This window comes from Nicotiana tabacum, chromosome 6, assembly GCF_000715075.1.
Source record: "Nicotiana tabacum cultivar K326 chromosome 6, ASM71507v2, whole genome shotgun sequence".
NCBI lineage: Eukaryota > Viridiplantae > Streptophyta > Magnoliopsida > Solanales > Solanaceae > Nicotiana > Nicotiana tabacum.
Window position 1 is genome coordinate 74,971,190 of NC_134085.1, and position 72,089 is coordinate 75,043,278.

The 72,089-nt window shown below is 36.4% G+C and overlaps 2 protein-coding genes and 1 long non-coding RNA gene across 5 annotated transcripts; 2 read left to right on the top strand and 1 right to left on the bottom strand.

Moving 5' to 3' along the window:
* The first annotated feature begins 6,837 nt into the window (after window positions 1–6,837).
* Window positions 6,838–13,499, top strand: LOC107818122 (auxin transporter-like protein 2). Its single transcript, XM_016644062.2, has 9 exons — window positions 6,838–7,196; window positions 7,478–7,663; window positions 7,740–7,925; window positions 8,020–8,132; window positions 8,858–9,041; window positions 9,149–9,246; window positions 11,139–11,346; window positions 11,422–11,679; window positions 13,139–13,499. Exons 2-9 carry the CDS (start codon window positions 7,493–7,495, stop codon window positions 13,334–13,336), a joined length of 1,416 nt encoding a protein of 471 aa, XP_016499548.1. The 5' UTR covers window positions 6,838–7,196; window positions 7,478–7,492; the 3' UTR covers window positions 13,337–13,499.
* Window positions 13,500–45,170: 31,671 nt separating this feature from the next.
* Window positions 45,171–47,669, top strand: LOC107811057 (uncharacterized). Of its 2 annotated transcripts, none has more exons than XM_016635906.2 (4): window positions 45,171–45,327; window positions 45,418–45,513; window positions 45,582–45,872; window positions 46,963–47,669. In XM_016635906.2, exons 1-4 carry the CDS (start codon window positions 45,301–45,303, stop codon window positions 47,116–47,118), a joined length of 570 nt encoding a protein of 189 aa, XP_016491392.1. In that variant the 5' UTR covers window positions 45,171–45,300; the 3' UTR covers window positions 47,119–47,669. The 2 variants fall into 2 exon arrangements, with proteins under 2 accessions (XP_016491392.1, XP_016491393.1); XM_016635907.2 differs by having other exon boundaries at window positions 46,975–47,669.
* Window positions 47,670–48,589: 920 nt separating this feature from the next.
* On the bottom strand, window positions 48,590–53,349 carry LOC107811056 (uncharacterized). 2 transcript variants are annotated; one of them, XR_012710423.1, is made up of 4 exons: window positions 53,077–53,349; window positions 52,604–52,958; window positions 50,176–50,377; window positions 48,590–49,811 (listed from the first exon to the last, which is right to left on the bottom strand). It is a non-coding gene; the product is annotated as an uncharacterized LOC107811056 (long non-coding RNA). The 2 variants fall into 2 exon arrangements; XR_001653828.2 differs by having other exon boundaries at window positions 50,176–50,374; window positions 53,077–53,340.
* Between the last annotated feature and the right edge of the window lie 18,740 nt (window positions 53,350–72,089).

Sequence of the window (72,089 nt, forward strand, 5' to 3'; positions counted from 1 at the left end):
GATCAAATTGAGGTAAGGACTATAAACCTAACTTGGGACTAGCGCAACTGTATTGTTATGTACTTGTAGGACGGAATGCTCCCCGACGATATCATCGACAGCGACCAGTGTAAGATGACGTATGGCGGACCCCTAGCAAAATGCTTAGGCCCAAATCAAACACGGCGCGTTTTAGAAGAAGTCAACCAAGGCCACTACGGAGCTCATTCCTTCAATCGAGCTCTGGTCAGATGTCTCATACAAACGTGCTACTACTAGCCCACCATGAAAAAAGAGGCCCCCGACTTCGTGAGAAAATGCGAGCAATGCCAAAAAAATGTCCCTATGATCCACCAATCGAGTGAGCATCTCCACTCTGTCACCTCCCCTCGGCCTTTCATCAAGTGGGTAATGGACATCGTCGGCCCCCTCCTTGCGGGGCGAGGTAACGTACAATTTCTTTTGGTTTTCACTGACTATTTTTGTAAATGGGTAGAAGCAGGAGCATTCATCCAGATATGCGAAAAAAAGTGATCACCTTCATATGGAAAAATATTATGTGCCGCTTTGGCCTACCCAAAGAGATCAGTTGTGATAACGAACCCCAATTCACCGAAAAAAAGGTCGCCGAGTTCTTCGAGAAGTGGAATATCAAAGGAATACTCTCCACCCTATACCATCCCGTGGGCAATGGGAAAATGGAGTCCTCCAATAAATCTATACTGAACATCATAAAGAAAAAGCTCGTGAACGCAAAGGGACTATGGCCCGAGCTACTACCAGAAGTGTTATGGGCATACCGCACAACGCCAAAAACGATCACAAGGGATACACCCTACTCATTGGTCTATGGGACTAATGCAGTAATACCAGTCGAGGTCGGAGAACCAAGTTTGAGATACTCTCATGAGAGAAGGTCGAGGAATGACGAAAGTAGAAGGCAGGACCTCAACGAAGCCAAAGAACGGAGGGATATGGCCTACATAAGGATGATTTCCCAAAAACAACAGGAAGAACCTATAACAAAAAAGCCAAGGTCAGACCACTCAAAGTCAGGGACTATGTGCTCAAGGCCAAAATATAAGCAAGCAAAGACCTGCGGGAGGGAAAATTGGGAACGAATTGGGACGGCCCATAAAAAATCACAGCAGCATCAAACAAATGGTCATTTTGATTAGAAACAATGGAAGGAAAACTACTATCAAACAACTGGAACGTCACTCACCTCAAGTACTTTAACTTCTAAGGAAAAATGTTCTCCGAGTCGTACTTGTTTTCCCTCACCTGAGTTTTTTCCCAATTAGGTTTTCTCGGGAAGGTTTTTAATTAGGTGACAAAAGGAAGTTTTAGGCTAAAGTACGAACAGATGAGGACACAGGTCGATTAGTTCATTGCCCAACCTCTCAATACTTCTCCAGGTCGACCAATGAAGGGACTAGATAGACTGGGACTGGAACGCCAGCCGACACTAAGACTGGGACTGGAATACCAACCCAGAAAACATGTAAATTTCTCCAATATATATAAGCAAAGCACAAGCGCATGAAGTTCACCCATGTTTTCGCCAAAGCAATGCAGCATTAATCAAGCAAAAGTTACATTTGACCTCGCTCAAATTAACTTAATTCGACCTCGTTCAAATTACATAACATTCGACCTCATTTGAATTAAATAACATTCGACCTCGTTCGAATTAACTAACATTCGACCTCATTCGAATTAAATAACATTTGATCTCGCTCGAATTAACTTACAGTTGACCTTGTTTGAATTAAATAACATTCGACCTCGCTCAAATTAACATACATTCGACCTCGTTCGAATTAAATAACATTTGACCTTGCTCGAATTAACTAACATATTCGACCTCGTTCAAATTAACATATATTCGACCTCGTTCAAATTAAATAACATTTGACCTCGCTTGAAAACATATTCGCCTTGTTCGGATTAAATTACATTCGACCTCGTTTGAACTAAATTACATTTGACCTTATTCGAATTAAATAACATTCGACCTCGCTCGAATTAACTTACATTTGACCTCGCTCGAAATAAATTACATTCAACCCCGCTCGATTTAATAAATTTGACCTTGTTTGAATTAACTAAAGCGACATTCGACCTCGCTCAAATTAACTCACATTTGACCTCACTCGAATTAACATATTCGACCTCATTTGAATTAACTGATATTCGACCTTGTTCGAATTAATACCTACCGGCCCTGGCCATGGCCAAAACAAAAATTCTTATGATTAAGGCGATCAAACGGCAGAATAAATCAAAGAAGCATACAAGCCCGAATAGTAGATAGATCAGGTATGAACTACAAAAATAACATTTCATACTTCAAACATTTACAAGGGCTAGTACAGACGCCCACAAAAGCGTACACAAAAAATTACAAACAGAAGAAAAATCACTCGCCACCTAACCCAACAACGCCATCTCCGCCATCACCGTCGGGATACTCATCCTCATACTAGGCATCTTGCTCAATCCCATCCAAGTCCTCATTGCCATTGTCGGCCCCCCGGTGTAGCAGGATCATAGCCGCAAGCGATCCGAGTTGCACGCGCCTTCGCAGAAGCATCCTCAAAATTGATTTCAAGAACTTTTCCTGCCATCATCAAGTCTCTGAATATATCCAACTAAGCCTCGACATGGATCCACTTCTCATATAAATCCCGCGGCACATCAGGATAAGCAGAAGTGTAAGAGGAGGACGGCTGAGCCAACAATTGTGCCTTCTCGGTTTCGAGAACGACGATTTGGTCACCATGGCTCGAAACCTCTTTTTCTAACCCCCCCCCTATCTGCTCTTCGAGTTGCTCCTCTCTGGGTTTGGCCGTCTCCAAATCGTTTGCCCACTCAGATTGGAGAACACAAATCGCGACCTCCAAATCCTCCACCTTTGTTGAAGCCACCAATCGAGCCAACTCGGCCTTCTCCAAATATGACGCCTTCTCGGCGACCTCACCACTTAGGGCATCAGCCCTGACCAAACATTGCTCAAGCTCAGCCCGCAGAGATATCACCTAGGCCTGAAGGTCCGTACATTGGGCTTCAACTCCCTGGCTCACATCAAGATCCTCTTCCTTATCTCTCAACGCCCCTTCAAGGACGTTGCACTTTCCGATGACCCTGATTAACTCATCATACTTCTGCTTAAGCTTGTCCCTGATGGCTTGGAAGTTGTCGCTCTCGCTAAACTACCTACAGATCTCGCGGTGCTTAGTGTGGTACTCATGGTACTTCTTCTCTATCTTCTCAAAAATATTTTTATGCCTCTCCGCTCGGCGGGCTCTCTCGATCTCCAAAATGATGGTCGAAAAAGAAAGGAAAAGAAGGAAATCAGTCAAAATCAGAGTAGAGAGCAAGGCACGAAAATTAAAGAGGACGGAAAACTTACCCTAAGGGCAAGACTAGATATACCCGGTGATAAGGAGGTATCATTCAATGTCTCAAGGGTCCTGCCCTGCACATCGGAGCAAAATGGACCTAATGAGGGGACCACATCTTCTATGTTCACTAGTAGGTCCCGCTCCATAGGAACCACGATGGTCCTTGATGAACCATCCAACCTGACTTCAACGCGAGTAAACCCCTCGCTCAGCATTCGAACCTTGTTAGGATCAAGGTCGGACCCCGTCTCATAACCGCCCTCAGTAACCCCTTCACCTCTCTCATGGGTAGACGTGGTAGGAACATCGGCTAGCCTCGAAGTCGATGGCTCATCTCTCGGTACGGTTGTCTCGGGCAAAATCATACCTTCTATGGTTCCCGCTGACAGCGGGACTTCAGATGTCGAACCAACATCACTCTCATGTATATCAATGGTCGGCTCATGATCATCCCTCGAAGAATCCACTGCTCGGATGGTTCCACTCACCAACATCCACCGATCATTTCTTACGAGGAACTAAGTCATCCTCGCTCTGTGATGACTCATCTACCAAATGCAGCACAGGAAAATCTGAGGTTTCCGATGTTGAAGTCGTTGCCGTTCGAGTTGGTTTAGCTAAGGTCGGAGGCCAAATGGAGGAAGATGACCGGGCAGTCCATGTTAGGGTCGCAACTAGGGCAGATCCCGTTATAGCGATCGCTTGGCAAAACATAGGAGTAGGAGCTTTGGACTTCCTCGAAGCTCCCCATGCTAACAACAAAAGAAAGAGAAGAAGGTCGAGGTCAATTCCCGCAACAATGAAAATTGACCAATCAGAAAGGCAACAACGAAGACCCAAAATAAGCACACTCACCGGGAAGCTTGGGCCCGAACTTAGCACGGAAGGTCGACCACTCGCGAATCCCCACCCTATGAGGAAGGATCCGGCTAACCCAATCGTGAATATCTTCGACCAGAGGAGGATGCTCGACCTCAGCTGTATGAAGAAAAGGTAGTCAACACAACCAAAGTCAACTAACACAAAGTACAATAAAAGGAAAGGGGAAGGATTCTTACGGGCGTAATTCCAAAGCTTAGGGAACTCGCTTGCATTAATCACTACGTCCTTAGTCTTGACGTAGAAGTAATTAAGCCAGGACTGACGGTTAGACTTGTCATCCATTTTTACCACTAAACATTTGCCGCCTAGGGAGAAGAGATGCATCAAGTGACGGAGGGTTACCTCGACCCCAGCCAACTCCGTGAACTTCGAGATCATGCGAATAAGCTTGTAGATATATAGGGAAAGTTGGGCCGGGCATACTCAATAATAGCGGCAGAAATCTTCGGCCAAGGGAAGAATAGGGAAATAATAACCCACATAGAAGGGGTAGGCATAGAAGGCGCAATACCCAAGGTGGTGTTTTGCACCACACCATGCCCCGCAGGGATTAGGTTTATATGGGCGGAAATTTTGAATCTAGCCCTAAACTCGATAAGAGCCGCCTCTCTCATTGGTGACTCCGAGACTTCAGGGTCATCCTCAGGTAACTTCGAGAAATCGAACCTAGTTTTCTCCCTACGAGGGATTATTTCCTCTACCGTAGGAAAGCTGTCATCCTCTGCGACAATGGCTGCCCTATCGTCATGGGGGCACACGCACTGCTAAAGGTGTGGAATAAGATACTCCCCAAGAACCACAATATGTATTAACCATCTTTGTTAGTGTATATATAAAGACGATATAAGCACAAAAGAATCGTAAGTAGCAGAAGTCACCGAAATCAGCCAAAACAGAGACATGAGAGAGTAACAGAAGCAGAAACCCAAAATGAAGAAGGAAGAAGAAGACACAAATTCTTAATGTTAGGGAGAGAAAAGAGTGAGGCTAAGGGTTTCACCTCTCTATTTATAACAATGGGAATCACTACCGAGAAAACAAACCGTCAATGCCCAACACAAATATTGAAACAGCATAGGCACGGGAACGACGCAACGCATCGGGAAAACGCATTATAATAACGCATGATGTCATTACGTCACTCTGAATTGATGTAACCATGTGTTATGGCTCACAAAGCGCCACGTAGCCACCCCGTCCAGAAAGACGATGTTCGAACTGCCCGCCTAAATATATCGACTGCGACTAACAGAGTCCGCTCATCGAGGTCGTCCAGAGTCGGCCTCAATAAAAGGAGGGACTAACTGTATGGGTCGAAATTTGCCTTTAAGAGATTTAAACATGAAGTGGTGTTACGAAAAGTAATATGGCCGAGGTCGAGACCTAAATAGGGGGGCTCATAGCCGAGTAGCCGGTAGCTGTCGAGGTCAAGCATCAAGAGTAGCAGCAACTACTAGTTTTGTAGTAGGATCTTTAGAAGAATATTCCATTGAATATTCTTTGTACTTGTACTTTTATGGTTGATTGGGGATATGTCCCATATAAATAGAAAGACAGATAAGGTGACAGGCATGTAATATTCTTTGATAAGTACATTATATGAAAAGCAGACTTTCTCTCTAGATAGAATACAAATATTACATTTATAAAGACATTCGATTGCCTATTATTCCACACTTTTTCTATCAGATCCGAGAAGGATCCCTATATTTTAGCATATGTCTTTCATCCATCATTGTCAGGAGGAGGAATTATCTACCTCATTCAATATTGGGTTAATTATTCTTCCTATTTACTTTCATGCCGTTTATTGCTATTTATTCTTGGTATTCTCTCTTCATTGATGATCTTGAAACATTTCAACGCCATACTACGTCACTCATATTAACCGATCATAGATCTGTAGTCATTATCATTAATTAGGTTTAACCGTTCATTATATAAATTTAATTAGTTTAATCAAAGATCTAACACTTATTGGATGAACCAAAATTGTAATGGCAAATACAAGGATAATTCCAGCTTTTATTGCGGAGGACAAAATTAGACCATTTTACATAATGGAGGGACTACTTTTGCCCTTTGCACCATCATTTGAGACGGAATTTTATTCTAAACTTATTTTGCTAATGGGGCCAGCCATGAGCCATGCGTCTCTAAAAGGTACTGAGAAAATCTGAGTAGCATAGATGCTACTCGAGAAGTTTTATTGTGTGCTAGTTGTTTGAGACTCCTTTTTTTCTCATAAATTTGTGGATCCTAGTCTTACATTTTTGGGTTCACAAAAAATGTGGGTCCACAAAACTGTGAGACAAAAAGGATGTCTCATACGACTAGTGTCAATTGTATGAGAGACAAAATAAAATTTTCGATGCTACTCCTATTATAACATAGTAGCACTGTGAGAGTAATGACATAACAAGGAAAGAGGGAAACTAAGGGGGGATATGAGATATCCTCGTCCTATCCTTTTCTGAGACTAATTTATGGTCTCCTTGATAGAAAACACTGTGTAGCAGAAAAAAGCATTCACTCTTTTACTGCAAAAAGCAAGCAGCGTAATTCTCTCACTGCTCCGACAGTGGTCCGGTCCTTTCATTTCTCTCTGATCTCTTTTAGTCACTGTTTTTAGTGTACGAAAGAAGCAAGCATTCTCTGTGGGCAATTGTAGTTTTCAAAGCTTGAGTCTCTTCTCCTCTTATTGTCTTGGTCTTTTCACTACTAGGTTTATACGCCTAATAACATTTATTATTAGTGAAGCTTCTTTTGGTTAGTTGGTATAATTGCTTTAAGTGAAATGAAATGGCAATTTAGTATTTTGGCGAATTCCTCGGGAAACAACTCTTTGGCATAATTTATAACTGTCTTTTACTGCAAGCGGCAGTTGATATAATTGGAGTGTGGCATTTTCTTGCTGGGAATAAAAAGGTTAGTATATTACTACATGCCAATTCTTGCTTATAAAGCCATAAAAGGCTCATTAATTTTTGGATGCATGTCCATTTGGCAAATGCAGTATATCTTCAGTTACATAGTATTTATGGTGTGTGTTGTATATATAACTAACACAAGCACCTCCCTAACAAAACCCAAGTAACAGAGTGCCTTGAAGCTGTTACAATCTTGGTTGTCTTTTTTTTTTCCCCCACTTATGGTTTGCAATTTAGGAAGATTATTTTTGTAATTAATGAGATTATTTTGAATCCCAGATCATCATCAAGAAAATGGTGCCTGAGAAACAAGCAGAAGAGGCCATAGTCTCAGCTGTCCAAAATGAAACAGAGGCAGATGATAGACAAGAAGAAATGGCTATTAATTCAAATTTGAGCTTCAAAAGCTTTCTTTGGCATGGTGGTTCAGTTTATGATGCCTGGTTTAGCTGTGCATCAAATCAGGTAACGAACATGTTTATTACATTTGAATTTCAAGTACCGTTAATCCTGAGTTTTCTTTTGGTTTGTGGGGTTGCAGGTAGCACAGGTTCTGTTGACTTTACCTTACTCATTTTCTCAAATGGGAATGCTTTCAGGAATTCTACTGCAGATATTTTATGGTATAATGGGAAGCTGGACAGCTTACCTCATAAGTGTCCTATATGTTGAGTACAGAAGTAGAAAAGAGAAAGAAAGTGTTAGCTTCAAGAACCATGTCATTCAGGTCTATATTCCAAGATCCAACTATAAATTACTGTTGTAAAAGAATGCTCTCTTTTCTGTCAAGAAATAATCTCATCAATATCTTTTTTTAACAGTGGTTTGAAGTGTTGGATGGCTTATTGGGACCCAAGTGGAAAGCTATTGGTTTGGCCTTCAACTGTACTTTCCTTCTATTTGGTTCGGTCATACAGCTCATTGCTTGTGCAAGGTATATGCTTATTCTTAAATGAAAAAGTCAAAAATCGCTTTTACCCCGTGATCAAAACTATTCAAATTCTAGACTCAAAAACGTATAAAATTTGTATACTTTTTGTATACTCTCTCCGTTTTAAATTAGATGGGTATTTTTCTTTTTAGTTTGTTCCAAAATAAATGATACATTTCTAAACTCTTCAACTTTAATAACCACACAGATGTCATGGTCCACAAAGCTTTACCCCTTAAACTTTTAAGACCACAAGTTTCAAAAGTTTTTTTTTTTTTAACTTCGTGCCGAGTCAAACTACCTCCTCTAAATTGAAATGAATGAATTATAACATACACAAATGTATGTGTGTGTCTATATATATATTCGACTATTATTTTGAGAGTGACTCCACAATATTATTTTCCCACTCTCTATCCCATCCTCTTCAATGGACCCAAAAAATAGAAATTCTCATTACTATTTTTACTTTCGTCTCAAATATTAATCGTTTTGATAAATTAAATTTATTTTAAAATATAAGAATTCATTTGTGCGTTTAATGGAGATGAGTGATAGTAGGACAAAAATTCTTATGATTAAAGCTACTTCTATTGAAATTTATTTTTAATTGTTGCATAGAAAAATTTTAAAGATAAATAATATGAACAAGATCTAAGTACTAAGTATTATTTTTTGAATTTGTTGTTATTATGATGTATTAATAAATATTGTTGTTTGGTTAATAGTAACATTTATTATATAAACGACCATTTGGACAAGAGGACATGGACATACATATTTGGGGCATGCTGTGCGACTACTGTGTTTATTCCATCATTTCACAACTATAGAATATGGTCATTTCTTGGACTGGGGATGACTACTTATACAGCTTGGTATTTGACTATTGCAGCGTTTGTTCATGGGCAGGTACAACTAAAGTGCCTTTTTAATTTCTTTGTTATGGTCAAAATTCACATTATTACTGTGATGGCCAACAATCAATAATTACTTTTGACCACTTGATAATACTGCAGGTTGAAGGAGTTATTCACAGTGGCCCAACTAAAATGGTGCTTTATTTTACGGGTGCCACTAACATACTCTACACTTTCGGCGGACATGCCGTCACCGTGTAAGAAATGTCTTCATTCTCTAAATTCAACTCATCCACAACACTCAGGCCCATTTAAACTTTATTGGCGTCAAGGTTTTGTGATTTCATAGAATTTAAGTGTCAAACAGTTAAGTTGTCATTTTTACTAAGTGCCATGTCAAATCAGCTTTTAAGTTTATTTATTTTATAACTTCTTCGGTGTTCGGCAAAGTCAACAAGTACTTAAAATAAGTTAAAAATTACTTAAAACAAGCCAAAAGCAAGAAGTTGGGCAACACTAATTTATTGATTTTTGGCTTAAACAACTCGATTGTATTTTAACAATGTGAAAGCGTAGAACTTAAAAACGAGTTCAATAATATGCATTCTGAACATAAGGTTGATGTTATATTTTCCTTTTGGTACAAAAGGCTTTACGATGATTGCCCCAAAATTATCCTGCTCTGTGAGTTACATAGCAGCAAGCTGTTTTAGGTCAAAGATGTCACTGAATGCTAAATGGGCAGTGTTTTTAAAGAATTAGACTCCTAAAAGTTGCTTGCATCTCATGCATTTTGTCGCTTAGTATTGTTTCATTCAGCTGAAATCCAATTAAAATTTGATATATGATGCCCCCAAATAGCACTGAGTTGGAAAGTGTAAAGAAAAAATTGAACCTTGGCCCCGAGATTGGACGGAGAAGTAGTTTCTTTCTTTAACGAGAGCCTTTGGTTTCTGCACTTCAAAGTTTTTCCTTTTATCTGGAGACGGATGTATAATTCATTCAGCTGTTGACAAAATTTATGAGTCAAAGATTACTCACCGCGGATGCCATTTTTTTTGCCTGCAGAGTAAATCCGTGTTTTATAACTAGGGATGTCAATGGATATTCGAAAACCGACTAAACCGACCGAACCGTACCGCACCGAACCAATTTTTAGGTTTCTTTTTAAGAAACCGTAGGTTTTTATATAAATATATAACCGCACCGATAATTAGGGTAGGTTTTTTATTTTATAAAAATAAACCGAAAAAATACCGAACCGTACCGAATAAATTTTACATGTAGAAAATATATTTATTTAATAAGTTTAAAAATAATAATGCATTAAGTTTTCTTTGAGCCTTGGAATTATGAAAACTATTACAAGCCAACAAGTAATTAAACTAAAAATACTAATTCCTAAAACATATTATGTTACTTCTACTTAAACTAAGTTATTTCAAGTATCTTTATTAGCAAGACACAAAGTATTCTAGCGATTATGAGTAGCAAACTACAATGTATTAAATATGTTTCCTTTCATATAATTTAGATTTATTTTTTTGAATATTTAATCTTCTATAGACTTTATTCTTGAGTCCCAACTTGGTATATCTTTCAACTCGTGTGATTAATATTTTCTTTGCCTTTGTTTGATTTCTTTTACGCTGTTGTAGAATAGTTGATGGATCTATACTCTAGCCATCTTTTTTTTTAATTCATCACCCTTTAAACAGTTAAAATGTCTAGAGAGTTTTGCTAAGTCCTATAAAAGAACATATGTTATTGCAATTCTACTTCTACTGGTGAATTTTACATGATATTAAAAAAAATACCGAAAATTAACCGAACCGTACCGATACCGACATGATTGGGACGGTTTCGAAAAGTCTAATTTTGGTTATACATAATAGAATAACCAAGAAATTAGTATGGTACAAATTTTATAAAATAACCGGCCGAACCGAACCATTGACACCCCTATTTATAACATAAGTATATGAAGTTCTGCTAGTTTTAGATTATATATTTGGATGATTAATTAATACTAGAACTGTTGGGATATTCTGCTAAGCATGTTAGGTACTACAGTTGTTATGCTAAAAAAAAAGGAGAAGGCATGGAAGAAAAGAGTGATACTAATCAAATAGTCTTGATTTTTCTATAGGGAAATCATGCATGCAATGTGGAAACCTCAAAAATTCAAGTACATATATCTGTATGCTACACTTTATGTCTTCACATTAACACTCCCATCAGCAGCAGCTGTCTATTGGGCCTTCGGTGACCAGCTTCTTGACCATGCCAATGCCTTCTCCCTCCTCCCTCGAAACGGTTTTCGCGACACAGCTGTCATTCTAATGCTAATCCACCAGGTCTCTGTTCATAAGTTTAGTATTATGTTACTTTTCCTGTTCCAACATTGTGAACCTGATGTGATAATCTTGCAGTTTATTACATTTGGATTTGCTTGCACTCCTCTGTACTTTGTTTGGGAAAAAGTTGTGGGGATGCACGACACGAAGAGCATATGTTGGAGGGCATTGGCTAGGTTACCAGTCGTGATACCAATATGGTTTTTGGCCATCATATTTCCATTCTTTGGGCCTATTAACTCGGCTGTGGGGGCATTATTAGTTAGCTTCACCGTGTACATCATTCCTGCTGCTGCTCATATGCTCACTTACAGGAAGGCTTCTGCTCGACAGGTATGTATTTAGTCCTTTATCTTCCACCTATTCATCTCATTTCTACCTTATGACTTGCAGGCATAAAAAACTATAACATAACTTGCTGGCTATCACACTCCGATAACATTATTTTTTGCATTTCCACGGAGGCTTTCATGATGTATTTTAGCATTTGAATTACGGGTTCGAACCGAACCGAACCCACCCACTAACTTTGGTCCAACGGGTATTTGGTGCAAATTGTTGATTTAGAACCTAATAATTTAAATGAATTACAATCTCGAACCTATAAACTTCAAATTGTGGATTAATTTTACTCAGTGAACTGCTTAATTTGAATTTTTACTGGGAGAAGAATTGTGAGAAAATGACTGAATGCTGACTCGGAGCATCTCATGTCAGCTAGGGAGTTGGGCCCTCCCCTGCTGATCATTACATTTGGTTGTCACACTCACTGATTAGCCTTTTGCCTTTGATGGCCAGATACTTCAAAGAGGCTGTCTTCGTTTATTTTTGTAGTGCAATAATTGGAAGTGGAAATAAAACTGCATTAATCACTTTGAAATTCTTTTTTGTTCTTATGAACAATTGTTGCATTATACTTATAAGATTTACTGAATAGCAATATCTAGGTTGTGTGTTAGTTTTTTAAAAAATGGGGCAGCAAAAAGATTTAAAGTATTGATTGAAAAAGTCTATCAATAGTTTTATTAAGTATAAGAAGACTTTAAATAGCCAATTAGGAACAAAAAATCCACATAATTTAAAATTCGATAAATCTAAAATATACTATCAACTAACGTAAACAATCTAACAGAAATTTAAAATTGAAATTCATGCTAAAACTAAGCAACTTATTCTGTTAAAAAAGTTGCTGCATTAAAACAACAAAATTTTAACAATGTGCCTATGGCTCCAAATACTTCTAGTTCTACAAGTGGACCACCCCATTACGCTTAAGTACTGCAATTTGATGTACCTAGTGATTGCGATAGTTGGTAACAATTAAGTTTTTTTTTTGACAAAATTGGTGGGATGTCCTTGTCATTCAAGAGTTGTATGTTGCGTTCGTCTTGGGATTGTTCGTAACCCACTCAACCTCCTGACTACTGATGGTGTTTTGGATGATAATCTGAATATTACTCTCTTTTAATTTATATGAATCTATTTCCCGTGTCAAAAAGAATGACTTCTTTTTTATTTGAAAATAATTTACCTTTATATAATGATTTATATCAATACAAAATATACGTGCTTCATTTTACGCCACAAGTTCAAGAGTCTACTTTTTTTTTCCCCTAAAACTACTGAGTTTAGAGCAAGTATGAACTTACATAATAAAAGCTTTTTGTATATGCATACATAGATGGAGTAAAAAGAAATGGACTCCGTTGAAGTCACAGAGCCACCTGCCTTCAAGTCTGTCTCTGCTTCTGACATTGACTTGAAGTGGGTTGTGTTTATGTTGTGGATGCAGAATGCAGCTGAAAAACCTCCCTTCTTCCTTCCAAGCTGGACAGCGGTATATGCAGTGAATGTGTTTGTGGTGGTATGGGTTTTTGTTGTTGGATTTGGATTCGGAGGATGGGCAAGCATGACCAATTTCATCAAGCAAGTTGATACTTTTGGCTTGTTTGCTAAGTGTTATCAGTGCCACCCCCCTGACCGAAAGTAGATTCAATTTCGTTAGTTTTTTTTCCCAAGTTGTAGAAGCAATCATAGTGAGGGAATTAGTTATATCTGTCATGCTTTTGGTAACTTTCAGTGTTTGTCGTTGTATTGGGAAAAAACTGAGTTTATATTAAAGATGACGTGGCATGACACGTGGTTTGGTTAAATGGTCAAAGCGCAACAATTGACTAAGAGGCACGGATGAAGACAGCCACGGGAAAAGGAATTTAAATAGGCACGAGACGAAGTACAGATACGAGTCTCGTACCAATTCAAGTCATTTACCGCCAACGGATTAGAAGACATTAAAGACAAAGATCTGATGACAGAAAGGAGTCCAAATTCATTATTAAATACCTGATACATTAGAAAACTGGTATTTAATAGGAATGATTGTATAACGGCTTATTTAATATCATTTATTACTCATAATTATATCATTAAAACTGAGGCTTCATTCCTTTACCTAGAATGACCTATAAAAGGAAGAAGTATACTATTGGGAACTCATTGAAATACAAAATTATTTGTTATTTTACCATCATTCTCAAAAGTATTTTATTTTCGTCTCCTGATTATCATTAACCCGAATTTCTTTTTAGCTTTGACCAAAGACCCAAATTTTTGGTTAAACAAATTGGTTCCGTTACCGGGAATCTGATAATCTTTTCTTTTAAGCTATATCTTGTCGATTGTCGTCACCATGTCAAACAACAACACCGACAATAACAGTAATAACACATTGGGAAACCATGAAAATCAATTTCATCAAAATCAAGATGACATGGTTCCCTCCCCTCCAGATTCACCACGTCAATCTCGTGAAGGCACTCCTGTTACTGAATCCCGTGCTGATCAACAAGAACAATCTGAACACTTTGAAGGAGTTACAACTGAAGCTTTACAAAAGCTAATTGATGCACAGGTCGGCAAAGCTCTTCAGGCACTTGTTAGTCGATTGCCTGCTGCACCACCCACACCAACTCCTAATAATAATACATTGGAGAATCCCCGTTCTGGTCTTGATAATTCTGGAAACGGAGCAACCCCCAGTGAACCACAGGAAGGGGGACCAGGTAATTCAAATAATTCATATTTGCAAAATTTAGTACTAACCTTGCAGAAACAGATTAAGGAACAAAATGAGCGTATTGAACAAATCCCTGGAGTTCCGCCTGTAATAAAAGGAGTAGACATGGACAAATACTCACAACAACCATGGAAGCCAAGTGCTGCTCCCCTTCCAATTCCGAAAAAGTTCAAAATGCCTGACATCTCAAAATATGATGGTACTACAGACCCACATGACCACGTGACTGCATTTACAACAGGCATGAAAGGCAACGACTTGACCAAACAAGAAATTGAATCAGTACTGGTCAAGAAATTTGGAGAAACACTCACCAAGGGTGCATTAACCTGGTATTCTCTTTTATCTGAAAATTCTATTAATTCTTTTGCTGAGCTTGCAGATTCTTTTATTAAAGCACATTCGGGAGCACAAAAGGTTGAGAAAAGAATGGAAGATATTTTCAAAATCAAACAGGGGATTCGGAGCTGCTTAGAAACTTTGTTGATAGATTCCAGCGTGAAAGAATGACTCTACCTTATGTGCCTGACAATTGGGCTGCAATAGCCTTTGCAAGTAATTTAAATGACAAAAGTTCTGAAGCCACGAGACGACTCAAAGAAAGCCTTCGAGAATTTCCTGCAACCACGTGGAATGATGTTTACAACAGGTATAGTATGAAGCTGTGAATTGAAGAAGATACCGTACCTAAGTTTCATCATGAAGAAAGGGGCGGTCCCCGAAGATCAGAAACCGAAAAAAGATCAGGTAAAAACAGGTACGATCCATATATGGGACCTGCAGGAAAAGACCCACGGTCGAAACAATATAGCCAGCAATATGATCAAAAATCGAGGAACGGGGACTCTGGCTCTTCTTCAAAGTTCAGGAATGATCGGAACAGACAAGAATCACGAGATGATGATAGAAGTTTAAAGGCACGATTCGGTGGATATAATTTTAATGTCTCTACCTCCGAGCTCGTAGCTGTTTTAAGAAGCATGGGAGATAAGGTACGGTGGCCAAAAGAGATGCGGTCAAATCCAAGTAGACGCAATCCAGATCATTGGTGCGAATTCCACAATGATCACGGGCACAAAACTTCCGAATGTAGATTCTTGCAGAGTGAAGTGGATCATCTATTGAAGCAAGGATACCTCATTGAGTTGTTTAGCGAGAAAGGAAAACAAGCTTATATGAAAAACAGGCAAGAGCCACCGCAACCTCCTTCACCCAAGAGGACAGTGAATGTCATAAGCGGGGGAGAAGATATTCACGGCATAACCTACACAGCCTCCAACAAGGTTTCTAAGATAACAATTACACACGGGAAACGGGTGCGGCAGGTCCTAGAAAATGAAAGTATCTCGTTCGATGACGCAGATACCGAAGGAGTGACAACTCCACATAATGACGCACTGGTAATATCTTTACTTGTACATGATACTAATGTAAAACGAGTTTTGATTGATCCAGGGAGTTCTGTAAATATTATATTACTAAGGGTACTACGGGAAATGCAAGCTGAACACAAAATGATACCCAAGGCGCACACCTTGTCAGGCTTCGACAATTCAAGTGTAGTAACAAAAGGAGAGGTAATTCTAACAATTTTTGCTACGGGTGTTGTTAAAGAAACTAAATTTCAGGTAGTTGATATGGAAATGGCCTACAATATGATCATGGGGAGACCATGGATACACGATATGGATGATGTCCCATCAACTCTACATCAGGTTATTAAATTCCCATCACCATGGGGAATTTGCCAAATTCGTGGGGATAAGCAGATGGCTAGAAGTGTCAACGCTGTAACAAGTACGAGCACCGTAAGTAAAGAAAAATAGCAATTACAGGAAACAGTTGAAGGTAAAAAAGATCAAACTTCAGCTGAACAAGAAAAGACAAATTTGGACTCAAGGCCTGACACAATTCAGGAACCTGAAGAAAATGAAAGCATCAAAACGACAATTGAAGAGCTTGAGGCAGTGATGTTATTTGAGCAATGGCCTGAACGGAAGGTTTATGTCGGGGCCAATTTAAGCTTAAACATGCGAGGTATGATAATCGAATTTTTAAAAGCTAACTTAGACTGTTTTGCTTGGTCCCACGCTGATATGACAGGGATACCACCGAATGTGATGACTCACAAACTCAATGAGGACCCTTCTTTCACACCAATAAAGCAAAAGAAAAGAAAGCAAGGTGCTTTCAAGAACCAGGTGATTCAGGATGAGGTCCAAAAATTATTAAAAATCGGATCGATCCGTGAGGTAAAATATCCTAATTGGTTAGCTAACACGGTGGTCGTACCCAATAAAAATGGTAAGTGATGTGTTTGTGTGGATTATACCGATTTAAATAAAGCTTGTCCAAAAGATTCTTTTCCCTTGCTGCATATAGACCAACTAATTAATGCAACCGCAGGTCATGAACTTTTAAGTTTTTTAGATGCATACTCGAGATATAACCAAATTAAAATGGATCCTGGTGATGAAGAAAAAACTTCTTTCATCACAGACAGGGGGACTTACTGTTATAAAGTAATGCCCTTTGGTCTCAAAATTGCTGGGGCAACCTATCAAAGGTTGGTCACCAAAATGTTCCAAGAACATTTAGAGAAAACAATGGACGTATATATAGACGATATGCTCGTCAAAACCCAGCGATCTCATGATCATATTTCACATCTGTCTGTTACATTTGAAATTTTGCGAAAAGTTTAATATGAAACTCAACCCAGAAAAATGTGCATTTGGAGTTGCATCAGGTAAGTTTTTGGGTTTTCTTGTTTCTAACCGTGGTATTGAAGTGAATCCTTCTCAGATCAAAGCAATAGAAGAAATCCCTGATATCCTTACTAATAAAAAGGAAGTACAAAGATTAACGGGAAGAATTGCAGCTTTGGGGAGATTTATTTCCAAATCCTCAGAAAGGTGTTTTAAGTTTTTCTCTGCACTCAAAAAGCAAGATCATTTTGAATGGAATGAAGATTGTCAACAAGACTTAAAAATTTGAAAGTTTATTTGTCAAAACCACCGTTGTTGGCAAAACCAAAGGTGGGGGAAAAACTTCTCATCTATCTGGCCGTATCTGAAGTCGCGGTGAGTGTTGTTTTAGTCCGCGAGGACCAAGGTAAACAATCTCCTATTTATTACGTAAGTAAGTCCTTATTGGAAGCTGAGACACGATACCCACAGCTAGAAAAATTAGCATTAGCTTTGATCATGGCATCTAGAAAATTAAGACCTTATTTTCAATGTCATCCCATTAATGTAGTTACTGCTTTTCCGCTTCGAAATATTTTGCATAAACACGAACTTTCAGGAAGATTAGCAAAATGGGCTATAGAACTAAGTGAATATGAAGTTGTTTATCAACCCAGGACCGCTATAAAATCTCAAGTACTAGCTGATTTCGTGGCTGATTTTAGCCAGGGGATGCATTTAGAAGCAGAAAAAGAATTACTAGTTTTTAATGGTGCAAACCCGGGGACTTGGGTTTTATTCACTGACGGTTCATCTAATGTAAAAGGGGCAGGCTTAGGAATAGTCCTTGTACCACCTGCGGGTGAGACTATAAGACAGGCTATAAAATGTCATTTTATAACTAACAACGAAGCAGAGTATGAGGCTGTAATTGCAGGTTTAGAATTGGCGCGAGAACTCGGCATAACATAGATTATAATCAAGAGTGATTCTCAACTCGTGGTCAATCAAATGTTGGGGACTTATACAGCCAGAGAGACGCGAATGCAAGAGTACCTCGCAAAGGTACGGGAGTTAATAAAACAATTCCAAACTTGGAAAGTAGTGCAGATCCCAAGAGATGAGAATGTATAGGCAGATGCTTTAGCAAATCTCGCATCTGCAGCAGACGTAGAAAATGATACAAATGCTTCAGTCATACATTTATTTCATTCCATTCTCGAATCTGATAAAAATGAGGTAAATTTTAATCATTTAACATGGGATTGGAGAAACAAAATTATTGCCTTTTTACAGCACGGTACCGTGCCTAATGACAAAGGAAAGGCTCACGCGCTTCGTAAAAAAGTTGCTCGATATTGTTTATATCAAGGAAATTTTTATCGAAAGATGTTCGGTGGACCACTAGCAAGGTGTCTCGGACCCTCTCAAACAGAATATGTGATGAGAGAAGTGCACGAAGGACATTGTGGGAATAACGCAGGGGGACAGTCACTGGTAAGAACGTTAATTCGCACAGGATATTATTGGCCTAAGATGGAAGAAGAAGCAACCAGTTTCGTGTCCAAATGTGATAAATGTCAAAGGTACGGCAACAATATGCACAGACCAGCTGAGTTATTACATCCTGTTATAGCCCCGTGGCCCTTTATGAAATGGGGAATGGATATCGTAGGTCCACTTCCACAAGCAAAAGGTCAGGTAAAGTTTCTACTTGTACTTACAGATTATTTCACTAAATGGGTAGAAGCAGGGGCATTTAAACAGGTACGAGAGAAAGAAGTTAAAGACTTCATATGGCGAAATATAATATGCCGCTTTGAAGCACCAAAGGAGATCGTGTGTGACAATGGACCACAATTCATTGGAGCTAAAATCACAGAATTTCTTCGAAGTTGGCAGATCAAAAGGATAACGTCTACGCCATACCATCCAGTAGGTAATGGACAAGCAGAATCTACTAACAAAGTTATTATCAACAACTTGAAGAAGAGGTTACAGGATTCAAAAGGTAATTGGCCTGAGATGTTACCTGGAGTATTATGGGCTTATCGTACAACGACCAAAACAGGCACTAGAGAAACACCATTTTCAATGGTTTATGGTGCGGAAGCCTTAATTCTAGTTGAAATAGGTGAGCCAAGCACACGGTACGATCACGCAACGGAGGAATCTAATGATGAAGAGATGCGGGTCAACCTTGATTTACTTGAAGGAAGAAGAGAAGCTGCATTGATAAGGATGGCAGCACAAAAGCAAGTAATTGAACGATATTACAATAGGAAAGCACGCCTCAGATTTTTCAAAATTGGGAACTTCGTCTGTATGATGAACAGAGGGAAGAGGAGCAATGGAAGGAATGGAAGGAGAAGATGCAGAAACAGGAATGGAAGGAGAAGATGTAGAAACCAACGCAGGAACGGACATAGGAGCAGTAGAAACTGGCAAAAGAACGGAAGTCATCAAAACTGGTAAAGAAATACTTACGGTTGGCAGTGGAATGGAGGAAATAGGAACGAATGAGGAAAGAGGAGCTTCATCAAAAACAGGGCCGAGCTCGCCACTCCCGAAACCACTATCAAAAAGATGCTGAATTGACTCATTATTATCTCTTGGTTCGGTGTCCTCGTCAGAATGAATCAAAACAGGCTCGGTGGTGGAGGTTCGAGCAGGAGTGTCTTCAATTTCATCATCAATGATTATTCGCCTCCTGACCCTTGGCCTGGTAATTAGGGAGGTACCCTCCTCTTCTTCAGAACTTTCTTTTATAGCTTTCCTTTTTGGCAGCAAGGCTCGAGCCTTAACCAAATCAAGAGCAGCATTCGCAGACATGCGAATGGCCATAGCTACTTCAGCCGTCATTCCTCTAATGCCAAATCCTGATTAAAGGATAGATATACATGATCAAAATTGAGGAAAAATGCCTAACATATAAAAAAAACATATGAAAAGGGGCATACCATGTGTTTTGACCTTCCAGCCATGTAAGGAAGAAATCGATTTCCAAGTTCTTTGCTCCCTGGAAGCAATCTTCAAAAGTGAGTCTACCCAACCACAGAAGTTGGGAATAGGTTCCACATCTCCCATGGTTGCTACAAAAAACCAAGAAGAGACGAGGTTAAAAACAAATTTCTTTTGAAATTCTCAAAAGTAGGTACGGTAAATAAAAGGAACCTACGTTCAAAATTCCACTTCTCAGGAAAGGGAGTATTTGTTTCGCCAATCAAGTCCACCGTACGAATAGCAACGTAACAGATATACCATCCACGATCTTTGTCATCTTCAGGATTTACCAGAACTTTTTTGATCCTTGCAGTTAAGGTAAAAACCCCATGGCGTATTAAGTTAGGGTGGTATAAATGAATGAGGTGAGAGAAGGTGAAATTGACATTGGCTTTGGAGGACAAGTATCTCAAACAAGCCACTGTTCTCCACACTAGTGGACCGATTTGGGCCAAACAAATTGTAAAGAAACGGCAAATATCAAGAATAACTGGGTCAATCGGAGGATTAAAACCTAAAGTGAAGGGGTAAGTATAAACAAAAGAATACCCACTTCTAAAGGAGGAAATTCTCTGATTTGGGGAAGGAATTGACATTCGAAGACTATCCTTCCAGTTACAATCTTTTCTTATGGTGGGGATTGTAAGCTCGGTTACTATTGTAGGGTAAGTATCGGCTTTTTCCAAATTTGCAATTTGCTTTTGAAGAGACGTTTTGTCACTTTCAAAAGACAAATCACTGGGAATTATCTCATCAACTGAGGGTTCTTGAGAAGAATCAAGAATTTCTCTACTTCTAGAAGAGGGGGCCTTTGGGATAGAACTCCTTGAAGAAGAACCAGAGGAGCCGCCTCGAGTAGATTCTAACCCTGTTCGAAGCCTACCTCCTCCGCCTCTTCTGTGTCTAACAGGGGCGTTGGGGAATTGGTCTAGAATCGGAACTTTTTTACGGTTAGGGTTTGAAGAAGACATTGTTAGGAAGGATAATTCGAAAGAAAGTAGAAATAAAGAAGAAAGTGTTTGCTGAAGATTTGTGAAGAAGACAAAGGAAGAAAAAGTTATGTATATAATGGGAACCGTCAAACTTAGAAGTGCAATGATGGAAAGCCTATAATAAAGGCAACTATCACTTCGTGAATAGTGAGAATGAAAAAGTCTTGAAAAAGGGTATAAATAGCAGAATCAATCAGAAAATGACACATGGGCGGAACATTAAATGGAAAAAACTACTGAGGCGTTAATATTGTCATAAGCATTAATTGTGGCGAAAATTCATTTTTTATGAAGATCCACTTCCCAATTATTTAATTGATAAATAAATGGAAAGTGGGAGGACTATCTGTATTGGGAAAAAACTGAGTTTATATTAAAGATGACGTGGCATGACACGTGGTTTGGTTAAATGGTCAAAGCGCAACAATTGACTAAGAGGCACGGATGGAGACAGCCACGGGAAGAGGAATTTAAATAGGCACGAGACGAAGTACAGATACGAGTCTCGTACCAATTCAAGTCATTTACAGCCAACAGATTAGAAGGCATTAAAGACAAAGATCTGATGACAGAAAGGAGTCCAAATTCATTATTAAATACCTGATACGTTAGAAAACTGGTATTTAATAGGAATGATTGTATAACGGCTTATTTAATATCATTTATTACTCATAATTATATCATTAAAGCTGAGACTTCATTCCTTTACCTAGAATGACCTATAAAAGGAATAAGTATCATCATTTGTAAGGACACAGAATACTATTGGGAACTCATTGAAATACAAAATTATTTGCTATTTTACCATCATGCTCAAAAGTATTTTATTTTCGTCTCCTGATTATCAGTAACCCGAATTTCTTTTTAGCTTTGACTAAAGACCCAAATTTTTGGTTAAACAGTCATATACTATAAAAATAGTCTGAAGATGATGTCTTTTTTTTGGTGAAAGAAAGCCCATTGCAAATATGAAATAGAACTACTCAGTTTTTTTTGCATCTCGACAGAACTTTCTGTTTGAATTCTGAAACTGATTTTGGTCAATTAACGAATGATTATTTATTTTAGTCATTACATGGAGGAATATTAAATTAAAACATTACCTGTCCATTTGTCTATAAATAAGAAATGCTAACCAGGAGAAGTGAAAAAAACTGATCCTCATTTATGAATAGGCAAATTACACACACATATACAGATGAATGAACCTAACATTAAGCTAACAGCCTCTGCCTAGTAACCTTTGACTTTCCTGTAATCTACACATGATCTCTATGAGCTAGCTTTCTTTTGTGATGACTACTGGTAGTTGATGCTGCCGGTTTATTGAACTCGTTACCCTTAATATGTCTGGTTAGCAGAAGTAAAACTTCTAAGCCAGAGCTTTTTGGCGTAAGAGAGTTCAATCTTGATTTCTCCAACTGTCAGTGGCCTCTACCCGTTAAAAACCAGAGTCCGAAAAAAAAAAGCACGTTTCTAATGCTAAAAAAAAAGTTATATAACTAGAGTATTGCGTTTTACTTTAACGGAAAGTTAGCCGTTAAAGTTAAACGCAGTATAGTACTGCGTATTATTTAAAAATTATTTTTTTAACTAATTCGCAGTACTATACCGCGTTTTACTTAAACGCAGTACAGTACTGCGTTTCACTTATTAATGCCCAATTCTGAAGGAATGCAGAGAACATTTGTTTTTTTTTGTAAAACGTAGTATAATACTGCGTTTTACACTGAAATGTACTATTATACTGCGTTTTACTCTAATTTTTGGCCCCACTAATTAACTGACATAATAATAATTTAAATACATAAAACGTAGTATTGTACTGCGTTTTACATAGAAAAATTCTACACCCCAAGCTCGGACTTGCCTTATTTAAAGGCGTTTCAATTTTATGAAAATCCATTCAATACTTTACTTCAAACTTACGTTCATACTTCTCTTTTTTTCTTATCAATCATTTTTTTACAATGTTTGAAGTGCCAAAAATAAGGGTTTCACTATATGGGGGAGTGAGCTTGTGCTGGAGAATAACTTTGTGAGGTATAGCTCACCTCCACAGTGTCATGTTAAATTGCCGCTTACTATGGAGTACGATAAATTGGTATCGTTGTTACGTAAAAAAATGAGTGATAAGAGGCGTTCGGTTAACCTTAAACTTACGGCATGATACTCAACCATATCGAAGAAGATCATCGGGACGGAGGTGCTCCAAAGCAGTCGATCGACTGAGCAATAAACGGGCAGCTGAGCAATAAATGAGCATCGGTCCCTCGGTAGTTCCCACGCCGGAGAATCCACCTAGAAGCTAGAGGGAGAAACGGATAAGCCTCACCGGGCGCAAGTGGTGGTAGAGGTGGCTGCAACGGCATGATCCGCTGCCAGGCCCAAACCTAAGATAAAAGGTTGATGTAAAATTTATGAGTCATTTCGACCATATAGAATTCGGAGTAATGAACAGAGTATTCGAAAATGTTGTCACCTGTAGGAGGGGCAGAAAACCATATATGTCCACCGCTGGGCCCATGCTCGACCGGCACATGCTCCTATACAGGTATGCAAGAACAGCAGCACCCCAGTTGTACTAGGGTAAATCATCCAGCTGCTGAAGATGATGGAGAAAGCGCATACTCACGAGACTCCCCGAAGTGTTCGGGAACAAGACACACCCGAAAACACAGGAGCAGCACCAACCGCGTGTACCTCTCAATATGGAGATCCTCCGTCTCACCGGTAATGTCTGGGTGCAAAACAGCCATATGATCTCTGATGGCTGACAAAGCAACGCGACTACCCCCGGCGTCACCCTGAGGTCTATAACTAGTAAACTGCCCCATCATATCCAAAAACTGTGCACGCGTCATGGATCTAATGTACTGGGGCATTGCCACGACCCGTCCATCTACGCGCAGCCCGTACAAAACCTGAATATCCTTCAGCGTGATGGTGGCCTCTCCAGTGGGCAAGTGAAAAGTGTGTGTCTCCGGTCGCCACCACTCTATCAAGGCTGTGATGAGAGACCAATCAAGCTGCATCCGTCCAAGCTCAAAAATCGTATAGAAGCCCATAGCCTGTAGGCGCGCGACTACACGGTCATGAAAAGGATGCTCCGCGATGAACTCCCACAAATCGTCAGGTCTCCTGGGGCGGAGAGCCTGCATCGATAGTTGTCCCTCCCATACAAAGGAGGACCTATGGTCGCCCTGCAACACTAGTAGCTGATCCTCGGCAGGTCCAGGATGCGCAGGCGGAGGAAAGTTCATGTCGTCTACTATAATTTGAATAAAATTAATTGTGTGTGTTAGTTCAAGGAATTAAATAATTAATTATGTTTAATATTGGACTGAATAATTATGTATGGGTTATAGGCTCGATATTTGAGGCCCGATAGCACCAAGTTATCCTTAATTATTATGCGTGTCAATTTCAACATTTTTAGAATTTTGTTAGCTTAATAAATTAAATAATTAATTATATTTAAATTGGACTGAATAATTATGTATGGGTTCCAGACTTGATTTTTGAGGCCCGATAGCACCGAGTTATCTTTAATTATTATGCGTGTCAATTTCAACATTTTTAGAATTTTGTTAGTTTAAGAAATTAAATTAAAAATTATTGAATTGGACTGAATAATTATGTATGGGTTCCAGGCTCGATATTTGAGGCCCGGTAGCACCAAGTTATCCTTAATTATTATGTGTGTCAATTTCAACATTTTTAGAATTTTGTTAGCTTAGTAAATTAAATAATTAATTATGTTTAATATTAGACTGTATAATTATGTATGGGTTTCAGGCTCGATATTGGAGTTAATTTTACAACATATATTAATTTTTTACTTTTGTAAGTTTATTGTTATAAATTAAATAATTGATTTTGTAAAGTGTAAATGGATAGAGTTTGCCGTTACTACATACTTAAACTACATAGACTCTAGGCTAAAAGGCTCTATATTTTACTACGCTAAAAGGCTCTATATTTTACTACACTAAAAGACTCTATATTTTACTACACTAAAAGGCTCTATATTTTACTACGCTAAAAGGCTATTTATTTTACTACGCTAAAAGGTCACTATTACATATAAAAACAACTAACATAAAATACAAATATGAACAACAAACAAAATAAATAATATTAATTTTTTAACAATACAAATAATTTATCAAATTTAACAATTTTTTGTACCAAAGCTAATAAATCAATCCGGGTATAAATAAGATACAAATTTAAACACAAAACATAACACAAATTAACATGGAAACACATTAAACAATACAAATATGCATGTATTATACGAGTTTTTGACATAAACAAAATCGAAATACCTCGATTTAAGTTTTTTGAATTTGATTGAAATCGAATTTTCGCACCCGAAAGAAGGAATCCAAAGTTTGTCTTGTGTGTGGGACCTACACTCCTTGCTCTTTAGGTGACGGGTGGGGCCTAAAATTTTTTTTTTTTAACTTTGACGCGGGGGGGGGGGGGGGGGGGGGACCAGCAGTGCTCGAAATTTTTTTAATGGGGGAGTCGGTTCTGTCGTTGTCCAAGGAAGAAGAAGGGGCTTTATTTTATTAAAGCAATTCGCAGTATTATACTGCGTTTTATTTAAACGCAGTATTATACTGCGTTTTACTTAAACGCAGTATAGTACTGCGAATTGCTTTAATAAAATATAGTTGGGCCCAAATTATAAGTAAAACGCAGTATAATACTGCGAATTAGTTAAAAAAATAATTTTTAAATAATACGCAGTACTATACTGCGTTTTACTTTAACGACTAACTTTCCGTTAAAGTAAAACGCAGTATAATACTGCATTTACCTAATTATGTAACTTTTTTTTAGCATTAGAAATGTGCTTTTTGTCCAAAAAAGCATCAAAAAAGTTTCGGACCCTTAAAAACCATGTCATAATTTTCCAAAGGTAAGAAAAAAACATTAATCTCTAATGCACTGAGCTGCAACATCCAACTAAGTCCTTTACACTAGTAGATAATGTCCTCCTGTTTAGGTTAGCATTTTGTGTGACAGTTTATTGTAAAACTTTGATACACCACATTATAAATAGACTGCTCATTCACCTTCAAATTGCAACTGCTGCATCGCAGGGGCGGCCCTTTCATAAAGCAAGTAATATAGCTATTTTAGGCCCCATTTTTTGTTACACCTAATAGGCTAGGTATAAGTTTTAGAAAAGGTTTTGTGAAGTGAAAACGTTTCATTTCTTTTTTTAACAAGTATAAAGAAGAAGTATTTTCAACTGCTATGATTTCTGCAAAGAAAATTGCACTTGAAATGAATATCCAACCCGAATTTCATAATAAACATATGATATATAATAAGTAACAATTTGATGAAAATATTGATAATAAAATCTCAAAATCTTTCGAAGAGTCTTTTGGAGATGATTACTTTATACATAGTAGACAAGACTATTTTGTTCACTTCAAAATAGATTTGAACAATTCAAAACATATGAAAATATTTTTGGGTTTCCATTTAGCGGTAAAAATTAAGATCACTAGATGATGAAAATTTAAAAAAAATATTGCCTTAATCTTGAATGTTTCTTAAAGCATAATAATCAATTCGATATTGATGGTTTAGATTTATTTTCGGAATTAAATATATTAACAAAAATAGTACAATTAGAAGATAACAGTTTAATTGATACACTCAGTTAAGTAAAAAAAAATTGATTATTTTTCAAATGCCTATATTGCTTATGGAATAACGTTAATAACTTTTGTTTCCGTCGCTTCGGTGGAAAGAAACTTTCAATATTAAAATTGATAAAATCTCACCTAAGATCAATAATGTCTCAATAAAGATTAAATAAATTAGCTATATTGTCAATTGAGAAAAACTTATTAGGAGTTATTGATTATGAGAAAACTATTAATAACTTTGTATTTAAGAAACTCTAGAAAAATAAACCTCAAATAAATAAATAATTTTTTTTAAAAAAGTTAAGGCCACTCGTAAAGTTTAACTTTAAGCCACAAAACTCGTCAGACCGCCCCTGGTGCACCGCAGCTGCTACACTTCAACTTCTGCAGTTAACTTTCAGATTTGGTCGCTCCTATTATTTGGCTGCATTTCAAATTCTTTTACATTATCGGAATTTCATAAAGGATCTGACTATTAAATTTGATATACTACTCAAATGAAACATTCCCTCAATTTACCCATTCGCAAAATGGTCCTCACACAAATATAACGTTTATCCTATAGTTGAAAAGCAATTACTCCACTTAAAACTTTAAACCCCCATATGATAATGTATTAGGGTAAAATTAGCAGATGACCGGTGGATGTTCGTCAAGTGAACACGGGGCAGTAAAGATATGTAGGAGACGAGTCAGCAAATAATTGACACCAGATCTAAGTATGTGGCCGGTATTGCATAAGTCCCAATGTCATCAAGACTGGAGAGAAGAATTTGAAGGCAAGATGCCGGTTGAAGAAGGCGTCATTAAAGGAGCAACAGTTACAGGAAACTTTAGTATTTACATTCAACCGTTATGCGGGTATTAAGAGGGGTCTTTATTCACTTTAAAATGGAGCTTAATTTAGGGGTCTTGTCTCCCCTAATTTAGCTATAAATAGAGAAATTTGTATTCATGGAAGGACATGAAATACTTGTGCTAATATTACTTTCTGTTAACATCATCTTGTTAAGCTCTTTGTTATTGATATTTTTTTTGCTTGCAAAGAAGTTCAATTCAAGGTCAGGCTCGTATTTTCTTACTTTTGTTCTTCATTACTTAATATTTGTGGATCAATTTAATTTATGTATCTAGAAACCACGTAATAAATTTAACTGTACCATTACAAGTAAACAGTTTGGTGCTCACAGTGGGACATAGACAATTGCGGTATTACTTTGATCCATTCATATTTTACTAATATACTTTTACGTTTTTTTTTAGTAAAACAAAAATAGGCATGGTACTTAATGATTTCAATAACTCACTCAATGTTAGGACAAACAATGAGCACTAGGATAATTTTCGTGGTGGAGATCAACATGATGATTCGACTAGTGACATCTGCATTGATGAAAATGAGATGACTCTGGTCCGGAATGAACGAAATACTCGGCATGCGAGGAGTCCTACTCCTGATGATGTGGATGATGAACCCGCTGTCAAAACGGTAAAAGTTTTAAGAGCAGAACAAAGGAAATCATGAATCATCTCTGAAGACAAGATCAGATAATGACTGAGCTCCTGCAAGCGCTATCGTTTGCCTCAAATAATTCCGATAGAGGAGTTCGAGCCACTCCCAGCGTGCCTGCAAATCAGACATCACAAAGAACTGGTAACATCACTTCAAGGGACGAGTTTAGATCTAATGATAATCAAGCAGGTGGTGCAGACAATGGATTCACGAATGATAACAACACATATGATCCTTTTGAAACCGAACTCATGAGTTTCATGAGGGAAATGAATGATTCGATGGATCAGAACGCTAAATAATTCCACGTTCAGATGGATCAGATCCCAGGGGCACCTCTGGTATTGAAGGGCCCGGATTCAAATAAGTATACTCAATTGCCATTCAAACCAAGTGAGGCCTCGGAGTTAATTACAAAAATGTTCAAGATACTGGATATTCTAAAATACGATGGAATTTCGGATCCACAGAAGCACATCACAACTTACACTACAACTATAAAGGAAAATAATTTGGTTCCGCATGAGATCGAATCTGTTTTGCTAAAGAAATTTGACGAAACCCTAACAAAGGAATCTCTAACTTGGTATTCACTCTTACCAGAACATTCAATTGATTTTTTTGAAATACTCACAGATTCTTTCATCAAAGCTCATACTGGAGCAAGAAAAGTCCAAGGTAGGAAGGCGAATATATTTAGAATCTCTCAAGGAGAATCAGAGTTACTACGTGTTACACCCAATGTTTTCGTACATAAAAGTACGGCATAAGTAAATTGATGAAAGCTCGGAAATGAGATATTATATCCCGCATTTTCATACGTTAAAGTTTCGCCGCAAGTTAATCAACGTAAGTTCGGGAATGAGATTATTTTGAGATTATAAGCATTATGCTATTTCAAACAAGTGATGAGTAAATTCGTGAAGGTGAGAGGGTAAGCAAATTGAAGAAAATGAATTTTGTCGAAGTTTGACATGTTGAGATAAAATACGGCCGGAGATAAAATACTCGGTATTTATGGGCTAGTGCCATATAAGGTACCACATGACCATGATAGTAAGGTGTATAAGGTATGTTAAAAGTGGATAATATTTTAAGTAATTTAAGATAGTCCTTAATTATGTGGATAATTGATTAATAGTGGAGATAATTATGATATTAAGTGGATAAGAGTCTTTTTGGGATTGCCACATAGCATAAGCTTAGCCAAGGTGGCAAATTATACAAAATGAGTCTCTAGACAAAGCGATAACTTGTTTACATGTAAAGATTGCTTGATCTCTTTATTGGAAAAGTATATGACTTTGCAAAGTTAAGCAAATAACATTTCTATACCATTAAAAGAGGAATAACAATGATCCAACGTGAAAATTTCTCTGAAACCTTACAAGATCCAACGTGAAATTTCAGAGAGAAATGTTACAAGATCCAACGTGTTATACTAATTCAAAAGAAGCCCGGTACAATCTTTCTCAAGAATATCATACGGATTTTTCCCTACTTCGATCATCCGTTATGTGTTTCCGCAAAAGAGAATCGGTTCAGGTATGTTAAGGCTATCCGTTCTTTTTTTTTTTTGGCATGATCTATACTCTGAGCACCTAATTTTTGATAATATTTAATTTTTTATCACTTCTTCTATGTAAATATTTTAGGAGTTTTAACCTACAATTTTTAGCTTTGTTACACTTTTTATTATAGGGTAAAAATATAAAATTTAAAAGGTGAATTATTACTATTAATATTATTTTATTTTTATTTTTATTTTAAAATAATAAAAAAATTCCGAAAAAATATTAATTTTTTTTTTAATTTTCAGGAGTGATTTAAAAAATAAGAAAAAGGGAAGTATTGAATAAAAAAAATAAAAGTAAAAGTAGGTGGAATTCTCTTTTAAAAAGTAAAAGAAAGTAGAAAATTAAAAAAATAAAAGTAAAGTTTTGTGGAAATTTTAAAAAAATAAAAAGTAAAAGAAAGTTGGAATTAAAAAACAAATATAAAGGTATCTGAAAATTAAAAAAATTTAAAGTAAAAGAAAGTAGCATTTTTAAAAGAAAAGCAAAAGAAAGTGGATTATTTTTTTAAGAAAAGTTAAATAAGTGGAATTCTCTTTTAAAAAGTAAAAAAAGTGGGATTTTAAATAAGACAAAAGTAATTAAAGTTGGAATTTAAAAAATAAAAGTAAAGAAAGGTGGGATTTCTTTTTATAAAAAAATTAAAAGCAATTTGTAAGTGGGATTTTTTTTAATTAAAAAATAATAAAATTATAAAATATTTTTTTTAAAAAAATCTAAAAAATCTCGAAAATTTTGCTATAAATAGAAGAGAAAATTTGAGAAGAGAAAAGCAAAAAAAGAAGAGAGGGGGAGGAGAGAAATTTAGGTTGAAAATTTTCATTAAATTTTTCTTTCAATATTTCGGGCCTTGAATCTTGGGTTTGAAGAAGAGTTGATAGAGATTTTGTTGTTGCTGTTGTATTGACTCTACAACTTTCAGATTTTATTCATTTGAATTCACTCTCTTGTAGGTATGTAATTCAAGCTCTTGAGTTAAAAAATGTCGGAGCATCTTTATTGAAGCAGAAGCAAATTGATTTGGTTCTTTTGATAAAGTTTCTTTCGTATTTAATCTGTTCGCATGAATGATGTTTCTTTGATTGAGTGAATTGAGATTTGCAAATGTTAACGTTATTTTAGTATGTTCATAACTCTGTCTAGTTTTTTTTCTTTTTCTTTTTATTTTTATTGGCTCATGACTTGTAACCAGCAGGTATTGTTTTGTTTACATTTAGATTTCAAGCTCATGTAGCACCATGTTCATATTTTGAAATTTAAAGAAGTATGTGAAGTTGAACAATTTGTCAACATTAAGATGTAAAAAAAATAGATTGTGTTAGTGGAAGGATCTTATCTTCAGTTTATGTTATTGGCTGCATATTTTCTTAAATTAATCATGTGAAGATTCAACTTCCTCTGCTTCAAAATGGTACTGTAGAAGTTATAGTGGTGATACTACAACTTTCTCTTTAGCATAGTGTTAAATAAATTAATTACTTTAAGTGTTCTTTGTTATAATCAAGTTTAAAAATGCATTTTTGTATGTCCATGTTTGTTTTGTTCCTTCTGGTTCATCCGAATAGTTCTCAGCATGGTTTTTTTTTGTGCTCATATGTTCATTTAAGATTCATTATTTTGTTATAAAATTTTGTTAGTTTCTTTCTAGAATTTGAAAACGAAAGTCGGTCTTTTGAAGATGATATGGAGATGAACCCAAAGCTGACACTTGTCTTTTGTTATTTTCACATAAATGTCAACTCCACCTTTCTGAATTGTAGTATGCTATAACAAAAGGCTCCAGTGATATACATGTAGCTAACCCATTTCTTTAGGCCTTTTGTACTTATCAATTTATATCACTCCATCCACAATAAAACATCAAAACTCATGGCTCTCATTTAATTAATTTTAAATCCTTAGAATTCGAGGTATGCCATTTAGCGAATTTTCTATGGTCCTCGCAAAGTTGAAAAATGTGTAGTTGCTTTAGGTGATGAGCCACTGAGGACTTATTTTCCCGATGAAGAGGTGATGCATATTGACGAGCTAGAACAGGCCGAAAAACCAGGTTGGAAACTTTTCTTTGATGGGGCTGCTAACATGAAAGGAGTTGGAATGGGAGCCGTGCTTATTTCTGAAACAAGGCATCACTATCCTGTTACAGCTCAGCTTCGTTTTCATTGTACCAACAATATGACTGAATACGAGGCATGCATTTTGGGTTTAAGGCTAGCTGCAGACATGGATGTCCAGGAAGTCTTGGTCTTAAGAGACTCGGATCTTCTGGTACATCAAATTCAAGGAGAATGGGAAACACGCGATTTGAAGCTCATACCATACCGACAATGTTTGCATGATCTTTGTCAACGGTTTCGATCAGTGGAGTTTAGGCATATTCCAAGGGTCCATAATGAGGTCGTCGATGCTTTGGATACCCTACCGTCAATGTTGCACCATCCGGACAAAGCCTATGTCGATCCTTTGCACATTCAAGTACGAGATCAGCATGCTTACTGCAACATGATTGAAGAAGAACTTGATGGCGAACCATGGTTCCATGATATCAAGGAGTACATCAGAATGGGGATATATCCAGTGCAAGCCACGGGGGATCAAAAGAGAACAATTCGATGGTTGGCAAGTGGGTTTTTCTTAAGTGGAGGAGTTTTGTATAAAAGAACTCCAGACCTTGGATTGTTAAGATGCATAGGTGCTAGACAAGCTACGGCTGTCATGTCTGAAGTACATTCAGGAGTCTACGGACCACATATGAGTGGATATGTGCTGGCAAAGAAAATTCTCCGAGCAGGTTATTATTGGCTCACCATGGAGCGAGATTGTATCAGTTTTGTGCGCAAATGTCATCAGTGCCAGATACACGGAGATTTGATTCATTCTCCACCATCAGAATTGCACACGATGTTAGTACCATGGCCCTTCGTTGCTTGGGGCATGGATATCATTGGACCAATTGAGCCAGCAGCATCCAATGGACATAGATTCATTCTAGTAGCCATTGAATATTTCACCAAGTGGGTTGAGGCCAAAACTTTCAAGTCTGTAACCAAGAAAGCAGTGGTCGATTTTGTTCATTCAAATATCATCTGTCGATTTGGAATCTCAAAGGTGATCATCACGGATAATGGTGCTAATATTAACAGCAATTTGATGAAAGAAGTATGTCAACAGTTTCAGATTGCACACCGCAATTCCACCCCATATCGCCCCAAGTCGAATGGAGCAGTTGAGGCAGCCAACAAAAACATAAAGAAGATACTTCGAAAAATGGTAGAAGGTTCCAGGCAGTGGCATGAAAAATTACCATTTGCGTTGCTAGGTTATCGCACTACTATCCATACTTCAGTAGGTGCAACCCCTTATTTGTTGGTATATGGAACCGAAGCAGTGATACCTGCGGAAGTTGAAATCTCGTCCCTTCGGATTGTCGATGAGGCTGAGATTGATAATGATGAGTGGATCAAAACCTGTTTGGAGCAGTTGAGCTTGATTGATGAAAAACGATTGGCAACTGTGGTTCATGGCCAGTTGTATCAAAAGAGAATGGCAAGAACATACAATAAAAAGGTGCATCCCCGGAAGTTTGAAGTGGGGCAGCAAATGCTGAAACGCATCCTTCCACATCAGGCTGGGGCAAAAGGAAAGTTCGCCCCGAATTGGCAAGGGCTATTCATTGTAACCAGAGTATTGTCCAATGGTGCTTTATGTTTAACAGATATCGAAGGAAAATGCATAGACATGACTATCAATTCTGATGCAGTAAAAAGATATTATGTATGATTTCTTTGTTATAATTGTTGATTGTTTGTATTTGGCATTATTTCGAAGAGATTGAAATGACGAAGGCAATTTGTTCTGCTATCTAAACACTTTACCCTTTGTTTCCCCTTTATGAGCCTTATTTATTTCTTTCATACCCCTCTTTTGGAATCAATCACGAAAAAGAAAGAAAAAGAAAGAAAAGAAAAAGGGAAAAGAAAAGAAGTGAAAAGTATAACAACAAGGAAATTCAGGTGTAAACTACGTTTGACCTGATTCCTGTTAAGGATATGTAGGCAGCTTTACGGTTCGGTCATAGTAAAATAAAAGTCAAAAGATCCCCAAGCAAGAAACTGGGGCAGATGTTGTATTTGTAATAAGAAATGTGATTCCAAAAGTTGTAATTTTAAACCCATGTCAAATTGTTTTGAGCCTTTGATACTCTTTCTTTCTAACCCCATCCAAAAGCCCATATTACGGTCCAAAGAAAGACATTCCGATCAGTTTTCGAGAGATGCCAAATCGAGCAAATAGAGGCGATTCATATAAGGGTAACACTCTGGTCCAAGCAGGGAAAGTAATGAAAATGAGAGAGTCTTATTGGTGAAAACTCTCACGGGCACCATGAGGCGACGAAAGCTGAGAGAAAATAAAAATGAGAGAGTCTTATTGGTGAAAACCTTCACGGGCACCATCAGGCGACAAAGAATTGAGGAATCAACAAATGAGAGAGGTTTGTCGGTGAAAACCCTTCAGGGAACTGCAAGTCGAACAAGATCCGTAAAGTTGGCGAAAAGTAAATTGGGTTGTGGAACATCTTGGAGCACAAAGTAAAACAATTGGAAAAGAGATTGGTTAAATAGACTGGGCCGATTAATCCAAAATGCATACCATGATCATTGGTGCCAGTGACTCCACTCAGATAAGTTCCTTTTTCCTATCTCCAACAGTCATCTAAATTCGGATTTTCTTCTTTATTCTTAATTCCCAAAATCATTGCATTTCATTGCTGTTAATTTTTCTAAGTTTAGCCTTATTTCAACAAATAAGAAGGAATTTCAAAGCTTACTACCAGTTTCAAAATTGCACAAAGAAAAATGCGGCTAGAACATGCCAGAGATGATATGATGAAAAGTGGGACATATGGTGTAAGCAAAAGTTAAATCGGTGGAATGGTTCAGTAATGTCGTGGGAGATATACGAGTTCAGACAGAAAGGTCAGAAATGGAGAACAACAGTTGGGGATCCTGTAGTTAAGGATCAGCCAGAAGGTCAAAACAATCCTTCGACCATGTTCAAGGCAGTTGAAACAAAGCAGAGCCTAGCAAAGAGAAAACCACCCCCAACAAGAATGCCACAACTAACCGCCACGTTTAAACTGATAAGATTTTCTTTGATTTGAAATAGGGGCAAAGATGACATTTGTTTCAGGAAACACCCTGTAAGGAAGACAAGTACCATGCAGGTTTGATCGCAAAATTCTCAGGACCCTCCTGGAAAATGGAACTTATTTTAAAATTCAAAATACACGACTGAGTAGCAAGATCTGGCATAAATGTACCCCAAAAGAATATAAGTTGGTTTCAAAATTTTCATTCTGGAGATAGAATTTAGTTAGGAGTTGTCAGGACCCTCCTGAAAAATAGGACCTAGTTTAAAATTTAAAACAACCATGAGTAGTAAAATCTAGCATAAATGTATCCCAAGGAATAAGATGGTTTTAAAGTTCGCAAGTTTAAGATATGATTCAATAAGGAGTTTTCAGGACCCTCCTGGATAATGGGACCTAGCTTTGAGATCTCCATTAGATAACAAGGTTTAGCATAAGTTCTTGTTGTAGGGTAATATAATTTAGCCGTAGAATTGTCACTCTTAAGATAAGACTTGATTTAAGATTTGTTAGGGCCCGCCTGGATAATGGGACATAGTTTAAAAATAGTTTGGATAACAAGATTTAGCATAAGACATACCCTTTAGTAGATATAATTTAGCTCTAAAATTGTCGTTTAATTAAGAATTGTCAGGACCCTCCTGGATAATGGGGAGTAGTTTAAGACCTCCTTAGATAACAAGATATAGCTTAGACTTAAAATCGTCGTTTAGTTAAGAGTTGTCAGGACCTCCATGGATAATGGGACCTAGCTTTCAAATTCTTAGTAATATTTGGTGATGTGATTCAGTTTAAACTCATAGATGCGCCCAACTACCAAACTGGGGCAGAAAATTTTCTTTTATTTTGTTCATTTTTGTTGAAGTCAGGTGCCCATCTGAAGAATAGGGAGAACAACACGGATATCAAAGATAAGAGCGTGACCAAGTACTAGCAATCAGGCGTCCACCTGGAGAACAAGGAACAACAGTTGAAGTATCAGCAATCAGACGTCCACCTGGAGAACAAGGAACAACATTTCGAGTTTCGGCAATCAGGAGCCCACCTGGAGAACAAGGGAAAACAAATCAGGTTTCAAGGAAGATTGGCACAAGTATTGGTAATCAGGCGCCCACCTGGAGGAACGAGGGAGAACAAGTCAAAGAAAAGTAGTTTCAAGAAGAAGATGGACCAAGTTTCAGAAATAAGGTTCCACCTGGAGAACAAGGAAAGACTGTTGAAATTTCAGCAGTCAGGAGCCCACCTGGAGAACAAGGGAATACATTTGAGTTTTAGCAGTCAGGAGCCCACCTGGAGAGCAAGGGAATACATTTCGAGTTCAGCAATCAGGAACCTACCTGGAAAACAAGAGAATACATTTCAAGTTTCAGCAGTCAGGAGCCCACTTGGAGAACAAGGGAATACATTCGAGTTTTAGCAGTCAGGAGCCCACCAGGAGAGCAAGGGAATATAATTCCATTTTTGTAAATCAGGCGCCCACCTGGAGAGCAAGGGAATACAATTCAAGTTTTGGCAATCAGGCGCCCACCTGGAGAGCAAGGGAATACAATTCAAGTTTTGGCAATCAGGCGCCCACCTGGAGAGCAAGGGAATACAGTTCAAGTATTGATAATCAGGAGCCCACCTAAAGAACGAAGGGAAGCAGCAAGTCAAGTGTTGGTAATCAGGAGCCCACCTGAAGAACGAAGGGAAGCAGTTCAAGTTTCGAGGAAAAGCAGTGCAAGTATTAGCAATCAGGAGCCCACCTGAAGAACGAAGGGAAGCAGTTCAAGTTTCGAGGAAAAGCAGTGCAAGTATTAGCAATCAGGAGCCCACCTGGAGAACGAAGGGAAGCAGCAAGGTTCAAAGGAGTTTAGCAATCAGGAAACCACATGAAAAACGAAGGGAAGCAGTTCAAGTTTCAAGGAAAAGCAGCGCAAGTATTGGTAATCAAGAGCCCACCTGGAGAACGAAGGGAAGCAGTAAGGTTCAAAGGAAGACAACAATCAGGAGCCCACTTGAAGAACAAAGGGAAAGCATCTCAGAATGCAATTTAAGTTAGCAGCAAAGGAATCTCACTCAGAGAGTACAAGTCAGCAGGGCAGCAAAAACTGCAAGTTCAAGATATAGATAGGATTCTTGTAATTCGTATATCATAGTTTAGTCTGGCTTCTTTTATTTTGTCACGGTGTAATAAGGAGTTCAGTAAGCAGAAACAGCAGCAATAGCAGCAAAATCACAGCTCTTCGGTAGTACCAGCTACCAAAACTTCTTGAACTACACGCAACCTGATTCCCCTATAACCCGGGATATGTAGGCTGTCCAAAACCAAGACTCGGTTGCACCCTTTCTCTTTTGTCTTATCCTTATTTCTTCCCTTTTGAATAAAAATATGTTCAAAAATTAGTCACATGGCTCACCTTATCTTTGCTTGAAAACTCTTCATGTTTCCAAACAAAGAGGGGCAGCTGTGAGCACCTAATTTTTGATAATATTTAATTTTTTATCACTTCTTCTATGTAAATATTTTAGGGGTTTTAACCTACAATTTTTAGCTTTGTTGCACTTTTTATTATAGGGTAAAAATACAAAATTTAAAAGGTGAATTATTACTATTAATATTATTTTATTTTTATTTTTATTTTAAAATTAAAAAAAATTCCAAATTTTTTTTTTTTTTAATTTTCAGGAGTGATTTAAAAAATAAGAAAAAGAGAAGTATTTAGTAAAAAAAATAAAAGTAAAAGTAGGTGGAATTCTCTTTTAAAAAGTAAAAGAAAGTAGAAAATTAAAAAAATAAAAGTAAAGTTTTGTGGAAATTTTAAAAAAATAAAAAGTAAAAGAAAGTTGGACTTAAAAAACAAATATAAAGGTATCTGAAAATTAAAAAAATTTAAAGTAAAAGAAAGTAGCATTTTTAAAAGAAAAGCAAAAGAAAGTGGATTGTTTTTTTAAGAAAAGTTAAATAAGTGGAATTCTCTTTTAAAAGGTAAAAAAAGTGGAATTTTAAATAAGATAAAAGTAATTAAAGTTGGAATTTAAAAAATAAAAGTAAAGAAAGGTGGAATTTTTTTTTATAAAAAAAATAAAAGCAATTTGTAAGTGGGATTTTTTTTAATTAAAAAATAATAAAATAATAAAATATTTTTAAAAAAAAAATCTTAAAAATCTCGAAAATTTTGCTATAAATAGAGGAGAAAATTTGAGAAGAGAAAAGAAAAAAAAAGACGGGGAGGAGAGAAATTTAGGTTGAAAATTTTCATTAAATTTTTCTTTCAATATTTCGGGCCTTGAATCTTAGGTTTGAAGAAGAGTTGATAGAGATTTTGTTGTTGCTGTTGTATTGACTCTACAACTTTCAGATTTTATTTATTTGAATTCACTCTCTTGTAGATATGTAATTCAAGCTCTTGAGTTAAAAAATGTCGGAGCATCTTTATTGAAGTAGAAGCAAATTGATTTGGTTCTTTTGATAAAGTTTCTTGCGTATTTAATCTGTTCGCATGATTGATGTTTCTTTGATTGAGTGAATTGAGATTTGCAAATGTTAACGTTATTTTAGTATGTTCATGACTCTGTCTCGTTTTGTTTTGTTTTTTTATTTTTCCTGGCTCATGACTTGTAACCAGCAGGTATTGTTTTGTTTACATTTAGATTTCAAGCTCATGTAGCACCATGTTCATATTTTGAAATTTAAAGAAGTATGTGAAGTTGAACAATTTGTCAACATTAAGATGTAAAAAAAATAGATTGTGTTAGTGGAAGGATCTTATCTTCAGTTTATGTTATTGGCTGCATATTTTCTTAAATTAACCATGTGAAGATTCAACTTCCTCTGCTTCAAAATGGTACTGTAGAAGTTATAGTGGTGATACTACAACTTTCTCTTTAGAATAGTGTTATATAAATTAATTACTTTAAGTGTTCTTTGTTATAATCAAGTTTAAAAATGCATTTTTGTATGTCCATGTTTGTTTTGTTCCTTCTGGTTCATCCGAATAGTTCTCAGCATGTTTTTTTTTGTGCTCATATGTTCATTTAAGATTCATTATTTTGTTATAAAATTTTGTTAGTTTCTTTCTAGAATTTGAAAATGATAGTCGGTCTTTTGAAGATGATGTGGAGATGAACCCAAAGCTGTCACCTGTCTTTTGTTATTTTCATATAAATGTCAACTCCACCTTTCTGAATTGTAGTATGCTATAACAAAAGGCTCCAGTGATATACATGTAGCTAACCCATTTCTTTAGGCCTTTTGTACTTATCAATTTATACCACTCTATCCACATTAAAACATCAAAACTCATGGCCCTCATTTAATTAATTTTAAATCCTTATAATTCGAGGCATGTCATTTAGCGAATTTTCTATGGTCCTCGCAAAGTTGAAAAATGCGTAGTTGCTTTAGGCGCGTAATTTGAAATTACCTTCCTAAACTCGGGTGTGCATTTCATGTGACCCAAATTCAAATCCCAACAACGTTAAATAAAATGTGTCGTAGACCGCTAGTGCATTTATATGATGTGGTTCAAGACATATTTTAAATGACGTTGCAATCTTCCTAAAAATAAATAAGAGCGGTTAATAAGTTAAAATTGAACCATAGGCTAAAACATGTATTAAAATCAGATAATAGGCCAATTATAACAGTTGAACGACCGTGCTAGAACCACGGAACCTGGGAATGCCTAACACCTTCTCCTGGGTTAACAGAATTCTTTACCCGGATTTCTGTGTTCGCGGACTGTAAAACAGAGTCAATCTTTTTCTCGATTCGGGATTTGAACCGGTGACTTGGGACACCATAAATTATCCCAAGTGACGACTCTGAATTTTTAATAATAAATGAATCTTGTTTCGATTGTCACTTTAAGTTGGAAAAACTCTCTTATATCCTTTCCGGGGTGTAGGAAAAAAAGGAGGTGTGACATATACGACACGAACGAAACGAGCAAATGCACAACTTCCATAAATGACCCTATTCATAGAAATACTAGAGATGCTTATGTTCTTGATTCCCCATGTGTCATATTATTCTATCATCTGATCATGAGTCTCAAAATGCGTAAGATGGTAAAGTTTATTTCATGGTATTAATCAGAGGCATACTGGTTTTATGACGTACCGAGAGATTTTATTAACGTATTTCATATGCATTTCATGCATTTATACATGCACATTGACCCATGACCAGATGACATTATATACGTGTATGTATATATATATGGGAAAGGTTATGACGTTATCTATGCACCACCACCTGATCAGCTGGTATACATTGTTGATTTTGCCCACATTGGCCGAAATAATATGATGGGATGCCCTCAGAGGCTTGATGATGTTATGAACACATGTACCTATGCACGACATTACATTCATATGCATATGCATGACACTATAAGTATTTCATGATTTACAGAGTTATCCAGACTTACAGGTTTTAGTCATTTACTCTATATTTCTTCCATGTCTTTTATGTACCTTACATACTCAGTACATTATTCGTACTGACGTCCCCTTTTCCTCTGGACGCTGCGTTTCATGCCCACAGGTCCTGATAGACAGGTCGAGAGTCCTCCAAGTAGGCTATTAGCTCAACGGAAGATATTTGTGCTCTCTATTTGCTCCGAAGTTGCTTGTTTGGTCAGTATGATTTAGACGCATATTGTTTGGTATGGCGGGACCCTATCCCGACCTTTATGATAAGTATGTATTCTTAGAGGCTTGTAGACATATGTCATGTATACGGATGCTTGTATGGCCTTGCCGACCTAAGTTTTGAGTTTACAAATGATCATGTTGGCCTTATAGGCCCGTATGTCACATGCATAATTTTTTTTTATATATCAGGTTGGGTCGTCCTATATTGAATATTCCCCTATGTCTATTCTTGTTAGCCCATGACGTCCCATTTGGCCCATTTGCCAATTAAAGTACAATAAGAAAGATATATTATGTTGATACTCAGTTAAGTAAGGTACCGAGTGCCCGTCGCGGACCATCGGTTTAGGTCGTGACATTGCGAGAGTTAGTGATCCATTTCCAAAGGAGAGGATGATGTTGCCGGCAGTACCACAAGAATGGATAATAGAGGCTTTCACCAAAGGCCTAAATACTTTAAGCTCTAATGCCTCGATGAAGTTGAAAGGGAGTCTATTGGAATTTCAGGCGATCACATGGGTTGCCCCATAATCTTATAAATCAAAGATTAGGATAGAAGATGATCAATTGAGTTCTTCGGTATCATCCAAGGGTCGTAATCGCGATCGAAATGAAGAAATATTCAAAATTATTCTGATGCAGACCGGAGATCTTTCAGGAATCGTTTCCAATCTTATGTGCCAAACGAAAGGTTTGATGGGCGTGGGTTTTCAATCATCAGAAAGGTTCGGACCGGATAAAAGGACTTATCGTGGTTGAAATAATAGGGCTTTGCTGGAAAAAGAGTCATCTGGATCTCGAGATTCAAGATATCTCATAGTTGGTTTCAACTATGAGAAACATCAAGGAATCAAGGAAGCCAATTCGATTAGACCCCAATCAAAGAGATCCTAATATGTGGTGCGAGTTCCATGATACACATGGTCATAGGACTAGGGATTTCCAACACTTTCATGAAGATGTAGTAATGTTATTGAAAAATGGTCACCTTAGAGAATGTTTGAGTGATTGAGCTAAAAATAACTACGATAGGAATCGAGATGCAACAGAACCAACAAAACTAATCACATGTTCTTCCCGCCTAATAATTAACATAATTTTTGTTGGGGTTGAAGTAAATAGGGTGACGTTTTCGGCAATTAAAAGACGAAGATATCAGTTACTCATAGCAAAGAAAAATCTGGAAGATAATAAAATTACCTTTATGGAGGAAGATGCGGACAACCTTATCTTACCTCACAATGAGGCTCTAGTAATATCTTTAAATATTTTAGATTTTAATATTAAACGTGTGCTAGTTGATCCAGGGAGTTCAACCAATATTATCTAATTGAGGGTTTTAGAACAAGCAAAGCTAACCATAAACATAGTTCAAGTGATAAAGCTTTTGGCTGGGTTCAACTTAACAAGAGTAACGACCCGATAAGATATCGTGTTGCTTACCTATGCCAAGGGAGTTTCAAATACACCTTTTTCGAAGTTGTGAAGGGTGATATGGGCCACAATGTGATTCTTGGTAGGCCATGGATCCGTGAAATGAAGGTTGTGCCATCAACTTATCATTAATTGTTGAAGTTTCACCGAAGGAGATCAAGCAGATTAGGGGGTGATAAACCTGCTGCAAGGGAAATAAATGCAGTCACCTTATCTAGCAGCAAGGCAGAGGGGATCGATAAATAACAACTACAGGAAATGATGTCAACTTCTATTCCAGTACCGGTAGAGGACGATGGAGAGGAAGAAACATCGAATACTTACCAGGTGCCCAAATCATTCCAGGTATTAGAAGAAGTGGATGCAACAAAGTCAACTTCAAAATTAGCATATGACAGGTGGATGTTCGTCAAATGAATACGTGGCAGTAAAGCACGTAATAGATGAATCACCAAATAACTGACACCGGATCTAAGCATGCGACCGGTGTTGCATGAGCCCCGATGTCATCAAGATCGGAGAGAAGAATTATAAGCAAGATACTGGTTGAAAAGGGCAGCATTAAAGGAGCGGCCATTGCCGAGAATCTTAGTATTTGCACTCAACTTTTATGCGACTATCAAGAGGGGTCTTTAAACACTTTAAAGAGGATCTTGATTTGAGGATCTTGTCTTCTCTAATTTTGCGATAGATAGAAAAATGTGTATCCATGGAAGGACATGAAATACTTATACGCGAAAATGCTAATATTACTTTCAGTTAACATCTTCTTGTTAGGCTCTTTATTCTTGATATTATTTTTGCTTCCGAAGAAGTTCAATTCAAGCCCATCATGGTATTTTCTTACTTTTCTTCTTTGTTACTTTATACTTGTGGATCAATTTAATTCGTGTGTCTATAAACACATTACAAATTCGATTGTACCATTTTACGAGTAAAGATATGATACTTTTATCAATATTTTTGAAATATAAAGGATGTATTTTTGAATAAATACATTGAAGTAAAATAACCGAAAGAAAAATTGAAAGTAAAAACGAAATTCTCTCACACACACAAACACCACACTCTTTAGAGTAATATTAGTAATGTTTGATATACTGTATAAGTAATTTTTGCTCATTTTCAGTTTATAAGTTCTGAAAATGCTTATTCTTATTCTTAATGAAATTGCAACTCTTTTGAAGTGGGATAGAGTGTTTATTCTTTTCGTTTTTTAAGAATTACGTAACATTATTTTACTTTCCCTTCTGTTTATTTTATTACATCAAATTTAATGAAATTTTCATTTTGAATTTTCCTATCAATTGTTTCACTTCAGTTTATCTTAATTTACATAATTACATATACGTTCCACGTGACTCGATTTCATTGGCCTTTTAATTTGACTTGGCATGCCCTGTCCATTTGGCACGTGGCATAATCCCATTGGCTCTTTTATTTGACTTGGTGTGCCATGTCATTTGACATGTGACATCAAATTGAGCCTCTAGGAAAATGATATATTGGGCTTAAGGAAGTAGGCTCATTACTTTAGCTCAATTAAATGGGCTAGCCCAATGGATTAAGACTTACTCATTTAATCCATATGTGTTGAGCTTATATAATTAATTCAATTATATTAGCCCATAATATTTATTTTGACCAATATATCTTGAATTTAAGATATAGTCCAAATTATTTTATTGAATCTAAATTCAATAAATTTTGCATGCCTACAAATACCATTACAAAAAGTGGATAAAAGAAAAAAAATTATGGAAAAAATTAATTTTAAAGTATAATGGTATGTATATAATCAGTTTGCCTCGTTTTTTGTTTTAATAGAAAGCCCAAAATCAAATAATATCCATTTTTAACATTTAATACAATGAAACCAAAATATATGGTAGTAGTATTTAGGGCATCTTGCTGTGACGTTCTGGGTGTATTTGGGACGAAGGAAAATGTTTTACATGGAAAATATTTTCCATGAAAAATGAGTTGTTTTATAACTTATTTTTCCTTGTTTGATTGGTGAATGGAAAACTTTTTTTGGAAAATAATTTTTAGTGTTTTATTAGAGAGTAGAAAATATTTTTTATGCTACTGCTTTCACCTCCTTCCCCAAGTCCCCATGTTTCTTGTGCTCCCCCCGCCTTAACCCCTAGAATATCCAAAGTTTTCAGAATTTCAAGAATTTAATTATTCTTCTAAAAATTCAGACAAACCCAAAGGAACTAATGTGCTGCATTATTATTTTATGCAAAAACAACATTTAAATTTGTGTTCCATAACTAAAAAGAAAATACTATTTTTTTGATTTAAAAAAAAGTACTCTTTCTACAACATGAAAATAAAGTACTTATTTTATTGAAATGAAAGAAAATATTTTGTTTACATCATGAAAAGAAAATACTCATTTTGTTGAAATAAAAAAAATATTTTTCTACATTATGAAAAAAAAAATACTTTTTTGTTGAAATGAAAAAAGTACTTTTTCTACATCATGAGATTTTTTTTTTGTTGCAATGAATTATTTTTTTTACTATATTATTTTGTTAAAATCAAAGAAAATGCTTTTTTACATCATAAAAAGAAAGTTTTTTTGTTAAACTAAAATAAAATTCTTTTTTTATATTATAAAAAGAAGAAAGTAACATTAATAATATTTCTATTTAGAGTGAGGGTTTAGGAGATGGATTTGGGGGGGGGGGGGGAAGGGGTAAGGGTTTGGGGCGAGGATGAGAGTGGGTTGGTGGGGGAATGGAAAATATAGTGGGAAAGATTAAAAAGAAGTTTTGGAAAATGTTACTCCCTCCGGTTCACAATATGTGACCAATTTGTTTTTTCATTTTGGTTCAAAATAAGTGTTCAATTATGTAATCAAGAAAGAATTCAATTTGTTTTTATAAAATAACCCTTATGTACATATCCCTAAAAAGTTTTCTTACTCCTCATATTAAATGTTTAATCAAGGGTAGTTTAGTCATACTAGGTATTTTTGTATAGAATTTAGTATTTTTTAATGGGCGTGCCAAAAGCAAATTGGTCACTTATTGTGGACCGGAGGGAGTATTACACACACACACATATTTCCATTACTAAGCTTGCACTTGTTCCATCGCTTCAATCATTTGTCAGCCTCTAACCACAGGCGCCCTTTTCCTCTTCTCAAGCACTGTACCTACTACTTACTGTTTGACGTCTCCTTTTTTGGGATCCATTAATCATGCCTCCCAGAGCCAAACGCCCAAAGGTAAAACGAACAGATTATTAAGCTATTTGAAGATAATTTTAATGAACATTTGTTTTTATTTGAACATGTGTTTGTTTGTTATAAATGCAGTTGGGATTCCGACGAATGGATGCAGCACTAGATGCAATGGATCGCTTAGGGTTTTCTCGTCACATCGTCCAAAAATCCATTAAAGACCTCCTCAAGGTTTCTTTTTTTCTCCTAACGCATTTCTCCATTTTTTTTAATTGAATTTTTCAACTTGTTTTTTGTAGGTTTATGGAGATGAAGGGTGGATATTTATTGAGGAGGCTGCATACAAGCTTCTGATTGAGACTATACTTGACACGCAAGGAGAATCTGAGTCTAATCACGATCATGAGCCCCAAAATCAGTTAGCGGAAATTGGCAGTGGCAATACATGTCCTAATTTTCAGGAAAAAAGTGAGAATCTTGCAGAACCTTGTGATGAAGAAGTGTGCGAAGAGCATGATCAAGTAGATGGCACTCCTGTGAAACTTGAAGAACATGAAAAACATATAATTGGAAACGTTCTGCTATTTGAGGTAATCCCACTTAGATTCATTGGTCGATATGCATGACGAATAATGATAAAAGTTTTATATGCAAAGTCAATCAATGTAGTATACTCTAAATTAAGGGGTATGTTGCAGGACAGGGCGGATGTAAAATTCAACTTATGGGTTCATCTGAACCCGGTAATGTTGGCTCCGTTTCTATGTATGTTTTACCAAATTCATTAAATAAGTACAAATAATTAATTTCAAACCTAATAAATCAAAAGAATTGTCATAGAATACCTAGCTCGAACTCATAAAGTGCAGATCTTGGATCCGCCTCTGTTGCAGGAGGCAGATACTATGTTGAAATTGACTCATTGTTGCCTTCTTCTTGAAGTGGTTTTGTTAATATGAGATTGGATGAGAACAGGGGAAACTGTATAATGCTCCTAACGAAAATTAACAACTACGGGAGTAAATTCAGAAAGAGAGCAAAACAATCTTGGTGATTCTTGAACTTAGAGAACTACTATAGGGCCATTATGGTAATCCATTTTGGTACTATTATTATACCTTTCGAGTGTAATCTTGGAAGAACATTATCCAACTATGCAGATAGGTCCACCTTTTGAAGTAATTGTAGACATGAACCATACTGCTCATGGTTGAACCGAAGAATCTCACAATTTAAGACCAAGGATTAGGAACAATAGAAAGGAGTAAAGTAAAATGAACTGTTTGTGGTACTAAGTCATGAGCTTGCAAGAGAAGTCATCTTTCGCGGCTTCTTTACCAAACCTTCTAGGATCAATTTGGAGAACCAAAATATTCAGAGAAGGAATAGCATCAAATGGCAAGAAATTGTAAGGAACAACATAGAAGGCCCTTAAACAGCATCTACCATATCTTAGCTTCATCTGTATATTAGTAAGCAAAACCAGAAAATGAGTACAATACGCAAAGTTTTATAGCATCACTACTATTCTTCCTCAAGTACAGCTTGTTTAGCATGTTGCATCAAGGTCTATTTGGAAAGAAAACACAATGTTTGATCTACTGTTTTTTTTTCGTTGATCCCCTACCCTGTAACTGCTGTTATAATTCCTTGTCTTGGCCAATTGAAGATTCTTTCTAGTCTATTTTACAGGACATTGCTCCATTACATTCTACTCCGGTGAAAGATGTTTTCCCAAGTAACCAAATTCGCAAACCATGCTATGGATGGATTAGTGATGACAGTGATGAAGATGAGAAGGATCTTGCATCGTTATCCTCTGGCAAAGCACATTAACTAGTGATAATGATCGAGTATTTATCATAAATTATGGAAGCTTCGTATCAGAATCCATTTGATATGATGTTACCAAAGCAGGGTATATCTAAGATTCTGATCAACCTAAATTTGTTTCAACACCATTATGAGGAGTAAGAAATGTGGTATTTGGCGGTCTTCTGGATTATAATCATCATCCTCGTTCATCGGATAATGATATCTCTGCTCGCGGAGAAAGGAAAAAGGTGTACAGTGAGAGTCTCCTTCTTAGATGGTCTATTAAACTAATACTTCTTTGTTTATAGTTCCAATGATGGTAGTTGGAGATAATGCTGAAGGTGGCTTTGAAATGCAAACTTGCATTGTTAAACATGTAAATATAATTTATGGTTGTCTTAGTCGAGTAGGTTGCTATGGGATAATCTTATACCAAAATGCATTATGAAAGTAATTGGGGTTTAAATCCATGCTGTGCTGCAAGTCTACAATTACGTAAGATCTGAACAAGATGTGCCTCCAGGGGCTTGTAAACTTCATTATAACTATTATTATACTTTTTTGGCATGCTCTTCTGGTAATCATTTTCTCCTTTTTGGGAAAAGGTCCAAATTTGACATTGTATTATTTGGAATTGTTAAATTTTGTCCTTCGATTCACTTTTGGTCCATAAGAGACTTAAATAGAGTATATAGCATGGCAGATACTTGGCTAAATCCAAAGCATTAAATAGTAATGCATCTGATTAAAGTTCCTACAGTCCATTTTGGTTGGTCACTTGGTTGATTATGACATCAAATATTTGGGAGAATTTTGCGGCTTATGACTTCACTACTCTATAAAAACATGAGCAAGCTTGTCCATCGAATCTGAAGTCTTTGTTTTGGTATGTTCCAACTGAAATTAGCGAGGTCCCAAGGCCCAAGGGTGCCTATGCTTAGAGTTGAGACACAATTTCTGACGAATGCGTTTCAAATGAAAGAAGGAATTGTAATTGTAATTGATGGTAAGCAGAAATTAAGTATATGTGAACAGATATATGTGGCATTTTCATATATACCCACTTTTGGAGCCACCATTGAAGTTAATAAAAATTGCACAAAATTTTGCAAAGTATACTCCCTCGGATTTAAAGCAGTTCTATTTCTTCAATGCAATTTCAGGAGCTGGATCTGAAATTCTTTATCTTTGAAATGCAACTTTAGAGATTCGAATCTTAAGTAGTTCAATTTATTCAACATAACTTTAGACATCAAATCTGGAGTTCTATCTTTTCAAATGCAACTTAAACATTTGGAATTTTAAGTAGTTCATTCTCTTCAATGCAACTTCAGATTTCGAATCATATGTTTTGAAACATAAACTTGTTCTTGGAATTTCAACCATCCAATACGCGATTCAAGATTCAAATGACTTTCAATATAATTAAGAACAAACCATAATCATCAAATTGTCAAAACAACAACAAATTTAACAAACTCATTTTGCCACTAAGAAGAAGAAGAAGAAACCCTAAGCACAAAGAAGAAGAAAGCAACAACGGCGAAGAATAGAAAAATATATGTATTTGAAGTTAGTTAAACTTTTTTTAAAAAGTGAAAATATTCCATGGGTGGCGTAAAACTGGGCTTTACCACAATATATGGGGATCCAAGCACTTGCGACTAGTCCACACAGACCAAAATACGTTTGATGGTGTGTAACTTAAGAAACCAGCAGAAAGTATGCGGTCTTCTTTTGGCTGGGAACCCAATTCCCATGTTTCTTGGGTAGTCAGTACAAGCCCAAGTTGGAAATATATCCAACCTACAATACATGATTAACTCAAACTAAAGCTTCCAAGTTATTGCAAACCTTGAGCATTGACTAACAAAACAGTCTTCTATGCCAATACAAGTTATGTCTATACACTGATATCATTAAAGAGAGAGGATACTAAGGATCATTGGGTCTAATATCCCACCTTGATTTGCGTTTCATTTGCTTATTGGTACCACCACTTGAATTTTGTGACGTAGTTGGTTTCATTGGTGGTAATTGTATGAAGTCGTCAGCATCCTCTTCGTCATCATTTCCAATCCAGCCATAACAAGGAACGTGCTTTCTTGGTGGAACACTAACTGGCTTTGAGGAAGGAAGATTTTTAGTGCGATGATCAGCACTAATTGGGCTTGAGGGAGAAGTTGGAGGTGGAGCAGAAACATGAGAGTTACTCCGTGATTTCACTTGGCTCACAGAAGTCATTTTGAGACGATTAACTGGGCTTGAGGAAGAAGTTGGAGGAGGAGTAGAAACATGAGGGGTACTCCGTGATTCCACTTGGCTCCCAGAATTTATTTTGAGACGATTAACCGGGCATGAAGAAGAAGTTAGAGGTGGAGTAGAAACACAAGGAGTACTCCGTGATTTCACTTGGCTCCCAAAACTCATTTTGAAACGATTAACAACTGGGCTTGAGGAAGAAGCTGGAGGTGGAGTAGAAACATGAGAGGTACTCTGTGATTGCACTTGGCTCTAAGAACTCATTTTGAGACGATTAACTGGGCATGCGGAAGTAGTTGGAGGTGGAGAAGTAACATGAGAGTTACTCTGGGGATTTTCACCATTATTGCTGAAAACAGCGTTAGCCGATCCTTTCTGTGTTAAGGTTTGATCCTCCCCTATGTCTGTCCACCTATTTCCATCTCTTTCAGCTGGAGGGGGACAAATTACTTCTGCAAAATGGGGTTGTTAGGGAAATTTTAGTAACGGCCTCAAAATCATATGGGCACTACTTTACTGTTTCACAAATAAAAAGCAGTATTCTTACATTCCAAGTCCCCAGCACGGGTGAAACTATGGCAGAGAATGAAACGCAGCAGCTACACTAGAAAAGAATGCAATATTTGTATCTTCCCTAGTCTGTTGGTATACTAAATTTGTCTATCTGATATGGATGCAAGTTACTCATGCATCAGCTGGACCGAATGTTTTTCTACTTTGTTCAACTGATTTCCACTGCATGGCAGCTAAATGGCTACTAGACTTAAAAATTTACACTGATCAAGAAGCAGAATTAGAACATGATAAGTTACTCACCAGTACTGCCAATGTCTTGTTTGTTGCTGCAAAGCTCTTCGTATGTTGGTTCTTCTACTGCATTAACAAGCTCAGTGCATGCTGTTTCTCCTACAGTATTGCCAGCTTCATAGCATGTGGAAACAACAAGAGTGCCCGAGGGAGCAATGGTGCTTTCTGAAGCAGGGTCTTCGGCGCTTTCATCTTGTGAGGAGACACCCTGCTATAATTCAAGGTCTTCAGCTATTCCAGGATATGCATATACAACTCCAGATGCAATTATATCCATTACAATCATATCAATATCGAATAAAAGGTGACAAAATTTCATCATTTCATATTATTGGCACTCAATGCAATACAGAAAACGAGCCATCTAGCTGATTTCCTATTGATACAAGCTTAACCAAAAATTATAACTAAATCTACCCTAAGCAGAGATTCCCAAAAAATACGATCCAAGACAGATAAGCAAATAAAGTTCAGGGCTTTGTAGTTACAGACATCATAATATTTAGGCTAGTAGTTGTAGAAATATGGATGTGATTAAAAGTAAAATACAGATCATGGAGTTTGAATCAAAAGGAGAAAAACATGTAACTTGTTTCTGCTCTATTTCGTAGTATTAAATAAATACTAAAAGGCAGAATGTAGAGTAGCAGAGTGTCATACAGGGGAACAATGGAGAATCAATTTCAGGAGAGACTTTACATGAAAGATTGTGATGAGATACACTTTAGTCACTGATACAAACTCATTATTAGTGCAGTCCTGTAGGATATGCAAATTTAATACTGCTAAAAGTAATTTTAAGTTTTCACTTATTTGTGCCACAGAAAATCATTGGCGGACAAATACTCTAGTATCAAGTTCCAAAGAAATTTAAAATGAATGTTCTCAGATGCTCATACTGTATAGTGTATACACACATGATCGATTAGAGCAACCTAAAGGATCCACTTATGTTGATTTTAATGAGATGCTTTACGTAACTTTTAACAGTTTTTAGGAACCATTTACGCCAACAGCAAAGGACACCATTTGATGGACTATTACAGATTTTTGTAAACAACCATTCGTGGGATTTTAGTGGGTTTATTATTGTTGTACAGGTTATTGTAAACACAGCGGATAATACATGAAAGGCAGAAGCAATCAAAAACCAGCAATTACAAAAAACGGGCAGTAGACTCCTCTTGACAATTATTCATCAGCAGACTTAGATGACACAAGTAAACAGCCAATAAACAACAAGGATTCTTTTCCACCTTTGGTAAGAAACACTTTAATGCATTTGAGCAGGTAACTATGCTGGTATGGATCCAGGTAAAACTGAATAGACAGATTTAACCCCTTTCATGATCAAACAGTATGAATGCTTCTTAATCCACGTAAAACTCAAAATTTTGGGCTACCTTAGACATAAGGATGTTAGTTAGTGCCAATTTTATAAAACAGAGCTTGAGCTATAAAATTCACTAGCCATCCTGCATTTACAAATACGTATACGCAAGTAATTCTTAACAATTCAACATCCAATAATTTTGTGCATTTCATTCACTAAGATTTTGTCTTTCTTTGTATTTCCCAAAGTTGATATCTTTTCTGGTAATAGAACAACTTGAAGCCTAATATTCCACTGTAAATCATCTAAACCTGATCAATATATATGTGGCTCATGATTAGAGATAGTTAAGAATAGAGGGGGAACTCAAGCCCCTTCCCTTATCCAAGCCAACCCCAAGAAAAAGAAATTCAAATATACAAGAAACACACTCTACACCCAAAAAAACAAATAGGAGAAAAAAAATGCAAGTATGTTCTGCATGACTGAAAATACTTATTTTCTAGCGTATGATTAACCTGCAGAAGGGAAATCGTTTTCTCCGAGAAAAGTAATTTCACTAGAATGAGAAAATGAAACATCTAAGTACAAAAGCAGGGCGGAGCTTTAGTCCAAAGTCTAAACCTTGTATTTGTCTTATGTAATTCATTGAACATGTATTAATTATTAATTTAGAACCCAATAACATAAAAGAATTAGAATTTCGAACCAATAACCTTCAACTTCCGGCTCTAATCAGCATTCATGCCCAGAAATCTCACTTGGGGATAATGTATTCCTACCAAAGACGGCTCTATTCTAAGGCTCGATTCATCACAAACTTTTGGTGGTAATATCCCAACTCTTGCTTTATACTATCACTTGTTTCAATATAGTATTATTTTAATCTACCACTTAACATTGTGGTCAATAGTTAAAAATCTCACCAAAACACTATTCTCAGACCCAATGCAAGGTCTACTCTTTGTACAATTACCGTATGCCACTTTAAAACCTCAATAAAATATATGATTCCCTACGATAAGCATTTCCCAAGAAAAATACTCTTCATAAAAAAAAAAAAAAAAAAATCATTTTCCTCCATAACTGAGAATGGAATATTACCTTTTGTGTTTGGGTTTGCCGCTCTTCACCATGGTCGGCTTCTTGGTCGCGAAGAAAAGCATCAATGAGCTCCTTGTAGCCGCAATCCTCTATGAACGCCCACCCTTCCCACCCTTCATCTCCTTCGTATTCCTAAGCCAAAAAATATTTTAGCTAACCCACTTTATTAATAATCCCCAAATGGGCAGAGAATATGAAACGATTTTCATGTTTCAAAGCACCGTTTCCTTTTTCTCAAAAACTAAAACAATAGTAGGCTAACCTTGAGGAGCTTATTCACAGTTTTCCTAACGAGCGATTCATCAAACCCGAAAGGCGTCATAGCATCAACTGCTGCGTCCATTCTACTTAGTCTCTGCCCAATGAAAACCCAAAATAATAATAATGAAAAAACAACAGTAGAAGGAAAACAAACAAGAAAGAAGATACTCCGTACAACTACAAAGGAAAAAAAAAGGGTGTAAAAATCGAACCTTTCTAGGTCTGCCTCTGGGTGCCATTGTTGTTGAGCTTGGAAGGAGTGAAAAAGAGAGCAGAAGAAGAGAAAAAAGGAAAATGCAATAAACAGAAGTTGTTTCTTGTTTCAAACTGAAAATGGCAAAAAGAGAGTGAGGGTTTTGGAAGGAGAGAGCAGAGCAACAGAGAGCGGGAGAGAGTAAACTCCGTATATGGCAAGAACACACATATATGCATGTGTATTGGTCAACTTTTTATACAGAAGAAGATGGGTATGCTGTTCAAATATTGTACGTGGCTTTCTCTTGGGTAACTTTTTGACTGATAGGCTTAGCTCTTTGCCCCATGACTTTCCTAATTTGTGCCCAACATATACTAATAGTACTAGTACACGGCCTTCTTTTTTGCACTGCCACATCCAAATTTTTAATTTTCAATAATTAAGGTTTGGAATTCGATACTTAAATATATTAATTTTTAATACTAAGAAAAATAGTTCAAATTTATTTCTTCATTAATAGAAATTGTTCAATTCTGTCATCATTATTGGTCTATTTATGATTTTGCTGTTACCAAATTGTCTTGTATTTGTCCTTGTCATTATCGGAGCTCCTATGTAAAATGAGTGGATTTCATGAGTCCTAATATTTGCAAAATCATGTCCAAAATGTAGTTACTTTAGATAATGGTTTAAATTATTTGTTGGAGCTTTGTTAAGAGAATGGTAAAAAGTGGCTTCTTTTTTTTTTTTGCAAAAATATTTCATCAAAAATTTAAGTTGATTAATTAATCTCAAATAGAAGAGCGACAGATCTTAAACACTTGCATTTTAATAATGTTAAGATTCAGATCAACTAGTGCATAGTTAGATTGATCTGATATTTATAATCAAAATATTTTATAGACTAACAACAAAAGGCACAATAAGTATTCAACACTAAGCATGAATACTACAAAGATGGTAGAGAATCACTAGCGTAGCCACATAGAGTCATCGGAAAATTAAACTGAATATATATAAAATTATACTGTATATATAAGCCAAAAATTATTTCTTATAGATATATATTAGACCTTGAACATCCTTTTTAAAATTTGTGGTTTCGCCATTGTAGAGGATGATGAAGACTAAATAGGAATTAGAAATGTTTCTCCTAGATGAATAAATGTGAGAATTCACGTTCTTTAATTGTAAATGTTCAACAATTTAATATAAGCATAACCAATGATTTTACAATTCATGATTTTCTCACAAAAAATGATAATTTCAGACCTCCCGCCATGCTTAATTTTCATTGATAATATTAAGGAAAATAGATAAATTCCTTTTATGTTGTATTAATCCCTTGTGTACAGGGATTTGACTATTTCCTTTTCTATTGTAATAATCCTTTGATTATAGGGATTTGATTTCATTTATTCTTGGCAAGTCATATGTCATAATCTATATATATTTGCCAATATCAATCAAAGGAATAGTGAGCCAATTACTATCAATTGTTAATCTCTTTATGGTATTAGAGCCTCCAATGGTTTAAACACCATTTTTTCGATCCTAACCATGGCCCCTCAATCATCTTCTTCCTCCTCTTTCTCTTCTTCCTCTCTAATGCCTTTGCCCCTTCCTTCAGTTCATAATCAAGTAACAATCAAGCTCACGTCCTCCAATTATCTTCTCTAGAAAACACAAATCATTCCATTTCTTTGTGGGCAGCAATTGATTCACCACATTGATGGTTCCAAGTCTGCTCCTCCTAAAGAAATTAACAATACTCTAGATACAGAATACACGGACTGATACATCAATGACCAAATTATGTTAAGTTGGATCTTAAGTTCCCTCTCTGAATTAGTTCTCTCCCAGGTTGTTGGTGTAACCACCGCCTATGCTGCTTGGTCTCGTCTATAGACCACTTATGCTTCAGGTTCTAGAGCACAAGTTCACACTCTAAAAAATGCTCTTTATGCCTTGTCTCGGGATAATGACTCCATTGAAACCTACAAAGATCGTGCCAAGTGACTATTTGATCAACTTGTTGCACTTAATGCTACCATCATTGAGGATGATCTTATTGATAATATCTTGCGTGTCTTGGCCCAGACTACAAATCATTCACACGTAATATTGAATCAAGGTTAACTCCTATTTTTTTTTATGATCTATTTGGCTTACTACTTTCTGAATAAATGCAGCTTAAGAGTTCAAATGCCTCTCTTAATCCTCCTGCCATTGTGCACTACAATGCTCGCCAAAACACTAGTGGTAGCGCACGAGGTAGGGAACGCGACAATAAACGTGGAGGCTATCAATCCAATTCTGGTCATGGATGTGCATCTCACAACAATACTGAGCCTTTCACGCCCACCTGCTATAATTGTCAGGGTTGAGGACATACCTCAAGACAATGTCCAAGTCCAAAATACAACAATCACAACGATTTTAACCCTAAACCAGCATCCAACTACACTTCATCTCCTACTTCACCCACCAACCGTGGATCGTTAACTCTGGAGCAACCCATCACTTGACTTCTGAATTGGAGAACCTTGGCATTTACTCTGAATACTCTGGCACTGACGAAGTGGCTCTCACTGTTGAAATGTCAAAATTTCAGATTCCCACATCGGTGGGTTAGCAATAGTTGGGGGGATTTCCCCCTATAAAAGAAGGCTTAATGTTTAGGATTTAAACACACCTCTCATTTGTCTTCTCATCTGTTTAAGGCATTTGTATCTTCTCTCTTTAGTATTATTTCACTTGTATTTTTGGAGTGAAATAAAATATTGGTTGTGTCCGAGGAGTAGGCAAAATTAGCCGAACCTCGTAAATTCTGGTGTTCCATTTATTGTTGTTTTATTGTCTTATTTATTATTTGGTGGCTGTCATAATTTTTGGTATAGTAGTTGTGACTTATTCACACTATATACATTTGGCTTCCGCAACAATTGGTATCAGAGCCAAGGTACTGTCTAAGTATGCTCTGTGGTTGCAGCATAGTCTGATCTTCCACATCAGAAAAGATTTATCTTGGTAACTGAGTTAAGCTTCTGTCTGAGTATGCTCTGTGGTTGCAGCTTAGTCTGATCTTCTACATCAGAAAGGAAATAATCTTGATTTGTGTCGTCAGCTATTAAATAATATTTGTATCAAATATGGGAGACAATAAACAAGAAGAATCTACATCAAGTGTCAACAACACGTCATCATTGGGATCTTCGCTTATGACAAGAATTGTGTCAAATGCGAAATTTGCGGTAGAAATATTTGACGGGTCCGGACATTTTGGGATGTGGCAAGGCGAGGTTCTAGATGTCCTTTTTCAACAAGGGCTAGATCTTGCTATTGAAGAAAAGAGACCAGATGCTATTGGAGAAGAAGATTGGAGAATTATCAATCGTGTTGCTTGCGGTACCATTCAATCCTACCTTGCTAGAGAGCAGAAATATCCATACACAAAGGAAACTTCTGCAAGTAAATTATGGAAAGCACTGGAGGATAAATTTTTGAAGAAAAACAGTCAAAATAAATTGTACATGAAGAAGAGACTGTTTCACTTCACCTATATTCCTGGTACCACGATGAATGAACATATCACCAGTTTCAATAAGTTGGTCACAGATTTGCAAAATATGGATACAACTTATGATGATGGTGACTTGGCCTTAACGTTGTTGGCGTCACTTCCTGATGAGTACGAGCACCTTGAAACTACTCTACTCCATGGAAATGACGAAGTTTCTCTCAGAGAAGTTTGTTCGGCTTTGTACAGCTATGAACAAAGAAAGCGAGAAAAACAGAAGGGCGGAGAAGGAGAAGCACTGTTTGTAAGGGGTCGTCCTCAAAATCAAACAAGGACAAAGAAGGGAAGATCCAAGTCAAGATCCAGACCCAGCAAAGATGAATGTGCCTTTTGTCGAGAAAAAGGGCACTGGAAGAAAGACTGTCCGAAGTTGAAGAATAAAGCCAAATATAATAATGGAAAGGCCATTATGGATTCAAATGTAGCTGATTGTGATGATTCAGACTTCTCATTAGTTACAACAGAGTCATCAACATCATCAGACATATGGTTGATGGACTCGGCTTGTAGCCATCATATGTGTCCCAACAGGGACTGGTTTGTGGAATTTCAAGAAGGAGAATATGGAGTCATCCACACAGCGGATAACAGCCCTCTTACCTCATATGGCATTGGTTCAATACGATTAAGGAACCATGATGGAATGATCAGAACATTAACAGATGTTCGATATGTACCGGATTTGAAGAAGAATCTCATCTCTGTAGGAGCCCTGGAATCAAAAGGGTTCAAAATCATTGCAGAAAATGGAGTGATGAGAGTATGCTCCGGTGCACTAGTGGTAATGAAGGCTAATCGGAAGAATAATAATATGTACCGCTATCGTGGCAATACAGTTATTGGGACAGCGACAGTGACATCCAGTGACGACAAAGAGGCAGAAGCAACCAAGCTATGGCACATGCGCTTGGGACATGCTAGAGGAAAATCCTTGAAAACTCTATCAGATCAAGGATTGTTAAAAGGAGTAAAGGCTTGCAACTTGGAATTTTGTGAGCATTGTGTTAAAGGGAAACAGACAAGGGTTAAATTTGGTACAACGATCCATAATACTAAAGGCATTTTGAATTATGTACACTCTGATGTTTGGGGTCCTTCCAAAACACCTTCATTGGGTGGGAAGCACTATTTTGTAACCTTTGTTGATGATTTTTCCCGAAGAGTATGGGTGTATACAATGAAGAGCAAAGATGAAGTGTTGAGAATTTTTTCTCAAATGGAAGACGATGGTGGAGAATCAAACAGGCAAGAGGATCAAGTGTATTCGCACAGACAATGGAGGTGAATACAAAAATGATCATTTCAATAAGGTCTGTGAAAATGATGGCATCGTCCGACACTTCACTGTTAGACATACACCACAACAAAATGGAGTGGCAGAACGTATGAACCAGACCTTGCTGGAGAAGGTACGGTGTATGTTGTCCAATGCTCGCTTGGGCAAAGAATTTTGGGCTGAGGCAATTACATATGCATGCCACCTCATTAATCGTCTACCATCTGCTGCTATTGATGGCAAGACACCATTTGAAAAATGGTATGGAAAACCTGTTGTAGATTATAACTCTTTGCACGTGTTTGGCTCAACTGCATATTATCATGTGACGGAGTCAAAATTGGATCCAAGGGCAAAGAAGGCTATTTTTATGGGAATTACTTCTGGAGTCAAAGGATATCGCTTATGGTGTCCTATGACAAAGAAAGTAATATTCAGCAGGGATGTTACCTTTGATGAATCTGCTATGGTAAATAAGGTAACAGAAGATACCAAACAAAATAAAGGTGCTTCTAAGCAGGTGGAGTTTGAGGGAAAATTTATTTTTCCTACACAAGAAGCAGAGGAGGAAACAAATGAAGATTATCCTCTGGAAGGAGAGCCAGTAGAGAAGATTTCAACTCAGGAACCTCAACAACAACTTGAATCAATAGCAACCAGCAGGCCAAAAAGAACAATAATGAAACCTGTTCGTCTCATAGAGACAGTTGCTTGTGCAACCTCAATTGTAGCTGATGATGTTCCTACCACTTATAAAGATGCTGTCCAAAGTTCAGAAGAAGATAAGTGGAGGATTGCCATGAATGATGAAATACAGTCCCTTCATCAGAATCATACATGGAGATTGGCCAATCTCCCGAAGGGAAAGAAAGCAATTGGGTGCAAATGGGTATTTGCAAAGAAAGAAGGATTTCCTAACCAAGTAGATGTTCGCTACAAAGCAAGATTGATGGCCAAAGGATATGCTCAAAAGGAGGGAATTGATTACAATGAAGTGTTTTCTCCAGTTGTAAAACATTCCTCCATTAGAATTATGTTGGCTTTGGTAGCACAATTGGATTTGGAACTAGTTCAGATGGATGTAAAAACTGCGTTTTTACATGGAAACTTGGAGGAGGAAATCTACATGACTCAGCCAGAAGGATTCAAAGTTGCTGGAAAAGAAAATATGGTATGCAAACTTGAAAAATCGTTGTACGGATTGAAACAATCTTCTAGACAATGGTACAAACGATTTGACGAGTATATGTTGCGGCAAGGGTACAAGAGAAGCAAATACGATCATTGTGTGTATTTGCGCAAGCTTAAAGATGGTTCCTTTGTATATCTTCTCCTATATGTTGATGATATGTTGATAGCTTCCAAGAATTCGGAAGAAATTGATAAGTTGAAGATTCAACTGAAGAAGGAGTTCGAGATGAAGGATCTGGGTGAGACAAAGAAAATTCTTGGCATGGAGATAATTAGAGATAGACGTTCAAAGAAACTCTGTTTATCTCAAAAGGAATATTTGAAGAGAGTACTTCAACGTTTTGGCATAGATGACAAGACTAAGCCAGTTAGTACTCCACTTGCTTCCCACTTTAAGCTAAGTACTATTATGTCGCCAATGGATGAAGCTGAACGAAAGTATATGTCAAAGGTACCATACGCAAATGCTATTGGTAGCTTGATGTATGCAATGGTTTGCACAAGGCCTGACATTTCACAAGCTGTTGGAGTTATTAGCAGATATATGCACAATCCAGGGAAGGAGCATTGGCAAGCTGTGAAGTGGATTATACGGTATATTCATAATACTGTAGATGTCGGGTTAGTTTTTGAGCAGGAAGACAATCAGTTTGTAGTTGGATATTGTGACTCAGATTTTGCGGGTGATCTGGACAAACGAAGATCAACTACTGGTTATGTGTTTACTTTTGCAAAGGCACCAGTTAGTTGGAAGTCTACTTTGCAGTCAACAGTTGCTTTGTCTACAACAGAGGCAGAGTACATGGCTATTACAGATGCTGTGAAAGAGGCAATTTGGCTTCAAGGATTGCTAAAGGAGCTTGGTGTTGAACAAAAAGGTATCACAATTTTTTGTGATAGTCAAAGTGCTATTCAATTAGCGAAGAACCAAGTTTATCATGCAAGGACGAAGCACATTGATGTTCGGTATCATTTCGTACGAGAAATCATAGAAGAAGGTGGAGTCACGGTGAAGAAAATTCATACTACAGAGAATCCTGGTGATATGCTGACAAAGGTGGTGACTGCGGTCAAGTTTCAACATTGTTTGGATTTGATCAACATTGTTGAACACTGAAGATTGAAGATGAAGACACAACCAAAATTTGTTATAGAGAGAAAATTGAAGACGTGGAATTTTTGTCAAGGTGGAGATTTGTTGAAATGTCAAAATTTCAGATTCCCACATCGGTGGGTTAGCAATAGTTGGGGGGATTTTCCCCCTATAAAAGAAGGCTTAATGTTTAGGATTTAAACACACCTCTCATTTGCCTTCTCATCTGTTTAAGGCATTTGTATCTTCTCTCTTTAGTATTATTTCACTTGTATTTTTGGAGTGAAATAAAATATTGGTTGTGTCCGAGGAGTAGGCAAAATTAGCCGAACCTCGTAAATTCTGGTGTTTCATTTATTGTTGTTTTATTGTCTTATTTATTATTTGGTGGTTGTCATAATTTTTGGTATAGTAGTTGTGACTTATTCACACTATATACATTTGGCTTCCGCAACACTCACCAATGGTAAAACCCTACTCATTTACTCGTGTTGGTTCGAATAATATTTCTCTCAATTCTCAAAATTTTCCCTTGGATAATATTCTTCATGTCCAAAATCCAACACAAATTTATTATCTGTCCGTCAGTTCACAATTTCTAACGATGTCTCTGTTGAACTTTTCCCAAATTTTTTTCTGATTAAGGACCTCAAAACGAAGTAGCCACTTCATTGGGGACACACTAAGGATGGGCTCTATCAATTGACTTCAGATCATGTTTCTCCAGTTTGTAATTCAGTTTCTTTGTCCACTTGGCATGCTAGATTAGGCCATGCTTGCTCATGAACTATTAATAAAGTTTTATCTTTGAATAAATTGTTTGCTTCTGCCAAGAGTACTTCATCTCTGTGTGAAACATGTTGTGCTAGCAAATCACACGAACTACCATTTCGTATTTCTAATTATAATGCCAAAGAACCATTAGAACTAATTTGTTCTGATCTATGGGGCCCTACTCCAATTCCTTCTTCTGATGGTTGCTTATATTATGTACTCTTATTTGATCACTATACCAAGTACACATGGATATATTTTCTTCGCCGCAAATCTGATGTGTTCAATGTTTTGTTAAATTCGGGCTTTAGTTGAAATTTTTTTGGAAAATCCATTAAACAATTTCAATCAGATTGGGGAGTGGAACACCAAGCACTACAACACTACTTAGCTGAAAATGCCATTGCACAAAGAAGCTCTTGCCCCCACACACCCGAACAAAATGGATGTGCTGAATGCAAACACCGCCACATCACTGAAACATGATGAGCTTACTTATACCATTCATCAGTACCACCAAAATATTGGGATCATGCCTTTGCCGCTGCAGTTTACACAATAAATCGCTTACCTATCCCAAAACTCAACCACAAATCACCTTACCAATTGATTTTTCGACGTGTCCCGAAATATAACTTTTTTCATATTTTTGGTTGTTGTTGTTATCCATGGCTTCGTCCTTACGCCAAAAATAAACCTGAACCTCGTTCTACCAAATGTGTGTTACTTGGATATAGTCTTCTTCATAAGGGTTATAAATGTTTGTTGTTATCTACCAATAAAATGTTTTACTCGCGCCATGTCTTATTTGATGAATAGGTGTTCCCATTTAAAGAAAGTGATGGGAGATCTTCAATTCTCGGTCCAACGCCAGCACCACTTTCTATTTTTTCTCTTGGACAACCTACCACATCATTACCCCACCAACCAGCACCCAATGACATCCCCTCTCCACAAATAACACCAACATAAGCATCACCAGAATCAACTAACCGTCATAGTTCACCTGCCAACAACATAATTGCAAATCCAATACCTCCCAGTGCACCCCAACCACCTTCTCCATTCACAATTGGCTCCATAATACTTCCAAACCAAGATACAAATGTTCAAAACAAGCACCACATGGTTACAAGGTCCCAAACTGGATACCGAAACCCAAAGTTCATCATACTACAATCCGCCGCTCTCACCACCACAACCACTTATCAAGAGACAGCAAAACACCAAATTTGGAATCAAGCAATGTTAGAGGAAATAGATGCCTTAATGGCCAATGGGACATGGGAATTGGTACTAAGATCACAAGCCACAAATGTAATAGGTTGCAAGTAGATTTAATGCATCAAGACCAAACCGGATGGCTCAGTTGATCGTTACAAGGCTAGACTCGTGGCTAAAGGTTTTCATCAAAGACCATGTATGGATTATGTTGAAACCTTTAGCCCCATCATCAAACCAGCCATGGTTTGTCTTATTTTATCTATTGCAGTAAACTCCAATTGGCCTATCCGCCAGCTTGATGTATCAAATGCATTCTTTCATGGGATACTTGAAGAACCAGTATGCATGGAGCAGCCCTAAGGCTTCGTTGATCGCACCAACCCACATCATGTGTGTTCATTAAAGAAGTCATTGTATGGTTTAAAATAAGCTCCACGGGCATGGTACTTTTGCCTCACAACAGCATTAGAAAATATTGGTTTTAAAGGATCTAAGGCTGACAACTCTCTTTTTATCTACTCCTCTGGAAAAAATATTGCTTACTGCCTTGTGTATGTTGATGATCTAATTTTGACAGGATCCACAGTTAGTCTTCTCCAAAAATCATTCAGCAACTTGGTTCAGCTGTTGCACTTAAAGATTTGGGTTCGCTCACATATTTTCTTGGAATAGAAGTGACGTGGCTAACAAATGGTCTTCAACTCTCCCAATCCAAGTATATCTCAGATCTCTTGAGACGTGTGAATATGCATGAAGCTACCCATGTGTCCACATCATCTTCTCCACAAACAATCATATCCAAGGATTCTTCCAATAACTTTGAAAATCCCACATTATTTCGTTAAGTGGTGGGAGCGCTTCAATACTTAGCCCTCACTCGACCTGCCATTACCATGGCAGCCAACAAGGCAGCTCAATTTATACACTCACCCTCCGTAAATCGTTGGCTAGCCGTGAAACGAATACTCAGGTACTTCAAAGGAACAATAGATCATGGTCCTATTCTCAAACCTTCAAGATCTCCAACTCTGTTTGCTTTTTCTGATGCGGATTGGGGTGGTGATAAAATATACCGAAAAAGTACCTCAGCTTATCTTGTCTTACATGGCACTAATGTCATCTCATGGTGTTCGAAGAAACGAAACACAATTGCTCGATCTAGCACAGATTTAGAGTACTGTGCCTTAGCATCAACAGCATCTGAAGTTTACTGGCTGCAATGACTTCTTAGAGAGCTCCAGCAACCCCTTCATACCATTCCAAGAATCTGGTGCGACAATGTGTCGGCCACATATCTAGCAGCCAATCCAGTGTTCCACGCCTGCTCAAAACACCTTGAACTGGATTTTCATTTTGTACGAGATCAAGTCAGAAAGAAACATCTTCAGGTGTCGTACATTCCCACAGCTGATCAGCTAGCTGACGTCCTAACAAAACCATTGTCCAAGCAACGGTTTCTTCATTTAAAGGCCAAACTGATGGTAGTTCCTCCCATCTGTTTGCAGGGGATTTGACTTTTTCCTTTTCTATTGTAATAATCCCTTAATTAGAGGGATTTGATTTTATTTATTCTTGGCAAATTATATGTTGTAATCTGTATATATTTGTCAATATCAATGAAAGGAATAGTGAATCAATTACTGTCAATTGCTAATCTCTTTAGATAATACTAACCTCATTTGTGATTTACGATATTCTATCTCATTTTTCCTTTTTAAATATTAAACTTTAGGCTTTGTTAATTTTAGATCTTTTGCCATAGAATATTGATGACGATTCCAGTAAGGTTTGCAGGATGTTGTTTCCTTTGTTTGACAACATGTAATTCCTTTTCATGAGAACTTCTATGCTTATCTCTTTGTTTTTTTCTTCTTTTTTTTTTTTTCCTATTTGAAAAAACATTTTTTATGTCGTTTAGGGGCTGTTTGGTTGGTGAGTGGAAGCATTGACTAGTTATGTTAGTATATGACATCAATCTGTGACGGTTAGGGGTTGTTTTGTTTGTGGGATAAGAAACTATAATTATAGAATATAATATGAGATTATTTTATTTGTGTTTGATCGAACTTTTAATTTCAAAATTAGTTATATTATAATTATGATATTATTTTATATGATCTTCAATGTAGCATAATAATATTGAAATTACTACTTTTAGGATAAAATATCAAAATAACCAAAATACCCTTCTCCATGATTCTTCTCCCCAAGTCCGTTAAAAATGTTTAAAATTAAAAATAAAAGTTTATCCCAATTTACTATAAAATCATACACATATTTATATTATCCCTTATATTTTATTTTTCCAATTAATCAAAATTCTAATAGTAAAAGTATATTCACTAAATAATTCTAACATTATTTAATCTTGTGAGTTGAGCTTAAATATTGGTTTGATGATTTAAAAGTATTGTCAATGAACCAAGTCTCTTGAATATATTTGATGTACAAACTAATAGAGCTGTAGATGTGTCAAGTATTTATCGAAAGAACCAGGTCCCTTAGAGTGCTTTGATCAAGAACTACAAATTGATTCCTAGCGCAAGTCGGATTCTTCGAAAGATTTATTTTGTGGTCTACAAGTACTGTATCAACTGAAGGATTCATGTGCAATACAGATTCGTTAATATTGTTACACTTGCATAAAGAAAAAGGTGTGTGGAGCTGGAGATAATTAAGGAAACCAAGTCCAAATTTTTTTAAGTTTTGGAGCTTAAATTGAAGAATTAGCCAACCTTACCCCTATAAAAGCTTTGCATTGCAGCTATTGAAGACTCATCATATTTTCACAGCTCTACTACAAAATCAATGATGACAAATAGCAATCAAAGCAAGACGCTGCAGGATTCGAGCTACTCAATTGAAAAATTTAATGATGAAGAATTTGTCTAGTTCTTTAGTTGTTTAAGCCTTGGTTCATTGTTCATTGATTGTAACCTATTTTGCTTTTGAGAAGTATAATCGTAGGCAAACAATTATGATAATTTATTTTGGAGTTCTAGGCTATAGTTTATTGTCTAGGAGAAATAGCTATAATTGAATTGATTGTAAGGGTTAAGGTACTAGAGTTTATAGTCCCTTGGTTATTGTGTTGTATCCTAAAAGCTACTCTTGTTGTTAGTGAAGTTTGAGAAAATCATACACGGGTAGGTCATATTTTACTCCCTTTGAGCAAGGAGGTTTTTCACGTGAAATCGCACGTATCTTTAAGTTTCTGCAGTTTACTTCGTGTTTGGTATAGAAATCTATAGGTTAAAGAACCAGATATTTTCACAAACAAAAATCGGACAAAGACACAATCTACCCTTCTAATGTCTAGGTGATCTGTAAAATAACGAATTCACATGTTATAACCCAGTCATTCTCATAACTTGTTAACCAACCAAACATTTTTGTTATGCTAAGCCCACAAGTCTTTGAAATTATTCCCCAAAAAAATAAGAAACTATAAATAAAAGAATTCATGATTTTTTGAGATGGATGATGTCGTTGATTAAAAAGAAAATGCTTCAATATTTCAAAAATCATAAAACCAATTGTATCTCATTAATCCTCCTATCTTAATGATATTTTCACTACTAGGAATCCGGGAAAAAACGACCAAAATTTGGCGACCAAAATTGGCCTGTCAAGAAAAACGACCAAAATTGGTCGCTAAATTGAGAAAATAATTAAATAATTATTCTAAAAACATTACCGACCAACGTTGGTCGCTTTTTGGTCGATAATGTGGTCAAAATGTTGACCGGACTGGTCAGACTTGCTTGGTCAAAGAAATACTGAAATTAGCGACCAAAGTAAAGTGGGACCCACCTATAAAATTTTAATAATTATATTATTATTTAAAATAAATTATAAAATATAAATAAATATAATTTAAAATTAGCGACCAAAGTTGGTCGCTTACGAAAGGGGAAGCAGATAGAGGCCAACTTTGGTCGCTAATCTGGGACCCAGTTGTAAAATTTTAATAATTATATTATTATTTTAAAAAATTATAAAATATAAATAAATATAATTCAAAGTTAGCGACCAAAGTTGGTCGGTTATGAAAGGGAAAGCAAGTAGCGATCAACGTTGGTCGCAATTTTTTAATTATGGATAATTAGCGATCAACGTTGGTCGCTATTTTTTAATTCTGAATAATTAGCGACCAAAGTTGGTCTCTTTTCAGGTCAACATTGGTCAAAATTAAAAATCACTTTTGTATTTACTATCTAAATAATATAAATGTAATCCGTGAATACTTTTGTAATATAAGGGATGAATACACTAAAATATACTCTAACATGCTATATATGTAGTTAAAATAGTACAACGAAGCGTGTTATATATATATATATATATATATATATATATATATATATATATATATATATATATATGTAGGTGGAGACGTTTTGTTTTTAATATTCAATGATGCATATGAGTAGGTTATAAGTCGATGAATCAATTTACACACAGATATACTTGATGAAAAATTATATATACTAATTAGGATCTTAACAAGTCTATCAATCCCTAAAAGAACCCGACCATATACAACTAATCTTCAAAAAATAATCTTTGCATAACTAATCCATATATAACTAATATATGCATAACTAATCCCTGTATTATTTATTCTTGCATAACTAATACATACATAACTAATACATGAATAACTAATACCTGCATAAATCTAACCGGCAACCAAAGGACCCTCTGTGTGCAAATCAAAGTTTCTAGTTTTGACAAATCAAAGTGTCTTGACCGCTTTTAAATTATATTATATACTATTTAAAGAAATGTACGCATACATTATTTTTGACAAGAAAAGACTACTGGTCAGAGAAAAAGTCTCACTACTTGCATTCAATCTGTAGCCTTTTCTTTTCAAAATTAATGTGTTGTCTTTTATTTAAAAGTAGTCTTGGGATTAACAAAAACTTCCTGAAGAAGTCTTGAAAGTACCTGTATGTGTTAGTACTATGCAAGATAAGTGTCAATGAACAAGAAAAGAAGATACAATTGCTCTCGAGGTTCTTTTAGGGATTGATAGACTTGTTGTCACGATCCTAAACCCGGACCCGGTCGTGATGGTGCCTCTCGTGAAGATAAGGCTAGCTAACTATTCTCAATTCAATGTTAAACAGTTAAACAACAAGAAAACCGTCTAAAACATGGTTTAATAATAATAAGTAGTAGATAATATGATAAATATGCAGAAGAACAACCCAACATATCCCAAAACCGGGGTGTCACTAGTCATGAGCATCTATAAAACCTAATACAAGTCTGAAAAATCCATAAACTATTACAAATGTCTGATAAGAAATGGAAATGATAAAGAGGGAGAAACACGGGAATGCGGACGTCAAGCAGCTACCTCGTGAACTCCGAATGTCCGCCGGAAGCTCTCAACTCGCATTGGCAGGATCAATAACGCCTGAATCTGCACACAGGGGTGCAAGGAGTAAAATGAGTACTCCAACTCAATGATTAACAAATGTAAATAAGGACTGAAAGCAAGAAATCACGTAAGGCACAAAGCATTCTATAATGAAGCAGTAAAATGATTCAAACAGTAAACCAGAGAAAGATAGATAAAATTCTGTAACTCAAACATAGTTTCATGAAAAGCCTTTTTCAATAATTAAGCAGGTAATTGACAGTCAATTATGAAAAGTAAACACATAAAAGCTCGCCCCTCGGGCACAATATCAATAAATCCGCCCCTCAGGCAACATCTCAGAGCAGTACCAGCCTCTCGGGCAATCACATAGAACAATACCAGCCCCTCGGGCTAAATCTCACATCATAATGGGTACCCGCGCTCACTGGGGGTGTACAGACTCTGGAGGGGCCCCCTTACGGCCCAAGCACAATATCAAGCCACCTCGTGGCATACATATCTCAGGCCCTCGGCCTCACAATCGGTATCAAATATTTCCTCACAACATAGGCCCTCGACCTTACTCAGTCAAAATCCTTACAAGCCACTCGGGCAATAGTAAAACATGTGTTTCTGAGCCAAACATTATTTAAAATATCATTAAAGTATTAAAATTGAGTAAATATGGCTGAGTATGAAAAATAGTGGAAAATAACATGACTGAGTTCAAGTATAAAGTCAACAGTGAGGAAATACCAATAAAAATCCTCGAAGGGTTCAAATAGGTGGCACAAGGCCCAAATATGGTATTCCGCTCAAATCATGATGATAGCAAATAGGTTTCAGTCAAATATGTGGTAAAATAGTCATTCGGGACGAACTAAGTCACAATCCCCAACAGTGCACGACCCCACGCTTGTCATCAAGCGTGTGCCTCACCTTAATATAGCACTACAGTGTACAAATGAGTTTCAAACCCTCAGAACATCATTTGCAATCATTACTCACCTCGAACCGGTCAAATCTCTAACTCGCGAAGCCTTTGCCCCTAGAATCGGCCTCCACTCGCGTCGAATCTATATAAAATCAGAACGAGGACATCAAAATAGGCTAAGGGAACGAAGCCCAAGTGAAAATAATCAAAATACTATACAAATCCCGAAATTACCAAAACGCTTCTCTAAGGAAGAGAAGTTTGGAGAAATTTGCTGCCTATAAAGTGCACATATCACGTTCATGCAGAGTTCATCATCCTTCTCTTCTAAGAAAATTTTTTTACCTTTAATTCTTTTGATTAGCATTTCCATACTTTTGTCACTCAAATCATTGTCTGAATCCGAAGAAATATCACCAATCCCATTAAGCTTGTACGGATCAGACTTGGAAGAAAGTTGAGAATAAAACTTCCTTTCGTCTTTGTCATCACAGAGTCTTATGATCCCCGTTTTATGTGAACTGCCATGAGAAACGGACAACTTTCCATTACCATCAACCTTGTCACTCTCAATTAAACTTCTTTTCCTCTTGGAAAATGAAGTAGAGAATTCCTCTATAACCTCTTCTTTTATCTGCTTAGGAAATGTTAAATTCCTACCTACACCATCACTGTTTGAAACACATGCCATCGCCTTCTCATCATCATTGTCGCTAATGAGAACAACAATTGATCAAAGACACACCCTGTCAGGTACTGTATCCAAATTATTCTCTATATCCAAGTTCATCCCGAGTAATAGTACTACGAGGATAATCACTAAAGCCACTAGACAGCTTTATGATGCCAATGAAGCAAGATGAGCTATTCAATGAGACTCGTATTGTAAAGAAGGAGAAAGAGACTGATCCAGAAAGGTGGGTCGAGGGCCGAGCCTCGACTATATATGTAAGTTTTTTACTTTTCATTGAGTATTTTGATTTACTTTTATATAAATTTTGAAATACTAATTCAATATAATTTTTCATATAGGGTCGCTTCACAGCTGACGTGGAGGAATTCATGCGCAGTCAGCCACCTAATGAGTCGGGCGAGGCAATCTAACTTTCGGACGAGGATGCTGAAAGAACACTCCGTGAGTACTTTATATACTTTGAACTAGACAATAGAACCAGTTTTCGAATGGTCTTGTAATAAGCGTTAACTTAGTTTTGTTAGCTTAATGTGTTAGTTCTATTGAACTTTATACTTTGTTGCTTTTAATTGTTATTATTATTATTGTTGTTGTTGTTGTTGTTGTTGTTGTTGTTGTTGTTGTTGTTGTTGTTGTTGTTGTTGTTGTTGTTGTTGTTGTTGTTGTTGTTGTTGTTGTTGTTGTTGTTGTTGTTGTTGTTGTTGTGTTGTTGCTTGTAATAGGGAATTTGGTATGCTGGCAGGTGGTGTAGCTGCCAAAACAGGCAATTTCTGCCAAAATTATAACCAGAAAAGCGACCAACTTTGGTCACTTTTCTATTTAAAAAAATATTTTCTGGGCAATAGCGACCAAGGTTGGTCGCTAATTAACCCAGATTTCCTAAAAAGAGACCAACTTTGGTCGCTATTCTATTAAAAAAAATTCTGGAAAATAGCGACCAATTTTGGTCGCTTATGTTTAAAAAATAATTAAATTCTTGAAATTAGCGACCACTTTTGGTCACTTATGTTTAAAAAAAAATTAAAAAAATTAAAAAAACGACCAACTTTGATCGCTATTTTCCAGATTTTAATAATATTTGGTTTACAGACCAAAGTTGGCCGCTATATTTTGATTAATAATAAATAAATAAATAACGTAATTTAAAGACCAACTTTGGTCGCTAAATTTATATTATGAAAATATTAAAGCGACCAAAGTTGGTCGGTATATTATGTACCCAGAATATTTGGTCCTTTTATCTTAGAGATCAAAGTTGATCGCTAATTCGCGACCAACTTTGGTCTCTAAGGTAAAAGGACTAGCAAAATAGCGACCAAGCAAGTTTGGACACTTTTTGACCCGTAAGCGACCAACTTTGGTCGTTTTTTTCCGGATTTCTAGTAGTGATAATTTTATGATGAAATGAACTCTATTTAATTATTAAGGCAGCTAGAACTAATCACATAAGTATTTCAAAACTATGTGAGATTTTCCAAAAATTAGAAACAGCTTCAGAACATTCAAATTTATGAGAAGATCTTTTCTTATCAAACGAATTCCAAACGGAGATCTATGTATAACTTTATTTATTAAAAGCCTTTTATATAACATGAGTTCCGATTTTTAAACCAACTTGAAAACTAAATTTAACTTAAAGATTAGATCTGATGTAATTATTATCTCTACAACTCAAATTTTTACGACAAGGTCTACTTAGTACGAGCAATTCTTGCATCTCCTATATTTTTATGAGGTCTTTTTTTTAAAAAAATTATATTAGTTTACTGCTAAAGCTCTTTAAAGTCAAATATATTATAAATAGAAGTCCCGATAAAATTTACTAACCTGATTCTTCAATCGATGATCTATTTCTCCCTCTCAATGACAAACGCTCATGCTTTGATTTGAAAGTCTTAGCCAGTAATGAATTTTCAAGAAACTTTTGAGATGACTTAGTCACAGATGAGAGCGATAACTATAAAACTAGAGGAAAATCTGGTGACAATATATTCGGATTACTTATCATTAATGAGCTTTCCACTAAAGCGAAAAATAATAAAAAATAATGCAAATGGGTACATTCAAACTTCTCAATAACAGTCATCATCTATAATACCATTTCACTATAATAGTTAAATTTTCTATAAAATCGATATATTATATTATATTTTACGTCTCTATAACACTTTTTTACCTATTACAACAAAACTTTCACTATACTGATACACTCTTTATAAAATTACTTTTCTGCCAGGCTTACTTAAACATTTATAAATATATATATATATATATATATATATTAAATCTTGTAAGTTAAAAGATAAAATTGAATACTTTTTGTATTTTATCATTTTATCACACATTCCACCTTACTTCTTGAGGTTTTAAATTTAAACAATTTATTATCTTTTATAAAATAAATTTTGAAAAGAATAATTTTTTGTATAATCTATGTCCCTAACAAGCAAATAAAATCTATATACAAAATATTATTATAGATGTATAAAATCCAATTGCTAACAAACAAGCAAAAAGGTTCGGACAAACGAAATTATTATACAAAAATTTTGGTTGTATAAATGTGCTCTTAAAACCGGAAAAGCTTAAATCCAAATCCGTGTAATAATTAATAAATATTAATAGACCAACAGTTTTTACCTAAATCTTACGTACCCCATTATTAGTATTATATCTTCTATTTTCCCATCAGATAAGTGAAGCGATGTACTATACCGATCTTTCAATTAAATGCAACCTTATGAACCTCGTGTGTATATATTATATAGTATAAATGTAGGTTTCAGTTATTTATATTTATGTTAAAACAATATAATAATAGTTGGAAATCAAGTGTTAGTCTGTTTCGCCGAGTTTCTGCTTAGCCAAAGGTGTTTTTTGTTGTCAAAA

What these genes read in the sequence shown, in the direction of transcription:
- LOC107818122 (XM_016644062.2), top strand. Translation starts at nt 7,493, where the DNA reads ATGGTGCCTGAGAAACAAGCAGAAGAGGCCATAGTCTCAGCTGTCCAA. An exon ending in TCAAGAACCATGTCATTCAG is followed by an intron (nt 7,926 to 8,019) that starts GTCTATATTCCA and finishes TTTTTTTAACAG; the next exon opens with TGGTTTGAAGTGTTGGATGG. An exon ending in CAGCGTTTGTTCATGGGCAG is followed by an intron (nt 9,042 to 9,148) that starts GTACAACTAAAG and finishes ATAATACTGCAG; the next exon opens with GTTGAAGGAGTTATTCACAG.
- LOC107811057 (XM_016635906.2), top strand. Translation starts at nt 45,301, where the DNA reads ATGCCTCCCAGAGCCAAACGCCCAAAG. An exon ending in CCAGAGCCAAACGCCCAAAG is followed by an intron (nt 45,328 to 45,417) that starts GTAAAACGAACA and finishes TTATAAATGCAG; the next exon opens with TTGGGATTCCGACGAATGGA. An exon ending in GAAACGTTCTGCTATTTGAG is followed by an intron (nt 45,873 to 46,962) that starts GTAATCCCACTT and finishes GATTCTTTCTAG; the next exon opens with TCTATTTTACAGGACATTGC.